Source organism: Ambystoma mexicanum, chromosome 7q, assembly GCF_040938575.1.
Source record: "Ambystoma mexicanum isolate Mex_15411 chromosome 7q, UKY_AmexF1_1, whole genome shotgun sequence".
Classification (NCBI taxonomy): Eukaryota; Metazoa; Chordata; class Amphibia; order Caudata; family Ambystomatidae; genus Ambystoma; species Ambystoma mexicanum.
In genome coordinates this window covers 968,639,605-968,711,693 of record NC_090941.1, presented here as the reverse complement: position 1 = coordinate 968,711,693, position 72,089 = coordinate 968,639,605, and positions in this window count along the sequence as shown.

Below are 72,089 nucleotides of genomic sequence, written 5' to 3'. Positions count from 1 at the left end.
AGCGTTCCTCGTCGGGGAATCAACGGCCCTTCTTGAGTGCCCTCCCTTTAAGGCAGGGGTCACAGGTCGTCGAATGTCTGGCGGAGAACAGGTCGAGCTATGACGTGGAAGTGGCCGCGTCGTTCCTAGTGGTGCTCATTGATGGGGAAGCGTAAACGTCCTGCAAGGAAGAGGCGTGCGGGGCACCTCAGTGTCGATAGTTCTGGACCGCAAAGAGTTTGAAGAACTGTGGCCCAGCAAGGGCGTCGAGTCATCGGCATATCTGTGGTCTTTGGGTGGTGGGAAACCCACCGTTGGATGCTCCTCGGCACGTCGACGGTCAGGCCTTTCCCAGCGGGATACAGCAGCGACGATGCGGACGAGAGCGTCCTTGGATCAATGAAGTTCGGTCATAGACAGTGGCGAACAAAAGTCAGGGTGCTTCTCTTTGTGGTTCCTCAGCGGTCCCCATCTCGGGTCGGCAGCCTGTCGAAGGTCTGTCCACCAGGGAGCTTGGCCAAAGATCAGCTGTGCACGATGGTCCCTTGTAGCTCGGGAAGAGGACGCCTTACCAGGTACGCTCTGGTCCTTGGAGGCACAGCAGCTTTCAGATTGTGAAGGAGAGCAACAGCAATTCTTCTCGTCTAGCAGGGCTTCATGGTCAAGCTTCAGTTACTCCAGTTACTTGTCGTAGTGGACTTTAGCTTCTGAACACACTTCCTTGCAACTGAGGTCCCCAGATATACTGTTGATCTCCCATTCATTCCGCTGGGTCACACTCAAGTATCCAATCACGACTAAGGGCATTCAGGCAGGCAGGCAGCCAGCCAGCCAATCAGGCACACGGTGCATTCAGGCCATTCACTTCCCTCCAGACACTCACAACAAGTTATGTGTATTGGGACAAGCACCGAGCCATTCAACACTCCACACTGCATTCATACCGGTTTCGGGAAGGGCTGTCTCAGTCATTGTGTCAACCACTAAATACTAGACACCCACAACACAGAATGCGTATTCGTCACACACTCCATTAACCCAGGTCCCACCCACAGGCGTACCCACAACATACGGTCGTTGGGAAGGCTCCAGCCAGTTTGGTCGGCACTTCCCCACACTACCATATATGGAACTTCAACCCAACAGCCAGTCAGGGGGAAGGGACAGAGTCAGGGCTTCCCGGGCCTTCGGGAAGATCAAGGTAACAGGCGATGGAAAGCAAGAGGCCATGGGGGCCATTTTGTCTCCATCAGGAATCTACCGATTCCAATGACAGGGCCTGGGCATCCTAAAATGGAGGACGCTCAGGGCACCAGTCAATTCAGCGCGTAGCTGGCACCAGCCCGCACCCTGCTCTGTGGGTCACACACAGGTGCCCAAAAACATACACTAGGGGCACAGGGTTGCACCCCTACCCATGGTTGCCATAAGGGTATCCCATGGGTCTGTTCATCAAACCAAAAGAGAGAGCTGCACCACCAGGAGTCCCACATGAACTCCTGCGCAGAAAACACGACAGAACACACGATAAAAAGCAGTAAAGGACAAGGATACGGAGGCCCTGTCCCTCGTATGCATTTCCAGCATCACACATAGTGTCTAGCTCTGGCGGCCATCTTGGTTGAGGCAATATGGGCAAAGTGATGTTTACGCCAGCCAGCAACCCTTTATGTCCATAGCATACCTGCATTACCATGCCTGTCCTCACTGGTGTGGGAGTGTGTCTTGCTAGGAATCATGACACACCCCTGGCTTTCCTCTCATTTTCGATTTGCTTCCATATGAACCGTCACATGCTTTCCATCTCATGCTTCAAAGAATGACACTTTAGAACAATCTAAAAGCCAGTGCATTATCAAAACAGTGTTCTTGAATTGAGTTTGGTGTGCATATTCAAACATCATTACCTTCATAGAAACCAAATGTCTCTGTTGCCCAAAGAAATGTACTTGGCAATACCTAAAAGTGATGGATGCAGGGCTTTATATTAAGCATATCAACATCATTTCCTATTGGCATCAATTCCTATTGGCATCCTCCCACTCTATTATTTTGCAGCCTGCTTTGCTATTGCAGAAAGGGAACACTACATCTATCTTGGTTACATCCCAAAGGGTCAGTGGAGACAGAACCCTTCAGCCACGTCCCTTCCTCTTTTGACCAGCAATCCCAGGCATGATTTGGTTTTCATGAAGGTCTGCAGTAAAATGCACCTTGGCACCCTAATCAGAGTAAAATAAGGACCCACAAGTAGACAGGCACATACACTTGACTTTGACACACCAAAACCTGACTGATTGATCATCTTGAATTAATGAGTCACTCAGAATCCTACTCAACACTAACAAGGGGTTTGATCAATTGTGGGGTTCTCCACCGCTAGATGTGGTCATGAATTGGTCCACTACATTGTTGCAGTAATTGTGGCCCCAAATAGACAACAGTAATGTGTTCATGCTGGTACAATTGGATGATAGAGAAATCTTCAATGTGATGGTTCCAGCATAGTATATAATGAATGTTCCATAACTAGGGGTTCTAATGGCACTGCAATCAAAGCTCAGGTGATTTACAGAAAAGGAGCTCCATCTCTGCTCTAGGTGGAGACAGATTGAGGACTGTACATTGTAGCTTTGTGTTTACCATGCCGATTAGCACATTTACAATGTATTCTATACTGAGATCTTGGGCCTGGCTGATGTTTTTTGCAATGCATCCTACGCCTGAATACAATTCCGCTGAGTGTGCAGGGTTTTAGCTGTCACGGCGACACCAGGCAACATTGCTGAAGTTGCTCATATGGCTTGACCATCAGAATAGCGATGCAGGGTCACATGTCAGTTAAACGGCATGTGTACACTGTGTGTGCAAAAGAGCAAATGCACTGCATGGCGTAAAAGCAGGGTAAGAAAATGTAAGTGCAAAGCCATTTTACTAAGATGTTTTCCCCTACTACCGGTATACAATTCTAGAAGGGAATTTCAAGCTAGCTTTTACTAACTGTTGAACTCATGGCTGGTTCTACTGTTTGTGAGGCAATGTGTGATAACAGATTCTCGGGTCCCTAAACCTGCATATGTACTGTCACTGTGACATCACCATGGAATGACAGGAGTGTGCGATAGCCGGGGGAATGGTGAGAATGTAGATTACAAGAAGTTACAAAAAGCAAGCTAAGAGACAAACTTTATGATGCGCGATATATGAATGGCTACTGTTATTATTATCATTATTTATGGACCAATCTCACCAGAGAGCTTTCTTTTTTAATAGCATACAGTGTGAACAGAAACACTTTAGGAACTTCTTTTTTGAGCCGATAGGACACAGTCAGATAATTTGATTGGCCCAGGAGCACACACTTTAGTTAATTGGTAAATCTGGGATTTGACACGAGTCTAGAACAAAGGTACCTCCACACATTTCTGACCAGTTCTAGCTGGTAGAAATGTAATGTTTTCACTTGCAAAATGGAACAAAGGATAAACTACTGTGACAAATGTATTAACTATCCTAGAAACAGTATGCAAAAAGAAGATAGCCTTATTGCCTCCATTTTGAATGGATGTCTAGCAGTACCAAAATGCGAAGCAGTGCGAGGGTAAAAATGGCCAATTATAAATATACTTTGAAGACTTACAGACACACCACAGAGGTTACTGTGGGATAAATTCACCCGGTCATAGTTATTGTTTGACGCAGGCATGCTGAATGTATGATATGATGAAAATGTGAAGTTGCACAAAAAAGCAAATACATTTTGGGCCTCATTATGAGTTTTGCAGTGTTGTTAAATCCAGTGGTGATGCAGCGGTAGCCATCTTGACACTGCATTACTGCACAGCTGAACTATGGGTTTGAAGGTAAGATGGCGGAAAAAACTCAAGCAAAATGCTGGAGGTAATTCCACCACCTTACTGCCAAAAAACGCCCAAGTGGTAGTTCCGCCAAAATCCCCATTGGACTAACACAGCATGATCTCCATAAATGGGGACTAACACTGCCATACCGTCACTTGCAATCGAGCGGTAATACTGCCGGACCAAGTGGCGGTAACAGTAAATCTGTTTGGTGGCATGTCAGTGGATTTATCGCTGTTATACAACCAAATTCATAATGAGGTCCTTTGGCCAAACCCCTTAAGTGGCAGGCGTTTATGCAAGGCTATGCAAAGAGGATGAGCATACTCGTCCTTGGCACTTGTTTCTGCCAAGACCCTATTAGCTTTCAACTTTTATTTGGTAAGAACTGTGAAAAGTGCATCCTTCTTATGAAAGTCCACACAAAACTGCACTTAGCTGCCCACATATTTGCCTTCTTTCAAGACAAATAAAATGTATAACCCTTTTGAAATTGTCTCCCAGGGTGCCCTTGAGTATGCTCGTCCTTTTTGCATAGACTTGCATACAAGCCTGTCACTTAATTAAGAACCATCACTAAAACATGGGTCCCTGACAATCACCTTTTGCATTTCCACGTCTCACACAATGTCTAATCTCAGCCCTACTACTCTGGCATTTACATGCAATTGGCAACATAACACCAGCTCTGTCCAACTCGCACAACCTAATCTTGTAAATTCGCTTGGCACATCTGCTATCACATGCATACCACCCACTCTATCAGCTAGATTATCCAGGCGTAGATCACGCACAGCACCTTCTCACAGCTAGAGCCACCCCAAGCCCACCATCACAAGGAACCTCAGCCTTAGCACATGCTTTCAGCATATCCACTCCCTTAAGTACACCTCAGACCCCTAACTACAAGATTGCGCTCATGGCTTCTCTAATACCTCCAACACCTTCAGCTCACTAACGCACCCCACTCTGCCACGCCATACAATTCCATCTAAATCCAGGAGAATACCCCTCTTCAGTCCACCTGCCCTAAGACACCCAACATTACCTCACCACCACCGCACCTCAAATGTGCCCTCATTAATGCTTGCTCTCTCTCTGCCCATGCTCTTGAAATCCACAACCTCCTCTCCATCCACATCCTAGATCTACTAGCCATAATGGAAACTTGGCTCCATGATGCGTCCGGTCCTGCAATATCCCTAGCCCTCCTGCCTGGTTACTCTATACTCATAAAAGACAGACTATTGGCGAGAGGAGGAGGAGTTGCCCTTATTACTAAAGACTCGCTTTCCATCGGGCAATACAACACCCCTTGGTCATGCCGACCTTATCTCTGCAAAACTGTCTTTATCGCCTAGCTTCACAATAAATATTCACACCATCTATCGAACACCCACCTCTACTGCTGAGTTCCAAGCGCAGCTCCTACACCTACTAGGAGACAACCTTAAAAAATTCACTAAAAAAATAGTATTAGGAGACCTCAATCTCGCGTTTAATGTTCCCAATGATAAAATTGCAGCAACACTAGACAAACAACTCCCTCACATGGGATTCCTAAAAATGTCACTACCGCCACGCACTGCAAGGGCTGCACCCTTGATTGGGTGACAGACCACAATTTCCATACCTCAATCACCTCCATCTCTGCCCTCCCCTGGACAGACCACAATTGCATACAATTCTCCATTCCAGCTATCCAACCAGTTAGAGCTCTCATACACGCAAAATTGACTAAGGAAAACCTCTTTTCCTTCGTGGACACCCCTGAAATCCAGCCTCCCTTCTCCAATGACCCAGCCACCATTGCTAACATCTATGCCCGTACGATGACCAATGCTATCGAAGCCATTGCTCCACTTGAAAACAAGAAAGAGAAAAATCTTTACATTCTAACACATGGTTCACAGATGAACTAGCTACCTTATGGTCTGCCAAGCGTCAAGCTTTGACACACATGGCAATCCAACCCTAACAACAGTACTAAAGAAAATTTTAAACAAATATCCACACAATACAAAAAAGCTATAATTCATGGCAAATCTACCTCCTTCAATGAATGAATCTCAAAAGCGAATTCTCAACCAAAGGAACTATTCTCCATCTTTAGAGAACTTAGTACGCCAGCCACTAGCCCAGATGAGATATTTAAAGATGAAGCCTGCTGCTCCAGCATTCAAGCAGCCATGCAAAAGAAAATAGAATTGCTTCAGAACAAAATCCTAGCACAATCCAAAGACTTGCCCAAGGTCAGCTCCCACGCCACATATTCAAATGCACGAAGAACCCCCTAAGGAGCTTTTCTCCTTCCAAGATGTTACAGAACACAATGTCCTCAATCTCCTCAAACAACTCAATCCATCCATGTGTAAAAGCAACATCTGTCCCCCTAACTTAGTCAAAGACTGTGCCAAGCAACTCGCTCCTCTCCTTAAAGCATTCATCAACACCTCCTTCACTTTTATGTCCATCCGAGCCAGCCTTAAAGAAGCATGGGTACGACCCTTACTAAAAAAAACATCACTAGACCCGTTATCGCCAAACAACTACCATCTCATTACCATTGTCCCCTTCCTTTTAAAAATCTTGGACAAGGCAGCTCATAATCAAATCCAACTATTTCTTGAGTCCAATAATATCCTTGGTAGAAGACAATCAGGTTTTCCCAAAGGACATAGCACCAAAACTGTTCTCCTTGATCTCAAAAACCAAATCACCTCAATCATGGATAAGGGCAAGCCGGCTCTCCTCCTACTCCTTGATCTCTCAGCTGCTTTCAATCTCGTGGATCACAAGACCCTCACCTCTCACCTCATCAAGGCAGCTCAATTCTCCAACGAGGCCACTGCATCGATTACATCTTTCCTTAATGGAAGAGCCATGAAAGTGTTCTCCAACCAGGCAAATGCAGCTCCCACAACCATACACTGCGGAGTCCTGCAGAGCTCTTGCACAGCTCCCACTCTCTATATCCTGTTCACCAAACTGCTTTTCGACAAGCTGGTCTCACTCAGCATAGTCTACAAAAACTATGCCGATGATATGCAGGTACTCCTACCCCTCTGCGGCGCCGACGACCAGGATGCGCTGCACTCCACTTAACCTACAGAACCATCCAAGCTCGGATAGCCACAAATGGACTATGCCTAAACGGTGACAAAACCGAGATCATTATTATAGGCCCCAGAGAGATTCTATCAAAGCTTGACCAACAATATTACAACTTCTCCATAGACAACTCGATCATCCCCATTTCACCATCTTTTAAGACACTAGGTGTTTACATTGAATCTACTCTTTCCATGACACGTCAGGTTAGCGCCATTGCCTCAGCCTCTGCCCACACTACAAAACTCATCAGTGAGGTTAAACCCTATCTGTCCAAACAAAACTGCCTCTCTATCGCTAGAGCTACTATCAGAGCAAAACAAGATTACTGCAGCGTCCTCCTTGCAGGAACCTCTTCTAAGAACCTAAACCGTCTCCAGGTTATCCAGAACAACGCTCTTGGAGCTGCTCTCAACATACCCAAAAGGCCCCATATCTCTCAAGCACAACGGGATGCACACTGGCTCCCCGTGAAAGACCAGATCACGTTCAAGACAATCACACTCACACACAAGTGTCTCTCACTCAATGCTCCATCCTACCTCTCTGACACCATTGTACGAGATGGATCCTTTCACCCAAAAAGATCCGGTCATGCCAAAAAACTCTGCATTCCAACCATAAAAGAACCTAAGCAGGAGGCATTGGCTTCCCCCACATTGCACCCAAACTCTGGAATGCTCTCCCCAACTCTCTTAAAGCGGAACCATCCCTCTAAGCTTTCAGAAAACTCTGAAAAACTCTGAAAACTCTGAAAACCACCCTTTTCAGCTAAACCTCTTGCTCTCCATGCCTTCTCCTCTAGACTGTCTTCTACGCTATGATTATGTAACTAAGTCTGTACTATATGCATTTCCTTATGTGTTCATTTTGTAACTAAGCACAAATCTCATGTAGCAAGCGCCACGATGCCCAAGGGCTGCTGTGCGCTCTACAAATGTAAATAAATAAATACATCAAATCAAATCTGTGCCCATGAAAAAGAGACTGTTAAGTATTTAGGGATTTGTGAGTCCCCAGTGCGACCTGCAACTTGTCTGGTGGAGTCGGAAGGTCCTTCCTGTGGGGGTTTGGGGGCACAGAAGGAAGAACGGCTACGATCCGGGAAGCAATCCTTTCAGACTGTGATGTACTCTAGAGGCTGGGGAGAATGCTGTTGTCAGCTGCTGCTTGCAGTGTCTTCATCATTGCAGGGCCTTTGGCGACCACAAAGGCTAAGTATTGACAGGTCCTTTAAGGCACTGTTACAAAAAATGTGCTTCCGTTAGTAATGATGTGTGTTTTCATACAGTACTTACTGGATATATTGTTGCTATTACTCAACTCGATAGTATCCATGTTATCGAGGTTGAGTCATTCCTATCTAGACTCAAATGTATGGCAGCCATGTTATACAAGAACATCTGCAGTAAATTCATGCAGCCAACTACTTAATCTGCTTTTTTGGCAGTACAGAGTGGCGTGGCGCCAAGGCAGTGCATCAACTGGATGAGTGATTGCCTGGTAGATAAATGAGCAGTTGAGGCAGTGAACAATAATGGCGCCAGGTTTTGGACAACTTTTCATCTGACCCTTTGTCGGATCCACGGTTATCCTTGCTCTTGTGAAAACACTGCTTTGAATGCTGGGACTTGCAGTTTCCCTTTTTCCATGACTTCTGTGGTCCTGTGAGTGCCAGCATGCAAAGCCATGTTAGCAGGTGGAGGGGGCGGCCCGTGAGTTGAAAGTGCTGAAGTCCTCGCACATTGGGGAAGGTTGAAGAGCCTGTCACATTTCACACCTGAGAGAGCAGAGTATGAAAGATGCGTCTAATGGGCCAAAGGAAGGCGTAATATCTACTCAGCCTCTTGTGCTCAGAGGGAGGGGCAGTGGGGGAGAGGCTGAGGGAGGCGGGGGAGGGGTTGGGGGATGACAGCACTATAGGTTCATAGGCCCCCCTCCTGGCCAGCTCACCAAACTGCAGAGCTCTCAATTTTCCTGGGGCCCTGCCTGAGAAGGCTACCCAGTCTCGTTTTTGCTTGGAATTCTGGAATTTGCCCCTCCCCACTGACCCCCGTCCCCCAATAAAAAACTATTTTGAGGCTGACTCCACCCGTGCCTAACAGCTCCATCTATTCTGGGTTTTATTTGGATTCTGGCACATTTCTGGATTCTTTGGATGTGACGTCCCCCAATTAACGCAGGACTTCAAATTCGAGAGCGCAAAGGAACAACAGACATTAATGAGCTACTCACGAGATATAACAATTCATAATGGACAATTATCAAAATAAAACCCGCTTTATGTGGATATGAGCATCCACCAAAACAGATACTGTGAGAAGAGCGTGAACTACTTTCCCACACAAACGTTGTCAAGAATTGGGCAGCAGCTAAAGGAGTAAACTAATATATTGCCGCATGGCACGAGCTGTGGACTGATCCTTAGAAGTGCACTCCCTGGCTGGCACATCTGGCGCACAGGTGCTTGCTTTCTCTCTGCCCCGACTACCTTCCTAGCAGGGATTATTGCGAGATTACAGGCGGTTATTACGGGAAGGCAACACGAGGGGCGGGCTAATTCTCCTGATTTGCCTTCCTCGTCTTCCTGCCCTTGCAGGGCTGCTGAAGTGTCTGTTCGAGGGTTGGCAGCTGAGAGTGACGCTCTCCAGGCGCGCCCGCTTGAAAGGGAACGCTGGAAGTCAGATGCTCAAAGGGGAAAGTGATTTGCAGTTTCCCAGCGCTGCCTGCTGTAAACACTGCCAGCTGGAGCCTGCGCTAACCATTCGCTGCTGCAGGCCCGCCTTTCCAGCCTGCGCTCAACATCCATGGAGCAGCATTAACACCCTTCCTGGTTTGGCAGCGAAGCTGTGTTGTTGACACTTTCCACACTCCCATGTATCTAGGCAAGAGCCACGCAATACTCGTGTACCCTATGTGTCGGTGACAACACAGTAACACAAATTATACTAGAGCCAACCTGTTGCTAAGAAGTCAAACAAAATATATCTTTGCTTATTTTTAAAACACCACCTTGTACAGATCTCTCAAGTTTCCCAGATCCGGAGAAAACATCTCGTTGCATTTTTTTTCTTGGAATTCTGGGATGTGTAGTCCCAAATATAAAATAGAATAGATAATACTTAAAGTCCCACAATTCGAAAAAAAAGGGACTGAATGACTTTCTCTCACATGGAACTGGAACATTTGAGAGTGATGCTAACACAGGTATTGTAAGAACACTTATGACGACTTGTCTTTCCATAATTGTTTAAAGACTGTTTTTTTGTTTCTCGCTATATATCCACAAATGTCATACATGCCCACATTATCCATTCCACTCGGGAGATGGTATTCCAGTCCTGGTTTTAATTTTGCATTCTGGGGCATGTATTCCTGGATTTTCCCATTATAAATCTGGAACTCCAAGTCCCAGAATGCAAATGTAAAACCAGCAATAGACAGCCTATATTCCCTATACCTATATTACACGGCCTGCGGTAGTGGTCGTGTAGTTATGGTTAAGTTGATAAATTCATAGGAAGATCACTTTTTCAGCGGTTTATAACTTCGCTCCGCCTGGACGAATCCTCACCAAACTTTGCAGAAAAAGTATATGGGCGGCTATGAATTTTTTCACCAAGTTGGGCAAGGTTTCATGTGGGGGGAAAGTTATAAGGGGGACCCAAATGTTTTTTTTTCCCATCGACTGGATGGGGAAAACTTTGCGCATGGCTACAAGTCGAACGTCTGGACGGATTTTCACCAAATTTGCACCAGGGGCGGGGGCTTGGTCCAAAAAGTGTGTTTTTGTGTGTTTGGTGGAAATCGGACCTATACATTTGTAACAAAACACTGAAATGTACGTCCCCAAAAATTAGTGATATCTGGGTCCGGTGAGTGGAACCATTTCCCTGTTCGCTCCGCGGACAGAAGTGTCATTGGATTGCGGTATGGCGTGGTGTCGGAGAAGTTTGGACACGGCCGGTGGTTGGCTGGAGGGAAGCGTGCTGTGCATCAACATTTTTTGGGAAAGCCGCCATGGTGTATCGGAGCACAGGGCGGCGACGGCAGGGTCTGGAAAATGTACCATATGCATTGTGTCGGAGGCCATAAAGGAAGGAATGGTTGGGGGAGTGAGAAGTGGTTCATGTGACATACGTAGGCTAGTATTTTCTGTGGTGATTGGAGGCAGTTGTATGATATGATATGATATGGCATTTATAACGCGCCTATACACAAGTGTTTCAAGGCGCGATGGGGAAAGGGAGGGGGAACAGAGGGCAGAGAGACAACAATCTTACTAGGCCCAGTGTCATTCAGATCACGCAAGTGGATAGGAAGGGGCAAGGGGAAAAGAGCGAGGGGGAGAGGAGGGACAGTGCAGTACTCGGGATAAAAGAATAAATAGAGAAATACAAATACAGCCAACTGGGGCAAGGTAAGTGCAGACATAAGTGCTGGTAGGGGGACTGTAGGGATACAGAAACAGTCACCAAGAGCAGTGGTTGCCGGGGAGGGAGTGCAGGTGTGCAACTGGCGGGGCGAGGGCCCAAGATCAGAAGGGTGGCCAGGTAACCAGTGCAATCTCAGTTTCAACCAGGAATTCAGCAGTGGAGAGGGGGAGAGAAAGCAGAAGCAAAGAGGAAGGTTTTAAGGTCCTTCAGGGACCGTAGATGATCTCCTCAAGTTTCAGGGAGGCAGGGAGGCTGTTCCAGAGGGAGGCCCCCACCGAAGAGAGAGATCTACCACCAACTCGTTGCTTGGAGAAGCGGCTGACCCTAATGGAGTTGGAGGTGGATGAGCGAAGAGCTCAAAGAGGAAGATATTCAGGAAGAGACAGTTGAAGGTATTGTGGGATGTATTTACCCATGCATCCGAGCCCTACCTCAAAACTATGCAGTACTGACATGAAAACATCATGATGGCCAGAGCTTCCCAGAAAATGCACAGGGAAATGCATGAAGAATAGGCTGCCATTCATTTTTGCCGATGTTATGGGCACAGAAGGAAACTGCCTAAAACCACCATTGGACTACCCACACAGTAGTCTGAAACCATTGGGAATGGCAATGCTGATTGCCAAAAGCAAACCCATAACTGTTGGGAATTCATTTTCTTGAATCCCAAAAATGGGTGCAGTACCAGTACTCACCACTATCCAAAAGCCGGCAGTTTAAAACCACCCTGTGTTTCTCTGAAGGCAGGCTCAAACTGTCTATTTTAAACATTGCAACACCTCTAAAAACTCACTGGACACCAGCAGACATTTGGTAGAATGGAGTGTTGTGTGCCTACAAAATCTGGGAAATGAAGAGCCCAAAACAATGCTTATAACAAAACTGCTATGGAGTCAGCAGTTTAAGTTGCACTGGATTTAAAGACACTAAAATCGAAAATGTTTAGATTAAATGAGTGACCTATGTTTGGTGTCACATGCCTTTGCAATTGTTTAAATGTCATAGTTTTAAACTTAGAATCAGCCTTCTAGCTGCATATGTGAAAATGTTTAGTTTTATTTGAATGCAGAAACTGGGGAACAGAAATGACAGCTTAAAGAGATTCCAATTTGCCTGGCAACTACCCCCATCAGGAGTGAAACTTGAGTCACAGCTGTGTTCCCAGGCCTAGCTGCCCTTTTGCTGCTCACACTAAGGATATGCCATCTATCTGATAATTGAATTACCTGTGCTCTGCAGGAAAGTGAACAAAGCCCTGTCCTGGCTCAGGCAAAGGTTTTATTGGCAGGAGTCGTAAATGGTCGTAAAAAGTGGCTTCCTCCTGAGGAAAGGGGAGGGGCACTGCCTGTGAGAGCAAGCTGGCTTGGCAGAACTGGAAAAACCAGAAATTCAACCTTGTGCTGAGGGTAAACCACACCCCTTTGGAGCCAGAACATAACTTTAAAAAGATGAATAACTCATAGAGCGGACATGTGAAAATTTTATAAATGATACCATAATTCTTGTGATTTTTCTGCCCACAGTTTAAGAGGCTTTTCGACCCGGTGGCGTGTTCAGGGGGGTTTTAGCGGAAAAGTGGGGATAACTCTAAATGTATGCATGTTAAAAATCTGAAACTTCATCAGTTAATGTCCGTACTCCCTGCGCACATGTATGTAAAGTTGGGTCAATGTCAGAAATTGCAAAATCAGTTAAAAAGTGAAATATGTGCCATTTCTGAATGCAAGCTCCCAGGAAGAGCAGAGTTTGAACAGGGGATACCTCCTGTAATGCATGATGGGTGCATATGATTTTAAAACAATATGTACCTCTGCAAATATGTATTTGTTTCAAATCTAGATTTGTGTGTAAGTTGACAGGAGGAGTGGACTTTCTGCAGGCTGTAAAATGACATCACTCTGACTCACAGTTCATTCCCCAATCAAATGATAAATGGAAGTTTGACCAATTAGAAGCTGAGAGAGAGGTAGGGTCAGTGATGCTAGAACACACCCACATTCTAAACACATAAAAGCAGACAGACAGGACAGATAGGGACTTTTCAATTCCATCTGCAGCGGGACGCTCTGCCGGAAAAATCCATGCTTTACCTCCATCAAACCTCCAGAGAGCCAAACTAGAGACTTCAATCTATCCAGAACTAGAGACCCAGACCAGAGAACCAGAGAGAGCTGACCCAGACCACTGTGAAGTGCAGAGACCAGAGGCGAATTTAAAACCCTGACCAGATCCGTGATGAGGCCCATTTCACTCAAGAATATAGTGTGAGTACCTAGAAAACTGTGCAGAACCAATCTCCTAGTTAAAATAATATAATTCAATCCATTTTTAACCTAAGTAGAACTGCAGCTTAGCAATTGTGTTATCCTGCCCTCATTTTTAAAGCTGAAAAAGTGTGTGTTTAAAATTTCAAATCTGAAAAACGACCTTTATTCAATCGCTCATATCTCCGCAACCGTTTGTGCTAGAGACTTGCAGTAACTTTTATTTGGAAGCTGAGATCCTAGGCTTTCCTAGGACCCCAAAACGATAGAGATAGTCATTGTGGTTCCTCTGTAATAGCGCTCGGCGCATCCGCGAATTTTGCCGCGATTTGCACATTTCTTCACGTGTAAAAAGCTGCTGCTGCTTGCCTTCCATTGCCAGAAATTCGTTTAACCTGCTAACTATCCCTGCATCATTGCTAGTGTGAGCCTGGACTAATATTAACTAGATACCAATCACCCTGAACCTCTGAAAGGGAATTAAAAGTATTTTAGCATACTTTTCAATTCATTGCCAGCACATATCAAAGCAATTTGGGCCTGTGTTTTCAAACTTCTGTAGTCTAAGCTTGCTGGGGTGAACTGAATCACATTTGATTGCATTTCTGAGAACTGTGTGTTTTCCTTCCATTTCCTTGCATTGCATAAAAGGGGGGAGGGGATTGCCAGAGAAAAGTGATTACATTGTTTTGCTGAAATCATATCAAGTTGTTTTCTATACTGCATTTCATTCATTCAACCTTGCATTTCCTTGAACCTTATAAAGCATTCTCTACCACATTATACTTCTGTACCTATTTACCAGTGTGCTACCTTATCCATTTCATGTCAACTCCTTATTGATTATAGAGAAGCGTGTTAGTGCCAGATTCTCCGTTGTTGATCTTTATCATATCAGATTAAGTGTGATATTCAATTATTAATTTACTATAAAGGGTGATATATATCTATTGTTTAAATTATCAAATAAACCTTTTAAACTTGCAAAACAGAACTACTTCTTGGCTCAGTGGGGTCAGGGGGATTCCAAGAGAGGGGTGTTATATAGGGGTAGTCATCCAGAACGCATGAACTGGACCTAAAGATATATCAATAAGGGTTTTCATTCAGTATTATAGACTAGGCGTTGACTTAGCTGTAGTGTTGAATTGAATCCTCTTACAAATTGGGGGCTCGAGCCGAGACGTTGGGTTAGATTTACCACTTGTGCAGCTTAATACAGTGTGCTAACTGACGGGATACATACATCCGGTCGGATCACCACGCTGCATTACGCTGTGAAGCATTCCTCAAAAGGGACACTCCAAGAAAAGTTCTGTTCTGCAAAAATAAAATACAAACTTCTGTAAGTCAGGACAGAGACCAATCTCTAGAATGACGACCTTAGTAGACATGAAAATAGCCAGAGAGCACCTCTTGCATAAGCTATTTGTGAGAGGTGAATGGACCGAACAGGGCCAGGATGTGTGGTTGCAGGCCATCACACAACAGGTCACTGAAACAGGGTCAGATATATATAGAGATCAGGGTCCCTTACATGTGGCCCTGAGTGAACTATATATGGCTCCTAAAGCCAAAGAGGAACACAATAAGATTGCCAGGATAGCAGCATACCTGTACCTATATATGGGAGACATGCAGGATAGATGTGCTGAAAGCCAAAATCTGGCAAATAGGCAACAGATGGCATTACAGAAGGCCCAATCTGATCTGGACTCTTCTGAGCAGAGGCTGCAGAGGAGCCAGGAGGCAGAAAATGATAGTAGGCAATATATCATTAAAATAAAAGAGGATATGGGCATCCTACAACAGGAAAAGACAGACCAGGATACCCGATTTCTGGCCCTGCAGAAGGAGCACCAAGACAGTTTGGACTCCTTACTGCAGAACCAGAAAAAGCTGGAGCAACAGATCAATTTCAACAGGGCATGCACAGAGCAGGTAGCCACCCTGCAAATCCAACTAGACAGAGAGAAAGAGGAGAGCAATAAACTGATTCTGAAAGACCTGGATACCCAGGCAGAGTTTGATGAGGAGCGCCAAAATGCTGGTGCCTTCCAAAGGCAAAGGGACGACCTGGCAGCACAGATGCAGGCTCTCAGTCAGGAAAGGGATACCTTAGGCCAGGAAGTCTGCCATTTAAAAAGAAAAATGGAAGAAAATCACCTGACCCACCAGGGACTGGGTGACCTCCAAAAAGAACACCAGAACTTGCTAGAGCACACCAGGAGGGTGGAGGATGCTCTAGCAAGAAAGGAGCAGGCCAATAGGGACACAGCTCAGGAGGTAACCCTCCTGCAGCAAAGACTGGCCCAGTTCTCCAGGACCAACCAGGAAGCACAGAGGGAAAATGAGGCCCTCTGTCAACACAATGATAGGCTCCAACAACAGGTAGCGATGCAGGAGAGACTGATAGAGTCGAGTAAGGCCTTAACAGGGGAACTGAAAGCACAAATGCAGGCTCTTGCATTGCAACAGGGAGCAGGGGCGGATAGAGATGAGGTCCGCTGGGAAAGAGAGACTCCTGACCATAACCGCAGGAGCCCTAACACCAGGGGCCTTCATCTCCCCCAGTCCCTGGACTCTACCACCCCCATGTCCCCTGGCGCACATGAGCACAGGGCCACAGGGATGGCAGATTACTATCCAGCTAAGAGTATGGGGCTCATAGGCCAGTACCACTCAGGAATGGAGGGGTGGGCATCCGGGTATGGGCACCCAAGTACAGTACAGTTCAATGGGGAACCCCAGGAGAGTAGGCCCATTAAGGGCATCCTGAAAACCTCTGCCCAGTTAGGTCAGTGGAGGGGGTACCCATCAAATCCTGGCAGCAAGGAGGAATCTGAAGACTCCTCTGAACTGCGCAGGACACAGGAGACCAGGTCCCCACATTCTGCCAGCCATTCCCAGGCTCGCAGAATCCGGGAAAACCTGGAAGAACAGATGGGAACCTCTGGGAGCAGTGCCTCTGAGTCCGAGGATGAATGGACAAGGGTTACCCGAACCAAAAAGGCCAATAAGGCAAAAAGGGCCTTGCTTAAGGACCCCTTAAAGCAGATTAAGGCGATCAGGAGCGTCATCACGCCTTACCATAAGAACGCTAAGTATTCTGTTTGGGAGCACTTAGAGTTGTTTGAACAAATGATGGAGACTTTCCATTTGAAGGACAGCCAAAGCTGTATTCAATATGTAAAGTGGACCTTCTCCCCGGAATACTCCAGTTTCTTTGCGGGGCTGGAGGACCAAAATCATTTAAGATGGTCCACATATAAGGCGGCCATCCTGAAACATTTTTCTGTTCACAGAAATCCTCAAGAGGCTCGCAAGGCAGCCTACAATTTGCAATGTGGGGAGGATCAGGTCCCACAAGAATTTGTGCAGGAGTTAAAGCGTGCTTTTGCACAGACCACAAGAAGGGTGCGCACGGATAGCAGGGAATTTATAAATACGTTTTTCCATGCCTTGCCCAAATATATCATGACCCAGCTCGTGAGGGATTTTCACGAGAAAAGATCTTTAGACTGGGTCATTGAACAGGCTACCCGGATCTATGAGGTGCAGAAACCGAGAGATAGCAAAAGTAATGCCCAGAAAACCCCCAACGCCAACAGCACCCCTGCTGCTGCCAAGGTGGCAGAGGTAAAGGTCACCCCCGTTTTAGATTTGGAGATGGGGGGGCCTAAAAACCTACCTGCACCTAATAATGCTAGGCCCAGAAGGTCCTCGGGCCAGTCACAGACAGGGAGCCAGGGAGGCAGCCCCACAAATGGGGTCCCTCGCTCTCCTGATTATGTAAGTCCCCGTTACAAGGGAAACAGACCCATCCTGGGTTATGTGTGGACTCCTCCAGCCCAAGGGGGGGGATCCAGCCAAGCACCTAACCCAGGGAACTTCCTTCCTAACTTCCCACCGGAGGGCAGAAACTCTCCAAATCCTGGGCAGAACTTTTTCCCCAGGTATCCACCCAACTTTCAGCCCCAAAACCATCCATCCTTCTTTCCCCAATTCCCTGAGCCCAGACCACTGAATCCGGGAGAGGGGAGGCCAAGGGTGGAGGGGTACCCAAATCTTCCCAACCCGGGGTATTACCAGAGGAGGGATAGCTACCCTTCCCGGGATCAGCCCAGGGGAGAAAACAGGGCCCCGTATCAGCCTGAGCGGGTTTCCCAGTTAGAGCGCCAGGTTCAAAACATGGCGCGGGATATGGGTCATATACTGAGGGCGCAGCAGAACCCTCAGATCAGCATGCCGGCGCAGAACGCACCCAACTCTGGACCTGGTGCTCCAGAACAATGACGGGGGCAGCACCCCGATAACTCACCGGTTCCCAGGGAGGAGGCACAAAGGGAAGGGGGGTGTAAAGCCTTGGAGGAAGCTTCCTTCCTCACTTGTAAACAGCCCCTGGAAACCCAGGAACCGGAAACAAAATCTCTTGCCCCTGAAAGTCTGCCTCCTAAGGAGCAGAGGGGGGGTAGGAGAAACAAAAGACCCAAACAGACTCAATTTGAGGAGGAGGTACAGATCTTCCAATTTGAGGGAGAGGGATCCTCAGAGGATCCTGGGAAAAGGATCTTCTCCTTCAGAGAGGGGGGAACTCCTCCCAAAGAAAAATGGGTCCCTAGGGATGCAAATCCAGACTGGGGAGATGTGGAGACTGAGCTACCGCCGCCCACCATCTCATCCCAGAACCAACATCAAGAAAATCCCCTGGTTCGAACCCATCCTGGTGACTGCCTCCAAAAAAGGGGGGGCGGCCCAGAACCGGAACCAGGGGAACCCACAATGGCTCTGATCTCCAGTTGCCAAATTTTTCTTTCAGATTCCCAAGGCTCTCCACAGAATTCTGCCCAAATCTCTTCGCTAGCAATGTCCAAAACCAGAAAGTTAGCCCACCAGTTGTCCAAAAATGTACATTACCTGTGCCCCCTTGAGGAGAAGGAGGGAAGATATTATGCCCCGGTACAAGTACAGGGGCAGGGTACAATCTCGGCACTGGTGGACACGGGATCTCAAGCTACCCTTCTGTCCAGAAGGGCCTTTGACGAACTGAATGCAGGAAGGGGAGAGAATTACCAAATTCCTCTCACCTCTCTTCCTGGACAACTACAGAACTTTGACGGGAAGGAAATTCCCGTCGAGGGGACGGCAGATTTGGACATTAAAATTGGGCGACATAAGTTGAAACACCCGGTCATAGTTGTGACCCCAGAGGGCACCCCTTGTTTACTAGGGAATGACCTCCTGAGAAGGTTGTCACCCCTAATAGATTGTGTAAACAAGGTCCTCTGGACCCAGACTAGCCGACCAATAAAATTAAAACAGAGTGTCAACCATGTTAGTTTAAACGGCACCTGCCACATGGTTGAACAAAAATCTGACCAAGTAGAATTTCACTTCCAGAACAACCAGATTCCAGACGTGACAGTAATAGCAGTAGGACAACAGACTAGTGATGGGGGGTCCTCTCTATTTCTGAAAATCAACCTTCCTTCCAGTCTAAAGTGGTATTCCACGCTGGAAGGAAACACTCTGAAATTCTATACCAATCCACAATCTGAAACTCCCACTCCTATAGTCCAGAAAGATGTGAAATCAGCTCAGAGCCTGGCTGATATTCAGCAAATTGGAGAGCAGTTGTTCATCCCTGTTCAGTTAAATGATGGGAAGGACTCTGTTCTCGCTCAAGTGTGTGTGAACAACGGTAAGAGCTTCATCAGCGAAGCCATGTTTCACCAACTCCCAAAAGATCCAGCCATTCCCACCTTCAAACTGATAGACAAATGGGAAATGGACCTGGAAGCACCTAATTCCAAACATCTCCTGCCAATCAGGTGTATGCTCATAATCTCCATTGGCAACAAGAGCATTGTCCATAATTGTTGGGTCGTGCGAGACGTCCCTGCCGCCTTTTACTTAGGCAGTGACATTCTCAATCGCTTTGCCATTAGTTTGGACCTAATAAACTTCAAAGCTTGGTCCCGATTAGCGGATAATCCCATGGGCTTTGATGATCCAGAAAAAGCATTTAGGTCAGCTCAATTGCTACCTTATGCAGTTGAAATTCAGATTAAAGAGGAAGTCACCATCCCAGAAAGGACCCGACAATTCTCCCTGGAAGTGAAAGTTAAAAGAGGACAACATTTGAAAAACCCTGATGCTTACATACATCTAAATGCTTCTCTCCAACAGCAAGGGTTGGGGGTAAACCCAACACCATTAGTCAACATAGAACATGACACCATTCCAATAGAGGTGGATAACAGCGACTTAAAGAGTATTACTCTAGCCGCAGGCACCATTATTGGAATGGCGGTTGATGACCGACATTTTTCCATCGACTTAGTAAATGAACTGTTAGGACCAATCCCCAAGGACTGTTTTGACAGTGACAGTGAGGACAATACAACACCAGACAGGATTTTTACCCGGCATGGGGGGAACTTCCTGGTGTACACTTCCTGCCCTTATGGTAAGGAAGATGTGACTTGTGACTTCAGGACGGATGAGGTGATTTTCCAGGTCCATGAAGGCTGCCTTTCCCCCCTGAAGCCTCCGGTCCAAATCAGCACTCTGACCAGGGATTTCTCCACCCAGCTGGAGGAGGCCGCGGAGATAGCCAAACCAGAAGTCTTTCCAGGCTTCAGGCAGATGGTGGAAGAGAGAGTCAACCTAGCTGATGCCTGTGTGACTCTGGAACAAAAGCAAAATTTGAAACAAGTTTTCTTGGATTTCCAAGATCTCTTTGCGGTAGACTCGTATGACTGTGGTCGCACCGACATCCACACAACAACAATCCCCACGGACCCTGGCATGACTCCTGTGTTTGTGAAGCAATATCGCTTGCCTCTCGCATCAATGGAGTCCCTTACTGAAATAATTAAGAACCTTGAGTCCCGGGGAATAATCCGTCCAGTCCACAGCACCTTCAATAATCCGGTGCTGGGAATATTGAAGCCAAACGGCCAGTGGAGACTCTGCGCCGACCTCAGGGAGCTCAACAAACGGGTCCATACTTCCCGATGGCCTCTGCCCTACATTGACCAAGGGCTGGCCCAGATCCAGGGGTCACAGGTATTCACTGCAATAGACCTGACCAATGGATACTGGACCGTGCCTGTCAGTAGGGAGGACCAATACAAACTGGCTTTTACCTTTGGGGGCCAGCAGTACACATGGACCCGGACTCCCTTCGGATACCTTAACTCCGGTAATGAGTTCAATATTTTCCTACATAAGGCCATGCCCGACCTGGGTGCAAGGGGTAACCTGGCTTATGTAGATGATGTCCTCATCAAAAGTTCATCTGTGGAGGAACACATAGCGGAGATCCGTTATGTTCTGACACAGTTGAGGGCCGCCGGAGCAAAACTTTCCTTTCAGAAAGCACAGTGGTGTAGAACCCGTGTTAATTTCTTGGGGCATGAGATTACTCCTCAGGGTCTCTGACCCCAGGAAAAGAAAGTGGAAGCACTTCAGAAACTGAAAGACCCCACAACTCTGCGGGAACTAAGGAGCCTCCTTGGACTGACTAATTACAGCAGAAAGTTCATTGAGGGCTACGCAGAGATCACCAGACCCCTGATTCATCTCCTGAAGGGGGGGGTCAAGTGGGAATGGGGTCCAGAACAATCCGAGGCAGTAAGACAACTCAAAAGAAGCCTCTCACAAGCGCCTTGCCTAGCTTACCCTGTCAGAAACAAGGAGTTCTTCCTGGAGACGGGGTTCTCTAATACGTGCTTGACGGCAGTATTATACCAAAAGCATGACAAGGTCAATAAAGTAATCTCCTATGCGAGCAAAATTTTATCCTCTGTGGAGGAAAAATTCAACGATTGTGAGAAGGCACTCCTGGCAACGGTGTGGGCATTGAAGAATTACCGCCCGTTTATCCAGGGGGAACACATCATAGTGGAGACTCCACACCAGCCTCTGCAATATCTCCAAAGTGACAGAATCCGGGCCGGAAATGTGAGTAACTCCCGAATTACTTCCTGGATTCTGTCAATGCAGGGCTTTCCTGTGGAGGTCCGATATGGCCAAAACAAGAAGAGTCCCCTCGCGCAAGGTCTGGCTGACTTGCATGATTGTGCCAGAGAAAACTGTCTCGAGGACGAAAGTCTAAAAATAAAGGACAACATGGAGGCATACCTTAATTCCCCCCACAAAGTCTTTGAAGAAGACAAGTGTGAGGGAATGCCCACTGTGTATGTGGATGGATGCTCTTACCATGTTGACAACAACGGGGAGAAAGAACTGGTGGCTGGCGTAGGGAATGCATGGGTGAATGAGTCCCCAGAACCCTCCGCTGGATACAAAATTGGTCCCCGAAGTAGTCAGGTGGCAGAATTGATGGCTGTGCATCAGGCCATCCTCACTGCTATCCAGCATCAACTCCATGAACTGGTCATGATCACAGATTCGGATTATGTACGGAACGGGTTCGTGGAGCACCTGGTTAATTGGAAAACCAGAGGCATGTTATGTGATAACAACAAACCCTTGAAACATGGGAAGTTGATCCAAAACATTGATGATTTGGTCACCTCGAATGAGATGACCATCTATTGGAAAAAGATCAAGGGTCATTCCAAAGTAGAGGGACCAGACAAAACTGGAAACGACTTAGCTGATCAGCTGGCCAAAACCGGGGCCATCCAAGGGGATCTAATTGAGATTGAGTCCCTGTTGGGGGAAATCCAGGTCACTGCTATCACTAGGTCCCAGACAAATGCTCACAACGACCTTTCAATTGCACAATGGAGTAAGGAGACCCCTGATGCTGATTTGATTACTGCTCAGAAGGGGGATCCAATAATTGGTAAATTTTACCAGCACCTTGAGGACCCTGAGAACTTTCCCCTGACGGATACCGATTATATTGGGAAAGAGGACCTAAGAGTGTTGATGAAATGTCCAAAAATGTTCCGGATCCAAGACGGTTTGTTGGTAAGGAAATCCAAAGCTGGCCACGACCAGTGGGTGGTTAAGTCACGCCCATGATGCGGCCACCGCTGGTCATAGGGGGTTTCACACAACATTGGAAATCTTAAGAGAGGTTGCATACTGGCCACACATGGGGCAGGACCTCGACCAATACTTGAAGGGGTGTCTTGTGTGTGCACAATTTCAGCCATCATCCCTCACGCACCGGGCACCTTTACAAAAGAGGGGAATGACACTGCCATGGTCAGATTTACAAATCGACTTTGTAGGCCCTGTGGTTCGCTCGGCTAGGGGGAATAAGTACATGTTGACCGTCACATGCTTGTTTACCAAGTGGGTGGAATGTCTCCCAGCCCCAAATTGCAAGGCAGAAACTGCAGCTGCCTTGATGATTAACCACATCTTTTCCCGTTTTGGTCTACCTCAAAGGATTGAGTCAGACAGAGGTAGCCACTTCACCAGTGAAGTAATGACAAAGATGTGGGAGATACTGGGGGTCAAAAGGAAGTTGCATATTGCTTATCGGCCAGCTTCTTCTGGGGCAGTAGAGAGATATAACCGGACAATTGTGAGCATATTAAAGAAGTTTGTGGCAGATTCTGGGCCAAGTTGGGATATCCGATTACCTCTGGTCCTAATGGCCATCAGATCTACCCCTTCATCTGCAACCAAAATGTCACCATTTGAGTTGATGACTGGGCGCAAGATGGTGCTTCCTCAGCATTTGCTCTACAGGACCCAAGAGCAGACACTGATAAATGCCTCCACTACTCATGAGTATGTGGAGAATTTAAGGAAACACCTCCAACATGCTTTTGCTTACGCTCAGCGGAATCTAGAAAGATCGGCTGATAGCATGAAGACCCATTATGACCTGAAAACTTCCAGGAAGGAATATCAGGTGGGAGACCAGGTCTATCTATACAACTTCCAAAGGAACCAGGCCAAGCAGCGCAAATTTTTGCCTACATGGAAGGGACCCTTTGAGATCATCGACAAGATCTCCCCTGTGGCCTACAAGATCCGCATCCCCAAAGGCGGTTCGGCAGAGGGGGAAGACAAGTGGGTCCACATAAACCAGTTGAAATGTTGCCATCCCAGGCACACTCTGCAACAACTGGAGGAATCCTCTGGAATCCTAGCGGGTACTGTCTCAGACTAATTCTGTTCCAATCATAAAACATACCACATCTAGTCTCTAAAATATTGTGATTTGCATGAAACTGTCTCTTAGTTATACTGTTTTTTATCAAAATAAGAATGTAATGTTTCGTCATGATGAAATGCATATGCTGTCCCACCATCTCAACAGTGGTGGAAAAACGTCTATGAGTAGGTATTGCCGCTCTTCCTTTGTCGTCCTAGGAGAAAGAAGACCTTGAGACTGGCCAAGGAGGACGATCCGGAGACCGGGAACGAAGATCCAATGGGCCCAGTGGACCGCCCAATACTCCCATCAGGACTGGCGAGGAGAACCGATCGATCAGTACCGGATGGAGGAAAAGATGCTGAACTGTGCCATCTATTGGAAGAAGATGAGGAAACATCCCAGATCTTGCGAGTCCCATCAGTGAAACCGAATGGCCATCGCAAGAGGGGGGCTTGTGGGATGTATTTACCCATGCATCCGAGCCCTACCTCAAAACTATGCAGTACTGACATGAAAACATCATGATGGCCAGAGCTTCCCAGAAAATGCACAGGGAAATGCATGAAGAATAGGCTGCCATTCATTTTTGCCGATGTTATGGGCACAGAAGGAAACTGCCTAAAACCACCATTGGACTACCCACACAGTAGTCTGAAACCATTGGGAATGGCAATGCTGATTGCCAAAAGCAAACCCATAACTGTTGGGAATTCATTTTCTTAAATCCCAAAAATGGGTGCAGTACCAGTACTCACCACTATCCAAAAGCCGGCAGTTTAAAACCACCCTGTGTTTCTCTGAAGGCAGGCTCAAACTGTCTATTTTAAACATTGCAATACATCTAAAAACTCACTGGACACCAGCAGACATTTGGTAGAATGGAGTGTTGTGTGCCTACAAAATCTGGGAAATGAAGAGCCCAAAACAATGCTTATAACAAAACTGCTATGGAGTCAGCAGTTTAAGTTGCACTGGATTTAAAGACACTAAAATCGAAAATGTTTAGATTAAATGAGTGACCTATGTTTGGTGTCACATGCCTTTGCAATTGTTTAAATGTCATAGTTTTAAACTTAGAATCAGCCTTCTAGCTGCATATGTGAAAATGTTTAGTTTTATTTGAATGCAGAAACTGGGGAACAGAAATGACAGCTTAAAGAGATTCCAATTTGCCTGGCAACTACCCCCATCAGGAGTGAAACTTGAGTCACAGCTGTGTTCCCAGGCCTAGCTGCCCTTTTGCTGCTCACACTAAGGATATGCCATCTATCTGATAATTGAATTACCTGTGCTCTGCAGGAAAGTGAACAAAGCCCTGTCCTGGCTCAGGCAAAGGTTTTATTGGCAGGAGTCGTAAATGGTCGTAAAAAGTGGCTTCCTCCTGAGGAAAGGGGAGGGGCACTGCCTGTGAGAGCAAGCTGGCTTGGCAGAACTGGAAAAACCAGAAATTCAACCTTGTGCTGAGGGTAAACCACACCCCTTTGGAGCCAGAACATAACTTTAAAAAGATGAATAACTCATAGAGCGGACATGTGAAAATTTTATAAATGATACCATAATTCTTGTGATTTTTCTGCCCACAGTTTAAGAGGTTTTTCGACCCGGTGGCGTGTTCAGGGGGGTTTTAGCGGAAAAGTGGGGATAACTCTAAATGTATGCATGTTAAAAATCTGAAACTTCATCAGTTAATGTCCGTACTCCCTGCGCACATGTATGTAAAGTTGGGTCAATGTCAGAAATTGCAAAATCAGTTAAAAAGTGAAATATGTGCCATTTCTGAATGCAAGCTCCCAGGAAGAGCAGAGTTTGAACAGGGGATACCTCCTGTAATGCATGATGGGTGCATATGATTTTAAAACAATATGTACCTCTGCAAATATGTATTTGTTTCAAATCTAGATTTGTGTGTAAGTTGACAGGAGGAGTGGACTTTCTGCAGGCTGTAAAATGACATCACTCTGACTCACAGTTCATTCCCCAATCAAATGATAAATGGAAGTTTGACCAATTAGAAGCTGAGAGAGAGGTAGGGTCAGTGATGCTAGAACACACCCACATTCTAAACACATAAAAGCAGACAGACAGGACAGATAGGGACTTTTCAATTCCATCTGCAGCGGGACGCTCTGCCGGAAAAATCCATGCTTTACCTCCATCAAACCTCCAGAGAGCCAAACTAGAGACTTCAATCTATCCAGAACTAGAGACCCAGACCAGAGAACCAGAGAGAGCTGACCCAGACCACTGTGAAGTGCAGAGACCAGAGGCGAATTTAAAACCCTGACCAGATCCGTGATGAGGCCCATTTCACTCAAGAATATAGTGTGAGTACCTAGAAAACTGTGCAGAACCAATCTCCTAGTTAAAATAATATAATTCAATCCATTTTTAACCTAAGTAGAACTGCAGCTTAGCAATTGTGTTATCCTGCCATCATTTTTAAAGCTGAAAAAGTGTGCGTTTAAAATTTCAAATCTGAAAAACGACCTTTATTCAATCGCTCATATCTCTGCAACCGTTTGTGCTAGAGACTTGCAGTAACTTTTATTTGGAAGCTGGGATCCTAAGCTTTCCTAGGACCCCAAAACGATAGAGATAGTCCTTGTGGTTCCTCTGTAATAGCGCTCGGCGCATCCGCGAATTTTGCCGCGATTTGCACATTTCTTCACGTGTAAAAAGCTGCTGCTGCTTGCCTTCCATTGCCAGAAATTCGTTTAACCTGCTAACTATCCCTGCATCATTGCTAGTGTGAGCCTGGACTAATATTAACTAGATACCAATCACCCTGAACCTCTGAAAGGGAATTAAAAGTATTTTAGCATACTTTTCAATTCATTGCCAGCACATATCAAAGCAATTTGGGCCTGTGTTTTCAAACTTCTGTAGTCTAAGCTTGCTGGGGTGAACTGAATCACATTTGATTGCATTTCTGAGAACTGTGTGTTTTCCTTCCATTTCCTTGCATTGCATAAAAGGGGGGAGGGGATTGCCAGAGAAAAGTGATTACATTGTTTTGCTGAAATCATATCAAGTTGTTTTCTATACTGCATTTCATTCATTCAACCTTGCATTTCCTTGAACCTTATAAAGCATTCTCTACCACATTATACTTCTGTACCTATTTACCAGTGCGCTACCTTATCCATTTCATGTCAACTCCTTATTGATTATAGAGAAGCGTGTTAGTGCCAGATTCTCCGTTGTTGATCTTTATCATATCAGATTAAGTGTGATATTCAATTATTAATTTACTATAAAGGGTGATATATATCTATTGTTTAAATTATCAAATAAACCTTTTAAACTTGCAAAACAGAACTACTTCTTGGCTCAGTGGGGTCAGGGGGATTCCAAGAGAGGGGTGTTATATAGGGGTAGTCATCCAGAACGCATGAACTGGACCTAAAGATATATCAATAAGGGTTTTCATTCAGTATTATAGACTAGGCGTTGACTTAGCTGTAGTGTTGAATTGAATCCTCTTACAGTATTGAGGCCCCAAGCCCCAGAAGGCCTTGTGGACAAAGCATAGGGTTTTGAACTTAATCCTTGCAGTCACTGGGAGCCAGTGCAGAGATTTCAGTCCTGGAGAGATACGATCCCTGGGCTTTAGGTCAAGGACAAGTCTTGCAGTCCTGTTCTGGATAAGTTGCAGGGGGCGGAGAGTAGAGGCAGGCAGATTTAGGAAGAGGCTATTGCAATAGTCCAACCTAGAGAACCAGAGCTCTGGAGACAGTGAGCTTCTGGGGGGAGAGGAAGAAAGGAAGAATACCTCTGTGGAGGTGGAACTGGTAGTGTGACTTCTTAGAGACGTCAGAGATATGTGGAGAGAAGGAGAGTGTGGAGTTGAAGATGACCCCAAGATGTTTAGCTTTGCAGGTGGGGGTAGGAGGAGGGCCAAGAGAGAGCCAGCCAGAGAGTGGCAGGAAAGGAGGGAGCGGGTGTGCCAATGAGGAGAATCTCAGTCTTACTCACATTAATGCAGAGATCATTGTCAGTGTGCCACTCCTCGATAGCAGACAGACATTCAGAGATGAGTGAGGGCGAAGAGGTGGCTGAGGGTAGCCTGAAAATGAGCACAGTGCCATCCGCATAGCACTGGAAGTTGGGGCTGAGAGTGGCAATGCGGTGGGCAAGGAGTGCCAGGTATTGGTTGAACAGCCAGGGAGAGAGGTTAGACCCCTGGGGAACACCACAGGTAGAGGTAAAGATAGAGGAAGGACCCAAGATGGACCTGGGAGGGTCGATCAGAGAGGAAGGAGGCCAGCCTCGCCAGGGCCTGATCGGTGATACCCAGGCTATCATGGAGACGGTTGAGCAGGATGGCATGGTTGACTGTGTCAAAGGCAGAGGAGAGATCAAGCAAGATGAGGACACAGGGGGTGTTGGAATCAAGGTTGTAGAGCAGGTCTTCACGGATGTTCAGGAGAGCAGTTTCCGTGCTTCTGGCAGCTCTGAAGCCAGACTAATGATCATAAAGACAACCAACAGATTCAGTGTGAAGAGTAAGCTGGAAGATGGCCAGCTTTTCGAGGAGTTTGCCCAGGAAAGGAGTGATGGAGATTGTGCGATAGTTAGCTGGGCAGGATGGGTCAGCAGAGGGTTTCTTAAGGAGAGGGTGCACAAGTGAGTGCTTAAGGGGGGGAAGGGACGACCCCTGTGGCGAAGGAGTGGTTGCAGAAGTCCACCAGAGCAGGGGCAAAGGTGTCAATATGATACTTGATGGTTTTGAAGGAACAGGGGTGGACCTGTTTTCACGAGGCTTTCATAGATCGGACTTGTCTAGAAACCTCATCTGGGGAGAACAGGGGAAAGGAAGAGAAGGAGGAAAGGTGGCCGAAGAAGGGCCGGAGGAAGAGTTGAGAGTAGAGAGGGCAGGGTGAGAGGAAGAGGGAGAGGACAGGATGTCCTGAGTTTTAGAGATGAAATGAGAAGCCAGAGCCGTGCAGAGGGCCTGGGAGGGGACATAAGAGGTAGAGACTGCGGCAGGATTGGCCAGTTCCTTGCAGATTTGAAAGAGTTCGGCAGAATTGTTAGATGCCGCAGAGACGCGGACTTGGATGTGGACTCTCTCCTTGGTGCAGACAGAGAGCCGATATTGCCTTTGGAGCAGGCGGCAGGCCAATTTGTCAGAGGATGTACCAGAAGCACGCTAGTTTCTCTCAGCCACCCTGCACTTGCGTTTAAGGTTGGCAAGATCTGAGTCGTACCAGGAGTTGCCCTTGGCTCTGGGCTTCAAGCGGATCCTCAGAACAGGGGCAAGGACATCAAGAGTATCAGAGATAGCAGAGTGGAGCATGGAGAGGGCTGACTCAGGGTGTGAGTCAGCCAAAGGAGGAGGGGGGGTGAGAAGGTGGTGGCGAAAGCCTCAACTAACACAAGCTTCATGGGTCAGATAACTGAGAAGGTAGGTGGCAGTGCTGGGGTTGGCATGACCTGTGTGGTGGAGAGGGTGAGTGTCATGACCCTTGCCCCTGGCCCTCACTGGCAAGTCAGCCTTCCAGTTAGGGCCAGGTCAAAGGCCTTAAAACCTCATCCAAGACTCTCTTGGAGTCAGTCCTGGCGCCTTTAGCGCCAGGCTCATAACCATCCTGAAGGCCAACATTAGACTTGGGACTGTTTAACTTGGGGGTTTCAGCCAACATGGAGCCAACATGGAGGCACACACATAGCTCAGTTACAAGGAACTGAGCTATGCGGTCTAGTCTTTTGGGTGTGGCAGGCCTGGGACTTCTTTACCTGGACTACTTTGGGTGTGGCAGGCCTGGGACTATTTTACCTGGACTACTTTACCTGAGACTATTTAAACCACACCCAAACAGCAGAACATGCTTTGCGTTATTCTGCTGTGGGCAGCGTAACGCTCACCGTGTCCAGTTCTTTGATGCCAGTTTACCTGAAACCAAGGACTTGCAGAGAGAGAAAGAACACTACGAAACCTACCTGGAACAGTATCCTGTCTTCAATCCATCGATGATTTCAGTTCCACTCACCTGAAGGTACGAACTCCATCATCCAGCTCTGCATGCATCCTGTAATACCATAACATGGAAAGAGGAGAAAGAAAGACTTTTACTACGTGTTTACTCACAATTCCTCCTGAATGAAGAAAGCCACACAATTCTTACCTGGGTAGTCATCTGCTGGTCAGTATCACTGCTGGAACATTACAGCACTCGGAGAGGAACATCGCAACCTGCAAGTAGAGAAAAGACGCAGGATAGCAATATAAAAGATGAAACAGAGCCGCGCATTGCACATTACTCACCGGACAGCATCGCGCACACCGTGCTTTCGCCTACCGGTCCATGCTCATCTTCAAACTGCATGACAACACCAAAATACCTTTCCATACCTAAAAGGAAAGGAGCAAGACATTATTATTCGAACTAAACGGAACATAAGAACTGCATACAAAGATTCTAAAGCATCAAACCTATGGAGTCAACGCATACCTGGATTCCCACAGGGGGTCTTGCACCAGTGAAGTAACTTGGTTGCTGCTTGCCCCCACATCTACGTGCCCCTGCCACAAGGAGCGGGATGGAGAATCCACCTTTTACAATATTAAGGTGAGGAGAAGGCCCAAGGGGGAGGAAGGAGTTGAGGCCAAGGGAGGTGGGAAAAGATAAAGAAAATCTGGTATTGAATCCAGCTCTCCTATATTGCTGACCCATCTTTAACCAGAGGCATTACCAAGGGACCGGGAGAGGGTTCGAGAGTGCAAATCATCCAACCAGGGCTGGGTGGCGTCCCCGTGGATACCAGGTGAGCGTAACAGTGAGCTGGGAGGAAAGGAGAAAGTGATCACTCCAGGAGTGGAGTGGAGTGGTGAGAGGGACATAAAGGGGAAGGTCAGTGGAGATCAGAGCATCCAGAGTGTGCCCTGTGTGAGTCAGGCCAGAGGGGAGGATAGAGAGTGAGAGAGAGTCGCAGAGGTCACGAAAGAGTACAGAGGAAGGACAGGAAGCATCCAGGTGGATGTTAAAGTCTCCAAGAGAGAGGAGTTGAGTGGTCGAGTCTAGGAGGGAAGAGGAGATATCCACCCACTCAGAGAGGAAGGAGGAGATCTGACCAGGTGGCCGATAGATGGGAGCCACAGTAAGGGAATGGCTAGGAGAGAGAGAGATTCTGCAGACGAGGCCTGAGTAGGAATGACAGAGGCTGGAATCCACTCGGGGAAGATCAGGGCTACTCCACCCCCGGAGCGATTGGACCTGGGCACGGTGAGGATGTTGTAGCCGTCTGGGAGGAGAGTGTCAAAGCTTGTGACAGAGCTTGCCGTGAACCATGTCTCAGTGAGACCGAGGACATCAAGGTCAACTTCTTCCAGAAGACAGCAGCTGTCCGAGGAATGTTTGACAGCTGAGCGAGAGTACAGAGTGGCAATGTGGAGAAGATTGCCGTCCTTGAAAGACTTCCGGGGAGGGGTACAGATCAGAGGTATGCCCTGCAAAGGTGTAGAAGGAGCCCGAGGGGGGGGGGCAGAAGAGTAAGGAGGAGAGGGCAAGGTGGCCAAGGAGGAGACAGCAGGGGGAGGCAAGGAAGCCGTGGGGGGAAGTGAGGGGACAGCAAGAGAAGGAAGGAAATTGATGAGGCGCAGGAAGCGTCTATCAAAGAGGAGAAGATTGGCCTGAGGGTCTTGTACCAGGATGGTACCATTGAGATAGACATTAATGATGACCTTAGAGGAGTCGAAGGAGGCCAGGAGGGCATCCCGCCGGGTGCCACCATTAATGGGAGAAGAAGAGTGAGGAGAAAGCACAGAGACCTTATGAGGAGTCCATAGGTCTGGCGAGGGAACGACAAAGAGGATTTTGGTGAGGGTTTACTTAGAGGAGGCACTAGTATAGGTGTCAGCGATAGGGAGGCATGGGTTGGAGACCAGGATATCCTTTTTAAACTTCTTCCTAACAGATTTAGTCAGGGGAGCCGGATAGTTGATAGAGAAGCAGTTAGAAAAGATAGGAGAGACAGAGAGCATCATAGGGTAGGTGGGGATAAGAGAGAAGAGGAGGGGGGATAACACTGAGGGAGGGGAGCAGCAGACGAGACGGGGAGATGAGACAATAATCGAAAATTTGACAAGACGACAGGCACTCAGACAAACACTTTCCCTAAGCAAACACACATAGAAAAAATACATCTAAGTCTGAGAGTCCTGTAAAAGGGAAAAAAGGCCTAGGTTTCACAATGCATTTCCAAACCCTTTCCCAATGCAATACTGTCTAAGCGCAATTTTAAGTACTTCTCAAATCCAATTATGAACGGCCCTAGAAAAACACACCTAAGTCTGAGAATCATGTAACAGTGGAAAAACGCTTAGGTTTCACAATGCAATTATTAAATACTGTCTCAATGCAGTTTAGAGACTTACATAACGCAACAGGTCCTTAGTTTCTGGGCGACCTGTTTGCAGCAAACTCTTTTTGTGGTGAGTGATGGCAGGTCAATTGCAGATGGGGAGTGAATTGCACATGAGATAGGTTGGGTGGGAGCGCCGGTGCGCTGTGGATGGAATGCGGTAGTTGGCCACATGGAGGCATGCATGGGTGAATGAAGGTGCGGTTGGTCTGTGGAAGGATCTCACTATTGGTTGTAAGACCGAAGCCTGTATCCCATAGGCTCTAGGGCATGCACTGAGGAGCGTAGGGCTGCAACATACACACGGCATGAATGTATGTTTCAGTCTGCATCCGGTACAGGGTGGTGCTTGCAAAGTGCGGTGTGTCAATTGGTTGCAGTAGCCTTAGTGCTGCAAACTGAATGTGGGTAGGTTGTCAGTGACACAGTACTTTTTGAATGGGAGTGGGTATGCCTTTAGTATGTGAATGAAATTGTATAGGGGTGCAGGAGAGAGTGTTTTCTTTCCACATTGTGTTACCTGTTGCAATTTGTTGCTGCATAGCTATGTGGTGGTGGGCAGGTTGGGTAGGAGTGCTGGTGGCAGTGGTGTGTATGTCGATGGTCGAAGTTGGTGAAATGCCTGGTGGCATTACATTGCTGTAGATGTGTTCAAGGCCTATGCTGTGTGCAGAATTGCTGAAGTAGGCCGAATGTTGTGAAAATGTTGTGGTTAGTGACACAGTACTTTGTGACTGGCTGTGGGTAGAGGTGGTGGAGGATGTGGTATGTTTGTGCATTCTGGTAAGTACAACCTGTGTTCATGATTGGGTGTTTAATGGTGTGGGGGAGTTTGGGTGAAGTGCTGCTATCTACGTGTGTCACGTTTGTGCAAAATGGTAGCTGCCCATGTGGCCATCAAGTTAACTGTTAGCATTTACTGCTGCGTAGCACCATGGCGGTGTACAGGTTCGGTAGGAGTGTTGGTGGCAGTGGTGTCTATGTGGATTGTCGCAGAAGCTGACATGGAGACATGTATGGTGGCATTACATTGCCGTGAGTGTGTGCAAGGCCTAGACTATTGGATGCATGGCCGAAGGCCGTAGGCCATGCATTCAAAAGACTAGGCCTTGAGGACATGCACGCCAGTAATGCATTTTTCAATGTGCATGAGTTAGAGGGTGGTGACATGTAAGTAATGGGTGTGGAGCCCATTTCAGCCGTTATAGGCCACTGTTGCAAATTGATTGTGGGTAGGTTGGCAGTGGAACAATACTTTGTGAATGCTAGTGGGTATGCCCATAGTATGTGATTGAAAGCGCACAGGGAGGCAGGAGACAGTGTCTTGTTTGTACATTATGGTAACTGTTGCAATTTGTTACTACATACCTCCATGGCCGTGCTCTGTGGTTCGAGTTGCTGCAGAGAAAAGTCACGCTGTGTGGGCACTGGGTGCAATGCTTGTATACTGTCAGTGTGTTAAAGGGTATGGTTGAAGGGCAGCTTATAAGTGCTTGGCTAGTGTGCTGTGTGCACAATGCTTGCAGTATGGGCAATGTTTTAAACAATCCTTTCTGAGTGGAGTGAGTAAGAGAATAGTATGCGAATGGAAGGGTGTAGGGATGCCGGAGACAGTGTAATGTTTATACATTATGGTAACAGTTATACGTGATGATGTGTATGTCCATTGCGGTGTAGAGTTTGGTTAGGAGTGCTGTGCCAGTGGTGCATATGTCCATAGTAGTAGTTGGCGATATGCTGACATGTATTGTTCAATTTTGGTGGGGGGAATGTGTGCAAGGAGTAGACCCACTGGAGCAATGCAGGGCTGGCAGTGAATGTGGCACAGGGTGGTGATCTTTGGGGAATGCATATGGAGCACATTGTCGACGTGCTACAACAGGAAAAATGAGTTGCAAAGCGTGAATTATGCATTCTATGGCTGTGGAGATAGTTGGAACATGCCACAGTATTTGGTGTGCAGCAGGTGATGGTGATTATGGTTGAAGGGCAGCTTATCTGTGGTTGGTTACTGTGCTGTGTGCACATTTTTGAAGTAGGCCCAATGTTGTGAAGGCAGTGTGTATAGGTTGGCAGTGACACAATAGCGTGTGAATGGTAGTGCGTAGGTGTGGTACAGCCTTTGCTATGGTTGTGGCTTCTGCTAAGTGTTGTGGGATGTATTTACCCATGCATGCGAGCCCTACCTCAAAACTGTGCAGTATTGAAAACATCATGATGGCCAGAGCTTCCCAGGAAATGCCCAGGGAAGTGCATGAAGAATAGGCTGCAACCCATTTTTGCCGATGTTATGGGCACAGAAGGGCACTGCCTAAAACCACCATTGGACTTCCCACACAGTAGTCTGAAACCATTGGGAATGGCAATGCTGATTGCCAAATGCAACCTAGAATTGTGGGGAATTCATTTCTTAAATCCCAAAAATGGGTGCAGTACCAGTACTCACCACTATCCAAAAGCCGGCGTTTTAAAACCACCCTGTGTCTCTCTGAAGGCAGGCTCAAAATGCCTATTTTCAAACATTGCAACATGTGCAAAATATTCACTGAACACCAGCAGACATTTGGCAGAATGGAGTTTTGTGTGCTTACAAAATCTGGGAAATGAAGAGCCCAAAACAATGCTTATAACAAAACTGCTATGGAGTCAGCAGTTTAAGTTGCACTGGATTTAAAGACACTAAAATCGAAAATGTTTAGATTGACTGAGTGACCTACTTTTGAGTGTCACATAGGTTGAAATTGTTTAAATGTCATAGTTTTAAACTTAGAATCAGCATTCTAGCTGCATATGTAAAAATGTTTAGTTTTATTTGAATGCAGGAACTGGGAAACAAAAAGTGACATTTTATCTGAAACCTGGCTTAAGGAACTGAATTCTGCCTGGCAACTACCCCCATCAGGAGTGAAACTTGAGTCACGGCTGTGTTCCCAGGCCTATCTGCCTTTTGCTGGCCACACTAAGGATATGCCATCTCTCTGATAATTGAATTAAGGGGAGCCCCACAGAATACAGGAGCTCTGAACAAAGCCCTGTCCTGACTCAGGCAAATGTTTTATTGGCGGCAGTCGTAAAAGTAGCTTCCTCCTGAAGCAAAGGGGAGGAGCACTGCCTGTGAGAGCAAGCTGGCTTGGCAGAACTGGAAAAACCAGAAATTCAACCTTGTGCTGGAGGAAAACCACACCCCTTTGGGGCCAGAACATAACTCTAAAAAGATGAATAACTCATAGTACGGACTTGTGAAAATTATTTAAATGATACCATAATTCTTGTGATTTTTCTGCCCACATTTTAAGACGTGCTAGGACCCGGTGGTATGTTCAGGGGGATTCCAACAGAGGGGTGTTCTATAGGGGTAGTCATCCAGAACGCATGAACTGGACATAAAGATATATCAATAAGGGTTTTCATTCAGTATTATAGACTAGGCGTTGACTTAGCTGTAGTGTTGAATTGAATCCTCTTACAAATTGGGGGCTCGGGCCGGACGTCTGGGTTAGAATACCACTTGTGCAGCTTAATACAGTGTGCTAACTGACGGGATACATACATCCAGTCGGATCACCACGCTGCATTACGCTGTGAAGCATTCCTCAAAAGGGACACTCCAAGAAAAGTTCTGTTCTGCAAAAATAAAATACTAACTTCTGTAAGTCAGGACAGAGACCAATCTCTAGAATGACGACCTTGGTAGATATGAAAATAGCCAGAGAGCACTTCTTACATAAACTATTTGTGAGAGGTGAATGGGTTGAGCAGGGCCAGGATGCCTGGTTGCAGGCCATCACGCGACAGGTCACTGAAACAGGGTCAGACTCATGGAGAGATCAGGGTCCATTACATGTGGCCCTGAGTGAACTATATATGGCTCCTAAAGCCAAAGAGGAACACAATAAGATTGCCAGGATAGCAGCATACCTGTACCTATATATGGGAGACATGCAGGATAGATGTGCTGAAAGCCAAAATCTGGCAAATAGGCAACAGATGGTGTTAGAGAAGGTCCAATCTGACCTGGTCTCTTCTGAGCAGAGGCTGCAGAGGAGCCAGGAGTCAGAAAATGACAGCAGACTGTACATCACTAAAATGAAGGAGGATATGGATGTGCTGCAAAAGGAAAAGTCAGAACAGGGTACCAGATTTCTGGCCTTGCAGAAGGAACACCAAGAAGGTTTGGACTCCCTACTGCAAAGCCAGAAAAAGCTGGAGCAACAGCTAGACTTCAATAGGGCATGTGCTGAGCAGGTAGTCACCCTGCAAAGCCACCTAGATAGAGAGAAGGCAGAGAGCAATAAACTGATCCTGAAAGACCTGGATACCCAGGCAGAGTTTGATCAGGAGCGCCAGAAAGCCGGCGCCTTCCAAAGTCAAAGGGACGACCTGGCGGCGCAGATGCAGGCTCTTAGTCAGGAAAGGGACACCTTAGGCCAGGAAGTCTGCCACTTAAAAAGAAAAATGGAAGAAAATCACCTGGCCCACCAGGGACTGGGTGACCTCCAAAAAGAACACCAGAACTTGCTAGAGCACACCAGGAGGGTGGAGGATGCTCTAGCAAGAAAGGAGCAGGCCAATAGGGACACAGCTCAGGAGGTAACCCTCCTGCAGCAAAGACTGGCCCAGTTCTCCAGGACCAACCAGGAATCACAGAGGGAAAATGAGGCCCTCTGTCAACACAATGATAGGCTCCAACAACAGGTAGCGATGCAGGAGAGACTGATAGAGTCTAGTAAGGCCTTAACTGAGGAACTGAAGGCGCAGGCTCTTGCATTGCAACAGGGAGCAGGGGCGGATAGAGATGAGGTTCGCTGGGAAAGAGAAACTCCTGAGCATAACCCCAGGAGCCCTAGTACCAGAGGCCTTTATCTCTCTCGGTCCCTGGACTCTGCCACCCCCATGTCCCCTGGCGCACATGAGCACAGGGCCACAGGGATGGCAGATTACTATCCAGCTAAGAGTATGGGGCTCATAGGCCAGTACCACCCAGGAATGGAGGGGTGGGCATCCGGGTATGGGCACCCAAGTACAGTACAGTTCAGTGGGGAACCCCAGGAGAGTAGGCACATTAAGGGCATCCTGAAAACCTCTGCCCAGTTAGGTCAGTGGAGGGAGTACCCATCAAATCCGGGCAGCAAGGAGGAATCTGAAGACTCCTCTGAACTGCGCAGGACACAGGAGACCAGGTCCCCACATTCTGCCAGCCATTCCCAGGCTCGCAGAATCCGGGAAAACCTGGAAGAACAGACGGGAACCTCTGGGAGCAGTGCCTCTGAGTCCGAGGACGAATGGACAAGGGTTACCCGAACCAAAAAGGCCAATAAGGCAAAAAGGGCCTTGCTCAAGGACCCCTTAAAGCAGATTAAGGCGATCAGGAGCGTCATCACGCCTTACCATAAGAACGCTAAGTATTCTGTTTGGGAGCACTTAGAGTTGTTTGAACAAATGATGGAGACTTTCCATTTGAAGGACAGCCAAAGCTGTATTCAATATGTAAAGTGGACCTTCTCCCCGGAATACTCCAGTTTCTTTGCGGGGCTGGAGGACCAAAATCATTTAAGATGGTCCACCTATAAGGCGGCCATCTTGAAACATTTTTCTGTTCACAGAAATCCTCAAGAGGCTCGCAAGGCAGCCTACAATTTGCAATGTGGGGAGGATCAGGCCCCACAAGAATTTGTGCAGGAGTTAAAGCGTGCTTTTGCGCAGACCACCAGAAGGGTGAGCACAGATAGCAGAGAATTTATAAATACGTTTTTCCATGCCTTGCCCAAATATATCATGACCCAGCTCGCGAGGGATTTTCACGAGAAAAGATCTTTAGACTGGGTCATTGAACAGGCTACCCGGATCTATGAGGTGCAGAAACCGATAGATAGCAAAAGTAATGCCCAGAAAAACCCCAAAGCCAACAGCACCCCTGCTGCTGCCAAGGTGGCAGAGGTAAAGGTCACCCCCGTTTTGGATTTGGAGATGGGGGGGCCTAAAAACCTACCTGCACCTAATAATGCTAGGCCCAGAAGGTCCTCGGGCCAGTCACAGACAGGGAGCCAGGGAGGCAGCCCCAATGGGGTCCCTCGCTCTCCTGACTATGTAAGTCCTCGCTACAAAGGTAACAGTCCAATCCTGGGTTATGTGTGGACTCCCCCAGCCCAAGGGGGGGGATCCAACCGAGCACCAAACCCAGGGAACTTCCCTCCAAACTTCCCACAGGAGGGCAGAAATTTACCAAACCCTGGGCAGAACTTTTTCCCCAGGTATCCACCCGACTTTCAGCCCCAAAACCATCCATCCTTCTTTCCCCAATTCCCTGAGCCCAGACCACTGAATCCGGGAGAGGGGAGGCCAAGGGGGGAGGGGTACCCAAATCTTCCCAACCCGGGGTATTACCAAAGGAGGGACAGCTACCCTTCCCGGGATCAGCCCAGGGGAGAAAACAGGGCCCCGTATCAGCCTGAGCGGGTTTCCCAGTTAGAGCGCCAGGTTCAAAACATGGCGCGGGATCTGGGTCACATACTGAGGGCTCAGCAGAACCCTCAGATGGGCGTGCCGGCGCAGAACGCACCCAACTCTGGACCTGGTGCTCCAGAACAATGACGGGGGCAGCACCCCGATAACTCACCGGTTCCCAGGGAGGAGGCACAAAGGGAAGGGGGGTGTAAAGCCTTGGAGGAAGCTTCCTTCCTCACTTGTAAACAGCCCCTGGAAACCCAGGAACCGGAAACAAAATCTCTTGCCCCTGAAAGTCTGCCTCCTAAGGAGCAGAGGGGGGTAGGAGAAACAAAAGACCCAAACAGACTCAGTTTGAGGAGGAGGTACAGATCTTCCAATTTGAGGGAGAGGGATCCTCAGAGGATCCTGGGAAAAGGATCTTCTCCTTCAGAGAGGGGGGAACTCCTCCCAAAGAAAAATGGGTTCCTAGGGATGCAAATCCAGACTGGGGAGATGTGGAGACTGAGCTACCGCCGCCCACCATCTCATCCCAGAACCAACAGCAAGAAAACCCCCTGGTTCAAACCCATCCTGGTGACTGCCTCCAAAAAGGGGGGGGCGGCCCAGAACCGGAACCAGGGGAACCCACAATGGCTCTGATCTCCAGTTGCCAACTTTTTCTTTCAGATTCCCAAAGCTCTCCACAGAATTCTGCCCAAAATTCTTCTCTCGCGATGTCCAAAACCAGAAAATTAGCCCACCAGTTGTCCAAAAATGTACATTATCTGTGCCCCCTTGAGGAGAAGGAGGGAAGATATTATGCACCGGTACAAGTACAGGGGCAGGGTACAATCTCGGCACTGGTGGACACTGGATCTCAAGCTACCCTTCTGTCCAGAAGGGCCTTTGACGAACTGAATGCAGGAAGGGGAGAGAATTACCAAATTCCTCTCACCTCTCTTCCTGGACAACTGCAGAACTTTGACGGGAAGGAAATTCCCGTTGAGGGGACTGCAGACTTGGACATTAAGATCGGGCGACACAAGTTGAAACACCCGGTCATAGTTGTGACCCCAGAGGGCACCCCTTGTTTACTAGGGAATGACCTCCTGAGAAGGTTGTCACCCCTAATAGATTGCGTAAACAAGGTCCTCTGGACCCAGACTAGCCGACCAATAAAATTAAAACAGAGTGTCAACCATGTTAGTTTAAACGGCACCTGCCACATGGTTGAACAAAAATCTGTCCAAGTAGAATTTCACTTCCAGAACAACCAGATTCCAGACGTGACGGTAATAGCAGTAGGACAACAGACTGGTGATGGGGGGTCCTCTCTATTTCTGAAAATCAACCTTCCTTCCAGTCTAAAGTGGTATTCCACGCTGGAAGGAAACACTCTGAAATTCTATACTAATCCACAATCAGAAACTCCCACCCCTATAGTCCAGAAAGATGTGAAATCAGCTCAGAGCCTGGCTGATATTCAGCAAATTGGAGAGCAGTTGTTCATCCCTGTTCAGTTAAATGATGGGAAGGACGCTGTTCTCGCTCGAGTGTGTGTGAACAACGGTAAGAGCTTCATCAGCGAAGCCATGTTTCGCCAACTCCCAAAAGATCCAACCATTCCCACCTTCAAACTGATAGACAAATGGGAAATGGACCTGGAAGCACCTAATTCCAAACATCTCCTGCCAAGCAGGTGTATGCTCAAAATCTCCATTGGCAACAAGAGCATAGTCCACAATTGTTGGGTCGTGCGAGACGTCCCTGCCGCCTTTTACTTAGGCAGTGACATTCTCAATCGCTTTGCCATTAGTTTGGACCTAATAAACTTCAAAGCTTGGTCCCGATTAGCGGATAATCCCATGGGCTTTGATGATCCAGAAAAAGCATTTAGGTCAGCTCAATTGCTACCTTATGCAGTTGAAATTCAGATTAAAGGGGAAGTCACCATCCCAGAAAGGTCCCGACAATTCTCCCTGGAAGTGAAAGTTAAAAGAGGACAATATTTGCAAAACCCTGATGCTTACATACATCTAAATGCTTCTCTCCAACAGCAAGGGTTAGGGGTAAACCCAACACCATTAGTCAACATAGAACATGACACCATTCCAATAGAGGTGGATAACAGTGACTTAAAGAATATTACCCTAGCCGCAGGCACCATTATTGGAATGGCGGTTGATGACCGACATTTCTCCATTGATCTTGGAAATGAACTGTTAGGACCAATTCCCAAGGACTGTTTTGACAGTGACAGGGATGACAATACAACACCAGACAGGATTTTTACCCGGCATGGGGGGAACTTCCTGGTGTACACTTCCTGCCCCTATGGTAAGGAAGATGTGACTTGTGACTTCAGGAGGGATGAGGTGATTTTCCAGGTCCATGAGGGCTGCCTTTCCCACCTGAAGCCTCCAGTCCAAATCAGCACTCTGACCAGGGACTTCTCCACCCAGCTGGAGGAGGCCGCTGAAATAGCCAAACCAGAAGTCTTTCCAGGCTTCAGGCAGATGGTGGAAGAGAGAGTCAACCTAGCTGATGCCTGTGTGACTCTGGAACAAAAGCAAAAGTTGAAACAAGTTTTCTTGGATTTCCAAGATCTCTTTGCGGTAGACTCATATGACTGTGGTCGCACTGACATCCACACAACAACAATCCCCACAGACCCTGGCATGACTCCAGTGTTTGTGAAGCAATATCGCTTGCCTCTCGCATCCATGGAGTCCCTTACTGAAATAATTAAGAACCTTGAGTCCCGGGGAATAATCCGTCCAGTCCACAGCACCTTCAATAATCCGGTGCTGGGAATATTGAAGCCAAACGGCCAGTGGAGACTCTGTGCTGACCTCAGGGAGCTCAACAAACGGGTCCATACTTCCCGATGGCCTCTGCCCTACATTGACCAAGGGCTGGCCCAGATTCAGGGGTCACAGGTATTCACTGCAATAGACCTGACCAATGGATACTGGACTGTGCCTGTCAGTAGGGAGGACCAATACAAACTGGCTTTTACCTTTGGGGGCCAACAGTATACATGGACCCGGACGCCCTTCGGATACCTCAACTCCGGCAATGAATTCAACATTTTCCTACATAAGGCCATGCCCGACCTGGGTGCAAGGGGTAACCTGGCTTATGTAGATGATGTCCTCATCAAAAGTTCATCTGTGGAGGAACACATAGCGGAGATCCGTTATGTTCTGACGCAGTTGAGGGCCGCCGGAGCAAAACTTTCCTTTCAGAAAGCACAGTGGTGTAGAACCCGTGTTAATTTCTTGGGGCATGAGATTACTCCTCAGGGTCTCTGTCCCCAGGAAAAGAAAGTGGAAGCACTTCAGAAACTGAAAGACCCCACAACTCTGCGGGAACTAAGGAGCCTCCTTGGACTGACTAATTACAGCAGAAAGTTCATTGAGGGCTACGCAGAGATCACCAGACCCCTGATTCATCTCCTGAAGGGGGGGGTCAAGTGGGAATGGGGTCCAGAACAAGCCGAGGCAGTAAAACAACTCAAAAGAAGCCTCTCACAAGCACCTTGCCTAGCTTACCCTGTCAGAAACAAGGAGTTCTTCCTGGAGACAGGGTTCTCTAATACGTGCTTGACGGCAGTATTATACCAAAAGCATGACAAGGTTAATAAAGTAATCTCCTATGCGAGCAAAACTTTATCCTCTGTGGAGGAAAAATTCAACGATTGTGAGAAGGCACTCCTGGCAACGGTGTGGGCATTGAAGAATTACCGCCCGTTTATCCAGGGGGAACACATCATAGTGGAGACTCCACACCAGCCTCTGCAATATCTCCAAAGTGACAGAATCCGGGCCGGAAATGTGAGTAATTCCCGAATTACTTCCTGGATTCTGTCAATGCAAGGCTTTCCTGTGGAGGTCAGATATGGCCAAAACAAGAAGAGTCCACTCGCGCAAGGTCTGGCTGACTTGCATGATTGTGCCAGAGAAAACTGTCTCGAGGACGAAAGTCTAAAAATAAAGGACAACATGGAGGCATACCTTAATTTCCCACACAAAGTCTTTGAAGAGGACAAGTGTGAGGGAATGCCCACTGTGTATGTGGATGGATGCTCTTACCATGTTGACAACAACGGGGAGAAAGAACTGGTGGCCGGCGTAGGGAATGCATGGGTGAATGAGTCCCCAGAACCCTCCGCTGGATACAAAATTGGTCCCCGAAGTAGTCAGGTGGCAGAATTGATGGCTGTGCATCAGGCCATCCTCACTGCTGTCCAGCATCAACTCCACGAACTGGTCATAATCACAGATTCGGATTATGTACGGAACGGGTTCGTGGAGCACCTGGTTAATTGGAAAACCAGAGGCATGTTATGTGCTAACAACAAACCCTTGAAACATGGGAAGTTGATCCAAAACATTGATGATCTGGTCACCTCGAATGGGATGACCATCTATTGGAAAAAGATTAAGGGTCATTCCAAAGTAGAGGGACCAGACAAAACTGGAAATGACTTAGCTGATCAGCTGGCCAAAACCGGGGCCATCCAAGGGGATCTAATTGAGATTGAGTCACTGTTGGGGGAAATCCAGGTCACTGCTATCACTAGGTCCCAGACAAATGCTCACAACGACCTTTCAATTGTACAATGGAGTAAGGAGACCCCTGATGCTGATTTGATTACCGCTCAGAAGGGGGATCCAATTATTGGTAAATTTTACCAGCACCTTGAGGACCCTGAGAACTTTCCCCTGACGGATACCGATTACAATGGGAAAGAGGACCTAAGAGTGTTGATGAAATGTCCAAAAATGTTCCGAATCCAAGACGGTTTGCTGGTAAGGAAATCCAAAGCTGGCCACGATCAGTGGGTGGTTCCTACCTCATTCCGAAGCCTGATGTTAAGTCACGCCCATGATGCGGCCACTGCCGGTCATAGGGGGTTTCACACAACATTGGAAATCTTAAGAGAGGTTGCATACTGGCCACACATGGGGCAGGACCTCGACCAATACTTGAAGGGGTGTCTTGTGTGTGCACAATATCAGCCATCATCCCTCACGCACCGGGCGCCTTTACAAAAGAGGGGAATGACACTCCCATGGTCAGATTTACAAATCGACTTTGTAGGCCCTGTGATTCGCTCGGCTAGGGGGAATAAGTACATGTTGACTGTGACATGCTTGTTTACCAAGTGGGTGGAATGTCTCCCAGCCCCAAACTGCAAGGCAGAAACAGCAGCTGCCTTGATGATTAACCACATCTTTTCCCGTTTTGGTCTACCTCAAAGGATTGAGTCAGACAGAGGTAGCCACTTCACCAGTGAAGTAATGACAAAGATGTGGGAGATATTGGGGGTCAAGAGAAAGCTGCATATTGCTTATAGACCAGCTTCTTCTGGGGCAGTAGAGAGATATAACCGGACAATTGTGAGCATATTAAAGAAGTTTGTGGCAGATTCTGGGCCAAGTTGGGATATCCGATTACCTCTGGTCCTAATGGCCATCAGATCTACCCCTTCATCTGCAACCAAAATGTCACCATTTGAGTTGATGACTGGGCGCAAGATGGTGCTTCCCCAGCATTTGCTCTACAGGACCCAAGAGCAGACACTGATAAATGCCTCCACTACTCATGAGTATGTGGAGAATTTAAGGAAACACCTCCAACATGCTTTTGCTTACGCTCAGCGGAATCTAGAAAGATCGGCTGATAGCATGAAGACCCATTATGACCTGAAAACTTCCAGGAAGGAATATCAGGTGGGGGACCGGGTCTATCTATACAACTTCCAAAGGAACCAGGCCAAGCAGCGCAAATTTTTGCCTACATGGAAGGGACCCTTTGAGATCATCGACAAGATCTCTCCTGTGGCCTACAAAATCCACATCCCCAAAGGTCCTTTGGCAGCGGGGGAAGACAAGTGGGTCCACATAAACCAGTTGAAATTTTGCCATCCCAGGCACACTCTGCAACAACTGGAGGAATCCTCTGGAATCCTAGCGGGTACTGTCTCAGACTAATTCAGTTCCAACCATAAAACATACCACATCTAGTCTCTAAAATATTGTGATTTGCATGAAACTGTCTCTTAGTTATACTGTGTTTTTTTTTTCAAAATAAGAATGTAATGTTTTGTTATGATGAAATGCATATGCTGCCCCACTATCTCAACAGTGGTGGAAAAATGTCTATGAATAGGTATTGCCGCTCTTCCTTTGTCGTCCTAGGAGAGATGAAACCATGGAGAATGACCAAGGAGGACGATCCGGAGACCGGGAGCAGAGACGCAATGGGCCAGGTGTACCGCCCAATATTCCCATCAGGACCGACGAGGAGAACCGATCGAGCAGTACCGGATGGAGGAAAAGATGCTGAACTGAGCCATTTATTGGAAGAAGATGAGGAAACATCCCAGGTCTTGCGAGTCCCATCAGTGAAACCGAATGGCCATCGCAAGAGGGGGGCTTGTGGGATGTATTTACCCATGCATGCGAGCCCTACCTCAAAACTGTGCAGTATTGAAAACATCATGATGGCCAGAGCTTCCCAGGAAATGCCCAGGGAAGTGCATGAAGAATAGGCTGCAACCCATTTTTGCCGATGTTATGGGCACAGAAGGGCACTGCCTAAAACCACCATTGGACTACCCACACAGTAGTCTGAAACCATTGGGAATGGCAATGCTGATTGCCAAATGCAACCTAGAATTGTGGGGAATTCATTTCTTAAATCCCAAAAATGGGTGCAGTACCAGTACTCACCACTATCCAAAAGCCGGCGTTTTAAAACCACCCTGTGTCTCTCTGAAGGCAGGCTCAAAATGCCTATTTTCAAACATTGCAACATGTGCAAAATATTCACTGAACACCAGCAGACATTTGGCAGAATGGAGTTTTGTGTGCTTACAAAATCTGGGAAATGAAGAGCCCAAAACAATGCTTATAACAAAACTGCTATGGAGTCAGCAGTTTAAGTTGCACTGGATTTAAAGACACTAAAATCGAAAATGTTTAGATTGACTGAGTGACCTACTTTTGAGTGTCACATAGGTTGAAATTGTTTAAATGTCATAGTTTTAAACTTAGAATCAGCATTCTAGCTGCATATGTAAAAATGTTTAGTTTTATTTGAATGCAGGAACTGGGAAACAAAAAGTGACATTTTATCTGAAACCTGGCTTAAGGAACTGAATTCTGCCTGGCAACTACCCCCATCAGGAGTGAAACTTGAGTCACAGCTGTGTTCCCAGGCCTATCTGCATTTTGCTGGCCACACTAAGGATATGCCATCTCTCTGATAATTGAATTAAGGGGAGCCCCACAGAATACAGGAGCTCTGAACAAAGCCCTGTCCTGACTCAGGCAAATGTTTTATTGGCGGCAGTCGTAAAAGTAGCTTCCTCCTGAAGCAAAGGGGAGGAGCACTGCCTGTGAGAGCAAGCTGGCTTGGCAGAACTGGAAAAACCAGAAATTCAACCTTGTGCTGGAGGAAAACCACACCCCTTTGGGGCCAGAACATAACTCTAAAAAGATGAATAACTCATAGTACGGACTTGTGAAAATTATTTAAATGATACCATAATTCTTGTGATTTTTCTGCCCACATTTTAAGACGTGCTAGGACCCGGTGGTATGTCCAGGGGGATTCCAACAGAGGGGTGTTATATAGGGGTAGTCATCCAGAACGCATGAACTGGACATAAAGATATATCAATAAGGGTTTTCATTCAGTATTATAGACTAGGCGTTGACTTAGCTGTAGTGTTGAATTGAATCCTCTTACAGTGTGACACATTTTCGTGAATGGGTTTCTTATGGTTTGGGGGGATGGGTAGAACTGGCACTACGTATGTAACATTTGTGCATACTGTTAAGTGCCCACATTGTCGCTTGCATGGATGTATAGTGTTGCAGTGGATGTGGAAACGGTTGCAATGCTGTGTGCATACCTAAAGATGTGCTGGGGCGTGTTAGGATGTTTGTGGATGCTGCAATACTGCCTTCTTTAGCAGAAATTTCTGGTGGAGGGGCTTTGCAAACAAACGGAATGTGTACTGAGAGTGTTTAATGGTAAAAAGGAGTGATGTCTAGAAATGACGGTGTGCAATGCAGAGGTTTTGTATGCGATTGGTGCATGCATGTTTTGAAATGTGACAGCACCCAATTTGGGGAGTGCTGCACAAAGTGACCGTCCAAAGGGAAGAAGTATTGTCACAGCTGTGTTGGGCTGTGGCCCTCACAGTAGATGGGAAAGCGCTAGTGCACATCCTCCCATTATGAGCAGGGTGGAAACGGAAATGGAATTATGGGAAATAGACAATTAGGAGTTTAGGGCGTGGTTCATAAGAAGGGGCATTACCATTTCGTGTGGTGTCGTGAGGGTGGTCGACATGGAGAGACGGATCATGCTTATCGTCAGTGATATCATTGTGCACCATCTGCACAGGTGTTGCGTGCAAAGAGGCGTTGCTGGTAATTTTGGGTTGGAAGGAGTGGACGTGTTATGGGCCTGTCAGGGTGACTGCAGTTTCAGCAGAATGTTCGCCTTTGCAGATGTGTAGCGTCCGTCACGAACGTGAACTGTGTCGTGGTGCACTATGGAAGTGCACATTTGGGTTACATGTCGTGTGGATGATTAATCCATCTACTGATGAGGAGGCTGACGCAGTGTTGCATATTTTCCCTACTGCCAAGGTGGTTTTCTCATGCATAACACCAAGAGCAGTGTGGGTCCATGATGGTGTAATTTGTCCCCTGCCAGCGGTCGGAAGGTGTGTTATAAACAGATTTATGTGTCGGCTTATGCAGACTGTTGGCATATTCTCCACCCACTATGAGATCATGAGGTCGCAAAATATGCAGTGGCTCCATAGAAATGGCATTTATTTGAGCGCCATTGGCAATGCCGTCTTCTTTCACACTGTGCAAGAAGCATTGACCAGAATGTTGTAAAAATGTGAAGACAGGCAAACAGAAATGCATACAAAGAGAAAACACAAAAAATATTTGCTTGCACACACTTAAAAATAAAAATAAGAATAAAAATAAAAACCTTCAAACATATACACTGGAAGATTGAATCCCTGCCTAGTTTCATATTGTTTACCAAACACCCCCCACCCCACCTTCACTATCACGAAAAGGTAGTAGATTACGCTGTACTTTCAGGATGGCACGTGCCACATCCTGGGTGGCAATGTGGATGTATGCCAATGGAGAAACCGTGCATACTTTCATTGAACTTTGTAGTGGACGTGCTTTGGAATGGCACGACATTTGTACTGTGAATGTGTAACAGTACATTTCAAGTGTTGCACAGCAGTGATAGTGTTCGATGATGGCGGCTTTAATGTGATTGGTGGATGCGTGTGTGTCTATGTACCAGTAACCTAATGAAGTAGAGCTGCAGAGAAGATAGAACAAAGGGAAGAAGGACTGTTCCAGTTTTACAGGGGTGCGGCCCACACGCTACTCTGGGAGGTGCACGTGACAAAATCTGCCCTTTATACCATCTTGCCCAATTGCCATGGCAGTGTGGGGATTAGCCAATCAGGTAGTGTGGGTCTGCTTAACAGGAAGAAGTGGTGAAATGGTTGCACATTATACTCTGCGTACTGAAGGTGGCTGACATGGCGAAACGTATTGTGTTGCCTGTAGGTGCTCCCTTTGTAATAGATGTGCACAACTGTGCTCTTTAAAGAAACTTTGACAGCAATTTTGGTTTGGAAGGAGTGGACGCATTGTGGAACGCTGTGCATGAGTGCCATTTTGTCGATATGCATGCACTTTGCAAAGACCTCACCACGTTTCCAGTAGTAGATGTTATCGTAATTTATTACAACGGCATGCATATGGGTTACCTACCTTGCTTACATTTGTCCCGTAGACTGAGGAGGTTGCTGGATGTCGGGAGGACACTTTTTCGCACCGCTTAGGTGCTTCTCTCATCTACAATACTGCAATGAGTATGGCCTACTGCTCATGGATGTTGTTCCGGCCAGACAAAGGAAGGTGTCTCATCAACAGAAGTATGTACACTTTTTTGTCCACTCGTGGAATGTTCTCCTGCAACAATGGCCCTATTACTTGTGGACATGCAGAGTGTTTCCAAGAAAATGGCATTTTGTTGTCCTACATTGGCAAGGCAGTTTCATTTGCTCGTCTACAGGATGCAGTGAAGAGTTTACTGAACTAATGTGTGTAGAAGAAAACACAAAAGCTAGTAAAAACAGACACAATAAGTGTTCTTGTAGAAGGATCTAAACCAAAAATAAAAAAAGCAGACTCTTTTTAGAGTCGCCCCTTATTACAAACGCCCCCTTCCCTGGTTGCAAGTTATTCCCTCACGCCCGCATGCAGCAAAAAAGTCACATGCAGGGATTTTGCAGTACTTTGCTACTAAAATGGAACTGTGGGGATTGTCCAATGAGTTTCTTAGGATGTGCGGCAATAGGAAGAGGGACTCCTGCTGCACTGGGGACCGGCCCTCGAGGCACTTCGGGGACCCGAACTTGCCACATTTGATGCTCCTCACCATGCTGGCCTTTGGAAATGGGACTGTAGCGATTGCCCTATCATATGCTGCTCAGGGTGTGCGTCAGAGGAAAGCGTGCCAATAGGAAGAAAGACTCCTCCGGCTTTACTGCTGCAAATGCCACATTAGCGATACTTGGAGAAAGGCACGTGCAACATTCTGCGTTTGTGAGCCTGCTGGTCAATAGAAATCGGACTATGCCCTTTGGCTAATGAGGTGGTCAGGGTGTACGTTACAGAAAAGAGCACCAATAGGGAGAAGGAGTCCTCCTGCTTCACCTTGTTGCCTCCCTCATGGTGATTGGGGAAAGGCACGTGCCACATTTTGCCCTTCGCACCATGGTGGCCAATGGAAATGGGACTATGGCCTTTGGCCAATCAGGTGCTTTTGGGTGTGCATCACAGGAAAGGGAGGCCTTCACTTTTCCAGAACTTTGTGTACTGTGGCTGGCAAACAAGGTAAGGAACACAGTTTTTGTTGTGGGTGATTACTTTGTGCGTGTATGCCCTCCAAGATGAATTGTCTAGCAATTTAGGTTTGGAGGGAGTGGACATTTGCGTGGAGTGGTATGGAATCATCCTGTGTCAGCGGATTGCTTCTAGAATGTTGATGTGTGGCCTCTTCGGCACTGTACATGTTGTGATCATGCACTTTGGAGGCTTATTTTTGGGTTCCATGCATTGAAGCACAGAAACTGCTCTCCTGAACACATGTAAGGCTTGTTCTCGAATCTTGACTCCAATCTCCCCTCTGTCCTAATATTTCTTGATCTATCCTCTGCTTTGACACAGTCAACCACGCTATTGCTGATCAATCCTCTCCAGAACAACCTTGGTATTACTGATCAGCCCCTGGCCTGTTTGATCTCCTTTCTCACTGACCGACCCTCTCAGGTCCTACTCGGACTCTCCACTCTTCTATCTCTCTCTCTACTTGTGGTGTTCCCCAGGGGTCTAACCTCTATCCCTGGCTCTTAAACCACTACCTGGCACCTCTTGCCACTGCATTGCTACTTTCTGCTCCAATTCTTTTCAATGTTATGTGGATGACACTCTCTTTCAGGCTCCCCTCAGCCACCTCTGCCTCTTCTCTCATACCAAATTGCCTGGCCGCAATTCAGGAATGGTGTGCCGCCAATGATCTCTGCCTTAATGCCAGTATGACTGAGATCCTCCTCATTGGGATACCTGCTCCCTCCTTTTCTCTCTCTACGGCTGCCCACTCTGGGCCCTCTTCCTGCTCCTTGCTGTGAGGCTAAGAACCATGGCATCATCTTTAACTCCACCCTCTCCTTGTCTCCTCACCCTCTCCTTCTCTCCTCGCATCTCTGACATCTATAAGAAATAAGACTTCGGGCTTCAACTCCTCAAAGGTATTCAACCTTGTCTCACTTTACCCCAGAAGCTCACTGTCTCCAGAGGTCCCATCCTTTTTAGGCTGGACTATTTCAACAGCCTCTTTCTAGATCTTCCTGCCTCTACTCTTCAACCTTTACAACTTATCCAGAACAGAACTGCAAGACTTGTCCTTGGCCTCAAGCCCAGGGATCTTATCTCTCCAGCTCTGCAATCTCTTCACTGGCTCCCTGTGGCTGCAAGAGTCAACTTCAAGACCCTCTGCATTGTCCACAAGGCTTTCTGGAACCTGGGACCGCTCTACCTCCAACTTTCTCTTCCAAAACATCTTCCATCTCAAGCTCTCCGCTCAGCCACCTCCATCCCTATGAGGGTCAGACGCTTCTCCAAGCAGAGAGTTGGGGGCAGATCTATCTCCTCAGCTGGGGCCTCCCTCTGGACTCCCTGCCTCTCTCCAACTTGAGCAGAACTCAAAATGTTCCTTTTCTCTTCCTGTTTCTCTCTTCTTCTCCCCTGATGATGCACCTGACTGCTCCGTGCCCTGGTCACCCTCTGAACTCGGGCCCAGGCTCCTGCATGTCCAGTTGCCCTTGCACTGCGTCCAGGCACCCCAGCACTTAATGGTCTGTATCTGCAACCCTACAGTGCCTTCTCTGTGCACTTATGAGCCACCCACTGGCTGCACTTGTGATTTAACTGCACTTCACCCTTTCCCCCTGTGGGGTAAACTATAGCCCCCGAATGGCAGAAATGAAGAGGCCAGGGTGATTTGTAAAGTCCCATTGAAGTCTAAAACTAGCACAGAAATGGTCATGTCAGACATGAGGCCTATTGAATTAAACACAGGCCTGAATCTCAAATGAAGGAGAAGTATGCTGGGAAGTTCAAAGGTGCGGAGATATGCACAGTGCATTTCAGCAAGGAAAGGGAAAGACATGTGGCTGACAATGCTGTTTACTAAATCCGTGGAAAGCTACACTTTTTACTTAAAGAGACAGATAGATGTGTGTACATTATCTTCATTATCTTCAGATTGTGCTCCCGTAATCTCAAGGGAAACCAAGCTTATTGCAATTCTAAGAAATAAAAGAACTTCCTTTTCCTCATCCAAATAAGCAGAGAGAAGTGCCTACTGAACTTTCAGAGTTTGAACATGGTTTTCTCATATAACTGCCATATACATATGGACAATCCAGAAGTGATACTCATGTCTTTTGCAACTTTGAGATTAAAGAAGTACACTAGACATTGATATAAGCCTCAGCTGCCTTATAAAATGTCATGTAAAATGCATTGTGTGTGAGTTTAAAAGCCATTTCTTGCAAAATTGTACATGCAGCTGTGCATTCCTCCTGAAAATGAAACTTAACCTCCCAGACCTTTCCTCTGTTGGTCCTGGGGAAGGAGGTCTGCTTGTCAAACATCAATCAGGTCCATTGCTTAATAAATATAAAGAAATACACTGCCTAGATTTAAACCACAGTGGAAATAGATAAGGCCGTGGCTGTTCTTGCAGCAGACGTGACCTTGAGGTCACAACTCCCATAAAATATACATTAGAGTTGCCGCCAGGGCCATTAGAAGGCCAAGAAGGGATAGGTGAAGTTAAACATGAACCAGCCTCTAGCTGATCACATGCTTAAGGGGAAATGAAACTTAAAGGAATAAATGTGAGGCTGGAGTTTAGTTAATAGAAAAATACATATTATTGCATAAAAAGGGCAGTGTATATGCTACAACAGTCCTTCCAGACCTTATTAGAGGTGACAGTAACCCCCCTTTGAACCATGCCAAAGAGATTTGTGTGTGATAAACATAACAGAAGTAATTCAGGAAAATTTGCATTTGGGCCTTCCCTTGATTCCGAGAGATTTGAAAGTTGTTGCAAGGGCAAAGGACAAAATTAACATGGAAACTGTGAAGTGCCATGAAGGAGGGAGCTGTTGTGCCAATGAGGAGAATCTCAGTCTTACTCGCATTAATGCAGAGATCATTGTCAGTGTGCCACTCCTCGATAGCAGACAGACATTCAGAGATGAGTGAGGGCGAAGAGGTGGCTGAGGGTAGCCTGAAAATGAGCACAGCACTGGAAGTTGGGGCTGAGAGCGGCAATCCGCATAGCACTGGAAGTTGGGGCTGAGAGCGGCAATGCGGTGGGCAAGGAGTGCCAGGTATTGGTTGAACAGCCAGGGAGAGAGGTTAGACCCCTGGGGAACACCACAGGTAGAGGTAAAGATAGAGGAGAGGAAGGACCCAAGATGGACCTGGGAGGGTCGATCAGAGAGGAAGGAGGCCAGCCTCGCCAGGGCCTGATCGGTGATACCCAGGTTATCATGGAGACGGTTGAGCAGGATGGCATGGTTGACTGTGTCAAAGGCAGAGGAGAGATCAAGCAAGATGAGGACACAGGGGGTGTTGGAATCAAGGTTGTAGAGCAGGTCTTCACGGATGTTCGGGAGAGCAGTTTCCGTGCTTCTGGCAGCTCTGAAGCCAGACTGATGATCATAAAGACAACCAACAGATTCAGTGTGAAGATTAAGCTGGGAGATGGCCAGCTTTTTGAGGAGTTTGCCCAGGAAAGGAGTGATGTGCGATAGTTAGCTGGGCAGGATGGGTCAGCAGAGGGTTTCTTAAGGAGAGGGTGCACAAGTGAGTGCTTAAGGGGGGGAAGGGACGACCCCTGTGGCGAAGGAGTGGTTGCAGAAGTCCACCAGAGCAGGGGCAAAGGTGTCAATATGGTACTTGATGGTTTTGAATGAACAGGGGTGGACCTGTTTTCACGAGGCTTTCATAGATCGGACTTGTCTAGAAACCTCATCTGGGGAGAACAGGGGAAAGGAAGAGAAGGAGGAAAGGTGGCCGAAGAAGGGCCGGAGGAAGAGTTGAGAGTAGAGAGGGCAGGGTGAGAGGAAGAGGGAGAGGACAGGATGTCCTGAGTTTTAGAGATAAAATGAGAAGCCAGGGCCGTGCAGAGGGCCTGGGAGGGGACATAAGAGGTAGAGACTGCGGCAGGATTGGCCAGTTCCTTGCAGATTTGAAAGAGTTCGGCAGAATTGTTAGATGCCGCAGAGATGCAGACTTGGATGTGGACTCTCTCCTTGGTGCAGACAGAGAGCCGATATTGCCTTTGGAGCAGGCGGCAGGCCAATTTGTCAGAGGATGTACCAGAAGCACGCTAGTTTCTCTCAGCCACCCTGCACTTGCGTTTAAGGTTGGCAAGATCTGAGTCGTACCAGGAGTTGCCCTTGGCTCTGGGCTTCAAGCGGATCCTCAGAACAGGGGCAAGGACATCAAGAGTATCAGAGATAGCAGAGTGGAGCATGGAGAGGGCTGACTCAGGGTGTGAGTCAGCCAAAGGAGGAGGGAGGGTGAGAAGGTGGTGGCGAAAGCCTCAACTAACACAAGCTTCATGGGTCAGATAACTGAGAAGGTAGGTGGCAGTGCTGAGGTTGGCATGACCTGTGTGGTGGAGAGGGTGAGTGTCATGACCCTTGCCCCTGGCCCTCACTGGCAAGTCAGCCTTCCAGTTAGGGCCAGGTCAAAGGCCTTAAAACCTCATCCAGGACTCTCTTGGAGTCAGTCCTGGCGCCTTTAGCGCCAGGCTCATAACCATCCTGAAGGCCAACATCAGACTTGGGACTGTTTAACTTGGGGGTTTCAGCCAACATGGAGCCAACATGGAGGCACACACGTAGCTCAGTTACAAGGAACTGAGCTATGCGGTCTAGTCTTTTGGGTGTGGCAGGCCTGGGACTTCTTTACCTGGACTACTTTGGGTGTGGCAGGCCTGGGACTATTTTACCTGGACTACTTTACCTGAGACTATTTAAACCACACCCAAACAGCAGAACATGCTTTGCGTTATTCTGCTGTGGGCAGCGTAACGCTCACCGTGTCCTGTTCTTTGATGCCAGTTTACCTGAAACCAAGGACTTGCAGAGAGAGAAAGAACACTACAAGACCTACCTGGAACAGTATCCTGTCTTCAATCCATCGATGATTTCAGTTCCACTCACCTGAAGGTACGAACTCCATCATCCAGCTCTGCATGCATCCTGTAATACCATAACATGGAAAGAGGAGAAAGAAAGACTTTTACTACATGTTTTCTCACAATTCCTCCTGAATGAAGAAAGCCACACAATTCTTACCTGGGTAGTCATCTGCTGGTCAGTATCACTGCTGGAACATTACAGCACTCGGAGAGGAACATCGCAACCTGCAAGTAGAGAAAAGACGCAGGATAGCAATATAAAAGATGAAACAGAGCCGCTCATTGCACATTACTCACCGGACAGCATCGCGCACACCGTGCTTTCGCCTACCGGTCCATGCTCATCTTCAAACTGCATGACAACACCAAAATACCTTTCCATACCTAAAAGGAAAGGAGCAAGACATTATTATTCGAACTAAACGGAACATAAGAACTGCATACAAAGACTCTAAAGCATCAAACCTATGGAGTCAACGCATACCTGGATTCCCACAGGGGGTCTTGCACCAGTGAAGTAACTTGGTTGCTGCTTGCCCCCACATCTACGTGCCCCTGCCACAAGGAGCGGGATGGAGAATCCACCTTTTACAATATTAAGGTGAGGAGAAGGCCCAAGGGGGAGGAAGGAGTTGAGGCCAAGGGAGCTGGGAAAAGATAAAGAAAATCTGGTATTGAATCCAGCTCTCCTATATTGCTGACCCATCTTTAACCAGAGGCATTACCAAGGGACCGGGAGAGGGTTCGAGAGTGCAAATCATCCAACCAGGGCTGGGTGGCGTCCCCGTGGATACCAGGTGAGCGTAACAGTGAGCTGGGAGGAAAGGAGAAAGTGATCACTCCAGGAGTGGAGTGGAGTGGTGAGAGGGACATAAAGGGGAAGGTCAGTGGAGATCAGAGCATCCAGAGTGTGCCCTGCGTGAGTCAGGCCAGAGGGGAGGATAGAGAGTGAGAGAGAGTCGCAGAGGTCACGAAAGAGTACAGAGGAAGGACAGGAAGCATCCAGGTGGATGTTAAAGTCTCCAAGAGAGAGGAGTTGAGTGGTCGAGTCTAGGAGGGAAGAGGAGATATCCACCCACTCAGAGAGGAAGGAGGAGATCTGACCAGGTGGCCGATAGATGGGAGCCATAGTAAGGGAATGGCTAGGAGAGAGAGAGATTCTGCAGACGAGGCCTGAGTAGGAATGACAGAGGCTGGAATCCACTCGGGGAAGATCAGGGCTACTCCACCCCCAGAGCGATTGGACCTGGGCACGGTGAGGATGTTGTAGCCGTCGGGGAGGAGAGTGTCAAAGCTTGTGACAGAGCTTGCCGTGAACCATGTCTCAGTGAGACCGAGGACATCAAGGTCAACTTCTTCCAGAAGACAGCAGCTGTCCGAGGAATGTTTGACAGCTGAGCGAGAGTACAGAGTGGCAATGTGGAGAAGATTGCCGTCCTTGAAAGACTTCCGGGGAGGGGTACAGATCAGAGGTATGCCCTGCAAAGGTGTAGAAGGAGCCCGAGGGGGGGGGGCAGAAGATTAAGGAGGAGAGGGCAAGGTGGCCAAGGAGGAGACAGCAGGGGGAGGCAAGGAAGCCGTGGGGGGAAGTGAGGGGACAGCAAGAGAAGGAAGGAAATTGATGAGGCGCAGGAAGCGTCTATCAAAGAGGAGAAGATTGGCCTGAGGGTCTTGTACCAGGATGGTACCATTGAGATAGACATTAATGATGACCTTAGAGGAGTCGAGGGAGGCCAGGAGGGCATCCCACCGGGTGCCACCATTAATGGGAGAAGAAGAGTGAGGAGAAAGCACAGAGACCTTATGAGGAGTCCATAGGTCTGGCGTGGGAACGACAAAGAGGATTTTGGTGAGGGTTTACTTAGAGGAGGCACTAGTATAGGTGTCAGCGATAGGGAGGCATGGGTTGGAGACCAGGATATCCTTTTTAAACTTCTTCCTAACAGATTTAGTCAGGGGAGCCGGATAGTTGATAGAGAAGCAGTTAGAAAAGATAGGAGAGACAGAGAGCATCATAGGGTAGGTGGGGATAAGAGAGAAGAGGAGGGGGGATAACACTGAGGGAAAATACATCTAAGTCTGAGAGTCCTGTAAAAGGGAAAAAAGGCCTAGGTTTCACAATGCATTTCCAAACCCTTTCCCAATGCAATACTGTCTAAGCGCAATTTTAAGTACTTCTCAAATCCAATTATGAACGGCCCTAGAAAAACACACCTAAGTCTGAGAATCATGTAACAGTGGAAAAACGCTTAGGTTTCACAATGCAATTATTAAATACTGTCTCAATGCAGTTTAGAGACTTACATAACGCAACAGGTCCTTAGTTTCTGGGCGACTTGTTTGCAGCAAACTCTTTTTGTGGTGAGTGATGGCAGGTCAACTGCAGATGGGGAGTGAATTGCACATGAGATAGGTTGGGTGGGAGCGCCGGTGCGCTGTGGATGGAATGCGGTAGTTGGCCACATGGAGGCATGCATGGGTGAATGAAGGTGCGGTGGGTCTGTGGAAGGATCTCACTATTGGTTGTAAGGCCGAAGCCTGTATCCCATAGGCTCTAGGGCATGCACTGAGGAGCGTAGGGCTGCAACATACACACGGCATGAATGTATGTTTCAGTCTGCATCCGGTACAGGGTGGTGCTTGCAAAGTGCGGTGTGTCAATTGGTTGCAGTAGCCTTAGTGCTGCAAACTGAATGTGGGTAGGTTGTCAGTGACACAGTACTTTTTGAATGGGAGTGGGTATGCCTTTAGTATGTGAATGAAATTGTATAGGGGTGCAGGAGAGAGTGTTTTCTTTCCACATTGCGTTACCTGTTGCAATTTGTTGCTGCATAGCTATGTGGTGGTGCGCAGGTTGGGTAGGAGTGCTGGTGGCAGTGGTGTGTATGTCGATGGTCGAAGTTGGTGAAATGCCTGGTGGCATTACATTGCTGTAGATGTGTTCAAGGCCTATGCTGTGTGCAGAATTGCTGAAGTAGGCCCAATGTTGTGAAAATGTTGTGGTTAGTGACACAGTACTTTGTGAATGGCTGTGGGTAGAGGTGGTGGAGGATGTGGTATGTTTGTGCATTCTGGTAAGTACAACCTGTGTTCATGATTGGGTGTTTAATGGTGTGGGGGAGTTTGGGTGAAGTGCTGCTATATACGTGTGTCACGTTTGTGCAAAATGGTAGCTGCCCATGTGGCCATCAAGTTAACTGTTAGCATTTACTGCTGCGTAGCACCATGGCGGTGTACAGGTTCGGTAGGAATGTTGGTGGCAGTGGTGTCTATGTGGATTGTCGCAGAAGCTGACATGGAGACATGTATGGTGGCATTACGTTGCCGTGAGTGTGTGCAGGGCCTAGACTATTGGATGCATGGCCGAAGGCCGTAGGCCATGCATTCAAAAGACTAGGCCTTGAGGACATGCACGCCAGTAATGCATTTTTCAATGTGCATGAGTTAGAGGGTGGTGACATGTAAGCAATGGGTGTGGAGCCCATTTCAGCCGTTATAGGCCACTGTTGCAAATTGATTGTGGGTAGGTTGGCAGTGGAACAATACTTTGTGAATGCTAGTGGGTATGCCCATAGTATGTGATTGAAAGTGCACAGGGAGGCAGGAGACAGTGTCTTGTTTGTACATTATGGTAACTGTTGCAATTTGTTACTGCATACCTCCATGGCCGTGCTCTGTGGTTCGAGTTGCTGCAGAGAAAAGTCACGCTGTGTGGGCACTGGGTGCAATGCTTGTATACTGTCAGTGTGTTACAGGGTATGGTTGAAGGGCAGCTTATAAGTGCTTGGCTAGTGTGCTGTGTGCACAATGCTTGCAGTATGGGCAATGTTTTAAACAATCCTTTCTGAGTGGAGTGAGTAAGAGAATAGTATGCGAATGGAAGGGTGTAGGGGTGCCGGAGACAGTGTAATGTTTATACATTATGGTAATAGTTATACGTGATGATGTGTATGTCCATTGCGGTGTAGAGTTTGGTTAGGAGTGCTGTGCCAGTGGTGCATATGTCCATAGTAGTAGTTGGCGATATGCTGACATGTATTGTTCAATTTTGGTGGGGGGAATGTGTGCAAGGAGTAGACCCACTGGAGCAATGCAGGGCTGGCAGTGAATGTGGCACAGGGTGGTGATCTTTGGGGAATGCATGTGGAGCACATTGTCGACGTGCTACAACAGGAAAAATGAGTTGCAAAGCGTGAATTGTGCATTCTATGGCTGTGGAGATAGTTGGAACATGCCACAGTATTTGGTGTGCAGCAGAAGATGGTGATTATGGTTGAAGGGCAGCTTATCTGTGGTTGGTTACAGTGCTGTGTGCACATTTTTGAATTAGGCCCAATGTTGTGAAGGCAGTGTGTATAGGTTGGCAGTGACACAATAGCGTGTGAATGGTAGTGCGTAGGTGTGGTACAGCCTGTGCTATGGTTGTGGCTTCTGCTAAGTGTGACATGTTTTCGTGAATGGGTTTTTTATGGTTTGGGGGGATGGGTAGAACTGGCACTACGTATGTAACATTTTTGCATACTGTTAAGTGCCCACATTGTCGCTTGCATGGATGTATAGTGTTGCGGTGGATGTGGAAACGGTTGCAATGCTGTGTGCATACCTAAAGATGTGCTGGGGCGTGTTAGGATGTTTGTGGATGCTGCAATACTGCCTTCTTTAGCAGAAATTTCTGGTGGAGGGGCTTTGCAAACAAACGGAATGTGTACTGAGAATGTTTAATGGTAAAAAGGAGTGATGTCTAGAAATGACAGTGTGCAATGCAGAGGTTTTGTATGCGATTGGTGCATGCATGTTTTGAAATGTGACAGCACCCAATTTGGGGAGTGCTGCACAAAGTGACCGTCCAAAGGGAAGAAGTATTGTCACAGCTGTGTTGGGCTGTGGCCCTCACAGTAGATGGGAAAGCGCTAGTGCACATCCTCCCATTATGAGCAGGGTGGAAATGGAAATGGAATTATGGGAAATAGACAATTAGGAGTTTAGGGCGTGGTTCATAAGAAGGGGCATTACCATTTCGTGTGGTATCGTGAGGGTGGTCGACATGGAGAGACGGATCATGCTTATCGTCAGTGATATCATTGTGCACCATCTGCACAGGTGTTGCCTGCAAAGAGGCGTTGCTGGTAATTTTGGGTTGGAAGGAGTGGACATGTTATGGGCCTGTCAGGGTGACTGCAGTTTCAGCAGAATGTTCGCCTTTGCAGATGTGTAGCGTCCGTCATGAACGTGAACTGTGTCTTGGTGCACTATGGAAGTGCACATTTGGGTTACATGTCGTGTGGATGATTAATCCATCTACTGATGAGGTTGCTGACGCAGTGTTGCATATTTTCCCTACTGCCAAGGTGGTTTTCTCATGCATAACACCAAGAGCAGTGTGGGTCCATGATGGTGTAATTTGTCCCCTGCCAGCGGTCGGAAGGTGTGTTATAAACAGATTTATGTGTCGGTTTATGCAGACTGTTGGCATATTCTCCACCCACTATGAGATCATGAGGTCGCAAAATATGCAGTGGCTCCATAGAAATGGCATTTATTTGAGCGCCATTGGCAATGCCGTCTTCTTTCACACTGTGCAAGAAGCATTGACCAGAATGTTGTAAAAATGTGAAGACAGGCAAACAGAAATGCATACAAAGAGAAAACACAAAAAATATTTGCTTGCACACACTTAAAAATAAAAATAAGAATAAAAATAAAAACCTTCAAACATATACACTGGAAGATTGAATCCCTGCCTAGTTTCATATTGTTTACCAAACACCCCCCACCCCACCTTCACTATCACGAAAAGGTAGTAGATTACCCCCCACCCCACCTTCACTATCACGAAAAGGTAGTAGATGTACTTTCAGGATGGCACGTGCCACATCCTGGGTGGCAATGTGGATGTATGCCAATGGAGAAATCGTGCATACTTTCATTGAACTTTGTAGTGGACGTGCTTTGGAATGGCACGACATTTGTACTGTGAATGTGTAACAGTACATTTCAAGTGTTGCACAGCAGTGATAGTGTTCGATGATGGCGGCTTTAATGCGATTGGTGGATGCGTGTGTGTCTATGTACCAGTAACCTAATGAAGTAGAGCTGTAGAGAAGATAGAACAAAGGGAAGAAGGACTGTTCCAGTTTTACAGGGGTGCGGCCCACACGCTACTCTGGGAGGTGCACGTGACAAAATCTGCCCTTTATATCATCTTGCCCAATTGCCATGGCAGTGTGGGGATTAGCCAATCAGGTAGTGTGGGTCTGCTTAACAGGAAGAAGAGGTGAAATGGTTGCACATTATACTCTGCGTACTGAAGGTGGCTGACATGGCGAAACGTATTGTGTTGCCTGTAGGTGCTCCCTTTGTAATAGATGTGCACAACTGTGCTCTGCAAAGAAACTTTGACAGCAATTTTGGTTTGGAAGGAGTGGACGCATTGTGGAACGCTGTGCATGAGTGCCATTTTGTCGATATGCATGCACTTTGCAAAGACCTCACCACGTTTCCAGTAGTAGATGTTATCATAATTTATTACAACGGCATGCATATGGGTTACCTACCTTGCTTACATTTGTCCCGTAAACTGAGGAGGTTGCTGGATGTCGTGAGGACACTTTTTCGCACCGCTTAGGTGCTTCTCTCATCTACAATACTGCAATGAGTATGGCCTACTGCTCATGGATGTTGTTCCGGCCAGACGAAGGAAGGTGTCTCATCAACAGAAGTATGTACACTTTTTTGTCCACTCGTGGAATGTACTCCTGCAACAATGGCCCTATTACTTGTGGACATGCAGAGTGTTTCCAAGAAAATGGCATTTTGTTGTCCTACATTGGCAAGGCAGTTTCGTTTGCTCGTCTACAGGATGCAGTGAAGAGTTTACTGAACTAATGTGTGTAGAAGAAAACACAAAAGCTAGTAAAAACAGACACAATAAATGTTCTTGTAGAAGGATCTAAACCAAAAATAAAAAAAGCAGACTCTTTTTAGCGTCGCCCCTTACTACAAACTCCCCCTTCCCTGGTTGCAAGTTATTCCCTCACGCCCGCATGCAGCAAAAAAGTCACATGCAGGGATTTTGCAGCACTTTGCTACTAAAATGGAACTGTGGGGATTGTCCAATGAGTTTCTTAGGATGTGCGGCAATAGGAAGAGGGACTCCTGCTGCACTGGGGACCGGCCCTCGAGGTACTTCGGGGACCCGAACTTGCCACATTTGATGCTCCTCACCATGCTGGCCTATGGAAATGGGACTGTAGCGATTGCCCTATCATATGCTGCTCAGGGTGTGCGTCAGAGGAAAGCGTGCCAATAGGAAGAAAGACTCCTCCGGCTTTACTGGTGCAAATGCCACATTAGCGATACTTGGAGAAAGGCACGTGCAACATTCTGCGTTTGTGAGCCTGCTGGTCAATAGAAATCGGACTATGCCCTTTGGCTAATGAGGTGGTCAGGGTGTACGTTACAGAAAAGAGCACCAATAGGGAGAAGGAGTCCTCCTGCTTCACCTTGTTGCCTCCCTCATGGTGATTGGGGAAAGGCACGTGCCACATTTTGCCCTTCGCACCATGGTGGCCAATGGAAATGGGACTATGGCCTTTGGCCAATCAGGTGCTTTGGGTGTGCATCACAGGAAAGGGAGGCCTTCACTTTTCCAGAACATTGTGTACTGTGGCTGGCAAACAAGGCAAGGAACACAGTTTTTGTTGTGGGTGATTACTTTGTGTAAGATCTGTGCGTGTATGCCCTCCAAGATGAATTGTCTAGATATTTAGGTTTGGAGGGAATGGACATTTCGTGGAGTGGTATGGAATCGTCCTGTGTCAGCGGATTGCTTCTAGAATGTTGATGTGTGGCCTCTTCGGCACTGTACATGTTGTGATCATGCACTTTGGGGGCTTATTTTTGGGTTCCATGCCTTGAAGCACAGAAACTGCTCTCCTGAACACATGTAAGGCTTGTTCTCCAATCTTGACTCCAATCTCCCCTCTGTCCTAATATTTCTTGATCTATCCTCTGCTTTAGACACAGTCAACCACGCTATTCCTGATCAATCCTCTCCAGAACAACCTTGGTATTACTGATCAGGCCCTGGCCTGTTTGATCTCCTTTCTCACTGACCGACCCTCTCAGGTCCTACTCGGACTCTCCACTCTTCTATCTCTCTCTCTACTTGTGGTGTTCCCCAGGGGTCTAACCTCTATCCCTGGCTCTTAAACCACTACCTGGCACCTCTTGCCACTGCATTGCTACTTTCTGCTCCAATTCTTTTCAATGTTATGTGGATGACACTCTCTTTCAGGCTCCCCTCAGCCACCTCTGCCTCTTCTCTCATACCAAATTGCCTGGCCGCAATTCAGGAATGGTGTGCCGCCAATGATCTCTGCCTTAATGCCAGTATGACTGAGCTCCTCCTCATTGGGATACCTGCTCCCTCCTTTTCTCTCTCTACGGCTGCCCACTCTGGGCCCTCTTCCTGCTCCTTGCTGTGAGGCTAAGAACCATGGCATCATCTTTAACTCCACCCTCTCCTTGTCTCCTCACCCTCTCCTTCTCTCCTTGCATCTCTGACATCTATAAGAAATAAGACTTCCGGCTTCAACTCCTCAAAGGTATTCAACCTTGTCTCACTTTACCCCAGAAGCTCACTGTCTCCAGAGGTCCCATCCTCTTTAGGCTGGACTATTGCAACAGCCTCTTTCTAGATCTTCCTGCCTCTACTCTTCAACCTTTACAACTTATCCAGAACAGAACTGCAAGACTTGTCCTTGGCCTCAAGCCCAGGGATCTTATCTCTCCAGCTCTGCAATCTCTTCACTGGCTCCCTGTGGCTGCAAGAGTCAACTTCAAGACCCTCTGCATTGTCCACAAGGCTTTCTGGAACCTGGGACCGCTCTACCTCCAACTTTCTCTTCCAAAACATCTTCCATCTCAAGCTCTTCGCTCAGCCACCTCCAACTCTCTGAGGGTCAGACGCTTCTCCAAGCAGAGAGTTGGGGGCAGATCTATCTCCTCGGCTGGGGCCTCCCTCTGGACTCCCTGCCTCTCTCCAACTTGAGCAGAACTCAAAACGTTCCTTTTCTCTTCCTCTTTCACTCTTCTTCTCCCCTGTTGATGCACCTGACTGCTCCGTGCCCTGGTCACCCTCTGAACTCGGGCCCAGGCTCCTGCATGTCCAGTTGCCCTTGCACTACGTCCAGGCACCCCAGCACTTAATGGTCTGTATCTGCAACCCTACAGTGCCTTCTCTATGCACTTATGAGCCACCCACTGGCTGCACTTGTGATTTAACTGCACTTCACCCTTTCCCCCTGTGGGGTAAACTATAGCCCCCGAATGGCAGAAATGAAGAGGCCAGGGTGATTTGTAAAGTCCCATTGAAGTCTAAAACTAGCACAGAAATGGTCATGTCAGACATGAGGCCTATTGAATTAAACACAGGCCTGAATCTCAAATGAAGGAGAAGTATGCTGGGAAGTTCAAAGGTGCGGAGATATGCACAGTGCATTTCAGCAAGGAAAGGGAAAGACATGTGGCTGACAATGCTGTTTACTAAATCCGTGGAAAGCTACACTTTTTACTTAAAGAGACAGATAGATGTGTGTACATTATCTTCAATGTAATACCAGATTGTGCTCCAGTAATCTCAAGGGAAACCAAGCTTATTGCAATTCTAAGAAATAAAAGAACTTCCTTTTCCTCATCCAAATAAGCAGAGAGAAGTGCCTACTGAACTTTCAGAGTTTGAACATGGTTTTCTCATATAACTGCCATATACATATGGACAATCCAGAAGTGATACTCATGTCTTTTGCAACTTTGAGATTAAAGAAGTACACTAGACATTGATATAAGCCTCAGCTGCCTTATAAAATGTCATGTAAAATGCATTGTGTGTGAGTTTAAAAGCCATTTCTTGCAAAATTGTACATGCAGCTGTGCATTCCTCCTGAAAATGAAACTTAACCTCCCAGACCTTTCCTCTGCTGGTCCTGGGGAAGGAGGTCTGGTTGTCAACCATCAATCAGGTCCATTGCTTAATAAATATAAAGAAATACACTGCCTAGATTTAAACCACAGTGGAAATAGATAAGGCCGTGGCTGTTCTTGCAGCAGACGTGACCTTGAGGTCACAACTCCCATAAAATATACATTAGAGTTGCCGCCAGGGCCATTAGAAGGCCAAGAAGGGATAGGTGAAGTTAAACATGAACCAGCCTCTAGCTGATCACATGCTTAAGGGGAAATGAAACTTAAAGGAATAAATGTGAGGCTGGAGTTTAGTTAATAGAAAAATACATATTATTGCATAAAAAGGGCAGTGTATATGCCACAACAGTCCTTCCAGACCTTATTAGAGGTGACAGTAGCCCCCCTTTGAACTATGCCAAAGAGATTTGTGTGTGATAAACATAACAGAAGTAATTCAGGAAAATTTGCATTTGGGCCTTCCCTTGATTCCGAGAGATTTGAAAGTTGTTGCAAGGGCAAAGGACAAAATTAACATGGAAACTATGAAGTGGCATATTTTCCACGGATACGGCTCTTGAGTAAACAAAGAAATACCTTATCCCTGCATAGGAAAGGTGTGTTGACCTCACATTAGTTTCATCTGATTGGCCTTAAAATGTAGTTCTTAGAAATATATCCATACATGTCAAGTTTTTAAAAATTAGGGTACTTGCCATGTTGATAGATTTTCAGAGTTTAAATAGGCCAAGCCCGCATGTCAGGTTGGGATGACAAAGCTCTCTCCTCACACAGCTTTCCTAACTAACACCCCTCATCTCTTTGTCCTATTAGCACACAGGTGGGAGGTGGGTAGAGACAAACAACCAATCCCTTTTGTGGGAATCATGACAAGTGGAGATGTCATTTGCCCTATAAGTAAACCAGTTTTCATCAGAACTGGGCTTTTTCACTTATTCCGGGAGGTAACCTGCTGCTGAACTCTTGCGAGAAACACCCAAGCAGAGAGGCCCCAAATCTTGCATTGGAGACAGGGACCAGGTGACATAGAAGCTAACTGCGACCCCTTGGAGGAGCCAGGGGGACTATCCTTGACTGACACCCTTGTTGTCCCAGAGGTACCCTGCTGTTCCCTGATGCCGATTACAAGGCCTTTCCTGTAAGTAAAACTATCCTCAAAGCCATAGATTGTATAGGCTCTACATTTGTTTTCTCAGGTATTGGTCTAGTTATTTCCCCATAGCAAAATACCTTGTTTGTCTGTGTAGATCCTTAGCATATTTAATTAAAGTAAATCAATGAGTTCCCCTATAGAAATCACGGGATGTGTTTTGTTAGCATTCAAAACTAACAAGCTCTTCCCAGTGTGTTTTGAGTCAGTATAAACCTAAAGATTTGCAAAAGAATGAACCCAAAACCCTGTTACCAAGAGAGGGCGCATTCTGCAAAACGAAATTCCGCAGTGTGAAGACTTGTATTTCCTTTGCATTTGTGGTGGGAAAAATGAAACTGCCCCTTTGTTCCCATTGTGCTCTGACCCAAACCACAAAGCTCTGCCTGTTCTTTTTAGGTGTGGCAAAACTCATTTTCCCATCACTTTTCTTTCCCTCATATCGCATCTGTGGTAATAAGTGAAAACATGATATTTTTCCCCTTGAATCCCTTTTCCAAAAAGTGCATTTTATCAGAATCCCAAAACGATTTTCCCATTGTGTTCCAGTTCTCTGCCACTGGCCTTCAATTCAGAGCTGCCAAGTCTAATTGCTGTTTGGAGGGTGGGTGTTGCTGGAAGAAAAGTATTATAACCAAATCAGCAATCACTGTGTGTTTTGAATTGTTCTTTTTCTGTATTGGTGAGGGATTTGAAAAAAAGCTGTGGGAAATTGTGACTGCATATCTCAGTATGAGCTCTGTTTTGGTGTGATTACAGAAATCATTTTTGTTCTTTTGTTCTTTTGTTGCCACAGCATTGGTGGCTGATGTTAGTCTGTTTGTCAAATTTAGTTTAAATAAATTAATAAATCTATATTATTACTACACACCGGCCTGGTTCCTAGTCCATTGTGGCACCAGGTATTTGTTGGGGTTGGGTGCGAGACGGGTTGGAAGCCTTACCAAAGTGAACCTGAATCAAAACAATATTGATTTGTTGTGATTTGTTGTGTGCCATCTTGATTGGGGGGAAGGAACTCTCTGAGTTGAGGGTGACCGTGTAATAAACCGTGACACCTCCCCCCTGGCACTGTTCCCCTTCCCTCTTCCCTACTCATGCGCGATCGGTATGACACAAGGCGTAGTAAGATCATTATTTTGTCCTCCCGTGTTTCCCCCTTCTTGTCTTGTTGCGCCTAGAAACACTTATGTACAGGTGGGTTGTAAATGCCACATCATATCATATCATATCATGATGCTGGTATGGCCACCTTCCTCACTGAACAAAACAAAACACATCCAGCCAGCACACTTGCACACACACTCGTCAGTCATACTCTGCAAATAGGAAAAGATAGCAAAACGTGCTGCACTGTTGATCCACTCTGACAGTCAGTCAAAAACAAAAATACACACAAACATTCATACACAAACACAAAGATACATTCATACATGTACTCCATGTATGCACAGACTCAAACATGTACTTGTAGCATTTGCAATGTGCAAGCATGCACACAAACAAGCAGATTGAAACAAAACTTTGCATGCACAATGTTATGCTTCAGGTGTCAAGCTCTCTTGTTTAATGGGGCATGGGAGCAGCAGGATTTCTTATTACAGGCTGAAGGAAGTGGAACGAGGATACACAGCAAGGGTGGGCAATGGTCGCTTGTCTGTCTAGCAAGGGTAACCTACAGGCTGCAGGGTCAATGCAGTGCTCAGAGACCAAGCACCAGTCCCGTGGGAGAAGGGAATTGTTTGCTTCCCAAGTTCATGCTCTCAATACTAAGGATTGTGGGGTGCCTATCATGTTAAGGTTAAACCTATCATCCATACATTACAAATGTATTTTTTGGCAGGCCCCCCGAGAACTGGACAATTCTGTGCAAATACATGTTACGGTTCAAAAGATATTAATGTTTAAGGCTGTGCTTTTCGCTTTTCCATTCATTTTCCCCATAAGAAAAATGTCCAATATTTGCTCAAACACACAGACGAAACCTCTGGATGGACCTGCGCCAAATAAGAAACAAGTTGAGCACAAAGCGCACACGTGAAATCCTGTGTTGGTTTGGCATAAATCCGTCCTGTAGTTGTTTTTGGTTTTGGTGCATAACCACCAAAACATTACTATTGAAAAAAAGAACTGTAAAGTTGAGTTCAGGAGCAACTTGCCAACGCTTGGCAATGAAATACTCGAAGCACCATTTGGGCCTTGACCCTCTGGCTCATGTCTGCCAGCCTTCTGCTGTGCAAGCTCTGAAGTACAAGCAACATTAATTCAATCTACTATATGCCGCTTATTTTTTCAAATGTGTATGTACGGATGTTTTTAGGCACTTAAACTCCTGTGGACTATATTTTTATTCGTTTGGCTGCGGAGTGATCTGTTTTCCAGCCAAGCGCCATCACTGGAACACCCTCACGTTCTTCATGAGTCTACCCATAGCTGTTCACTATGCAAGAGGAAGTTGGGGCCGGGGTGCCACAGGTCTTTGGGTAGTTTGGGAGCATGCTGGGGCTCGTAGTCCGCATGGAGCTCTCCGTGCTAGCCCACTGTGAGTGAAGGACTACCGGTGCGAAAACAAGCGATGCTCCAGCTTTCTGCACCAGAGTGATTGAACCAGTATATCCGTAGACTTCAAAAGCGAGGGGAGACGGGGATGACCATCATAAACATTTTCCATTTTTATTTTAGTAGTCCCTGTGCGTTAATGTTTTAGGGTGGTATATTTGTCCTCCACGGTAAGACGAAGGGACGACAGTCTGGCTCTCTAGACCACACAAGCCGTCAGAGAAGTAGGCATGTTGTGCTTTCCTTCCCTGCTGTACTTAGCGCCCCCCAACCCCTATGGTTTCTATGATGCCATCATTTGTTTTTTCAGTTTCATTTTACTGACAAACAACTTGACATGATACAAGGCTTAAAAGTGCTTTATTCAGCTGAGCTCTTTCCTGCCTGTGAAGCGTGAGCAAAAGCGCCGCGCTCACGCGGGGCGAGCACACGGACACGGCACACACTTTTGCAAGGAGCTGAAGGGTGAGCAGAGCGCCACACCCCATAGGGCGCACACGCTCCCACACATGGACAAGACACTTGCCGGGGTCAGGGGCAGGACGTCCGTGAAGCGGGACAATAAAATCGTCATAGGCCGGCGCAGGCAATCAAACAGGAGCGGAGACAAAGCACGTCTGACAGCTTTCTTTATTTTTTACGAACCCCCCACCCCGAGGCGGTAACCCCACCTCTCGCACCACGTGGGACGCAGCCCACCTTCTACCGTCATAGATAGAGGACTATTCCTCTGAACATGTGATGGCAATGGAGGTAGGACATTACATCTTCCCCCTCGTTAAACAAACACGTCAACGGTGTTCAGTTGGATTCTTCAATCCATCTAATGGGTCTGCGGATGACCCTCTTGGATGGGCTACGCACCGGTGGGGCTGATTTTGCCAGTGTGCTGTCGCTTTCACTGCCACTGTCATCCGCGTCCCTTTCCTCTTCATGATATTCAGAGTCTGTGTCCGAGGAGTCACTTCTCGATGTTGTTGATGTGTTGACGGTGGTGTCAGTGCTGTTGAAGGTCTTGAAGAAGGATGAATTTCTAGTGATTTTGCCATTGGGACTAGCAGCGGTTATCATCGACCCTTGAATATGGGTCACTCTCATGGGATCTGGCTTGAAGGCAGGCATGTCCTTCATGACTTGCTTTTGTCGTACTAGTACTTGGTCGCCAATGCAGATGGTGTTAGGTCGGGCACGTCTTCGGGCGTCTGCGTACGTCTTCATCTTGTCCTTACTTTCTTGGTCTTTGCTTCTGGCCTTCTTTGTGTGTGAGGACTCATCCTTCTTTTGCACATGGTGGGGAAGTCGTGTCTTGATGACACGTCCGAACATTAGCATTGATGGGCATTCACCAGTTGAGCTGTGCGGTGTGTTCCGATACTCTCGTAGTAAAGTGCAGATGGCTTGCATGAACGATCCATTTGTAATGGAGCAGATTTGTAGAGTGCGTTTAAGGTTTCCCATGAAACGTTCTACCATTCCATTCGCCTGGGGCCACAGTGGTGTGACTTTGTGGTGTTGAAAACCTAGATGTTCTGCGAACATGGCAAAGTCATGGCTCGTGAAAGGAGGTCCATTGTCCGATTTTACTCTGGATGGTATGCCATAGTCAGCAAATGTTTTGTCCAGCGCAGGTATGATGGACTGTGCACTGGTCGAATGAACCAGATGTACTTCTGGGAATCATGACATTTCATCAATGATCACCAGCACGTATTTGCCGTTTGCCAGCGGGCCAAACATGTCTACGGCTACTTCATCCCACACTTGCAGTGGCATCTCCGAAGTTTTGAGTGGCTCGGGAAACGTGCGCGGTGCCACTGCCTGACATGCTAGGCATTTCCGTAGTAGCTGTTCTACTCGCTCGTCTATGGATGGGAACCATACCTTGGTTCTCAGTTGCCTCTTGGTCGACACTATTCCTCTGTGTCCGGCATGGGCGATGTCTAGTACCTGATGTTGTAGGGTTTTTGGGATGACTATTCTGTTTTCTTTTAATAGTAGGCCTTCCGGTGATGTGGATAGCGTGTGACGGACTAGTTTGAATGTGCGGAAGTGTTGTTCCTCTTCCGTGGACAAGGAAGATGCTCCTTTTGTTTTGACGTGCCATTGGTTCGATTTGAGGCAAGTTTGTACCATCTGGAGTAGTCCGTCCTTTTGGGTCTCTCCGAGCAGTTGTGCCGTGGTGATGTATTTAGGTAGCGCACTGCTGATCAGGTATCTTAGATATTGATTTGCTTTGTGTGATTGGTGCTCATCATGAGCTGGGAGCGGGTAACGTGATAGGAAGTCGGCGGGGTTGTTGTCTTTGCCTGGTCGATGTATTATCTTAAATGAATACTCTTGTAGCCTTAGACCCCATCTGGCGATTCGTGGTGGCATTCTCGCGGTCGGCTTCCTATAGATGGTGGTGAGGGCCTGGTGATCTGTAATTATGGTGAATGGTCGTCCATACAGAAATAGGTGATAGTGCTCGCATGCCCACACTACCGCTAAGCTCTCCTTTTCGGGTTGGGAGTATGCGCATTCTGTCTTGGAGAGGCTGCGACTGGCATAGGCTACAATTCTTCTTGGTGAGTCAGGTGGTGCACCACGCCTGGATTGTGCCAGGATTGCTCCTAGTCCAACTGGGCTCGCATCTACTGTGAGTTCCGTGTCGAAGTCAGGGTCGTAATAAGCCATGCAGGAGGCTGCTGCGATTCTTTTCTTGATTTCTTGAAATGCTTCTTCGCAGGCATTCGACCACTGGAATTCCTGATGTTTCCCGGTTAGGAGTCGAAGAGGCGTGCTTACTGAGGCGAAATCTTGTATATATCGGGTGCAGTAGCTCGCCATTCCCAGGAAGGAGCGTACTGCTGAAATTGACGTGGGTGTGGGCGTCTCAACGAGTGCTTGCACCTTTTCCGGGTCTGGTTTTAGACCATCTTTTGAGAAGATGTGTCCGAAGAATTTGAGAGTGGATTTGCTGATTTCGCATTTGTCCGGGTTGAGTGTGAGGTGGGCATTCTCCAGCACCATGCAGAATCTCCTCAGAGTGTCATCATGGCTCTCTTGTGTGATGCCGAAGATCAGGATATCGTCCGAGTAGTTTAGACAGTTGGGAATGTGTTTTATCACTTGATGTATTTCATTTTGGAATATTTCGGTGGCCGAAGATACTCCAAAGCTGAGTCTTTTGTATCTGAACAGACCTACATGCGTTGAAAAGGTGGTAATATAACTCGAGGTAGGGTGTAGTTCTAGCTGATGGTATCCCTTATTCAGGTCTAGCTTAGAGAACACTTTGGACCCATGCAGTAAATGCATCATATCAGTCATTCTTGGAGCCACATGTCGTTCCCGCTCTATGGCTACGTTGGGGGCCCTCATGTCCACGCAAATACGAATGCTGTCCTTGTTGTCTTTTTTCGGCACGGGTACGATGGGAGATACCCAGGGGGTTGGTCCCGATGCTGGCTCTATGATGTCCTGCTGCAATAATGACTGAATCTCATCCTCCACATGTCTTTGTATGTTTAGTGGTATGCCTCTGTAGTGTTGTGCTGTCGGGGTTATTTGGGGATTGATATGTAGCTTTACTTGTTTGTCCTTTAATTTGCCTAACCCTTTGAACAGGGGGGGAAACATTTGTTTTATCATGTCTTTGGGGCTGGTAGTGTAGGCCGACATTATTTGATACATGATTTGAATGAGTCCCATTTGAAACGCAGATTTGAAACTCAAGATGCTGCCACCTGGTACGTCTCCTTTTATGACGTATATTTTGATCTTCTGACTCTTGTCTTTGTACTGACAGTGTGCCATGAACATCCCTTGACAATTGAGAGGTGTGTTTGAGCCGTAAGAGTATATTAATGTGTCTGATTCCTTCAGTGACTTCTTGTGGTTGAGTCTTTTGTAGGTCTCATCATTTATGACATTAACTGTTGCCCCTGTGTCAATCAGGAATTCTCTATTTTGTCGGTTTAATTGTAGTAGCAACGTGGGACTGTATTCTGTGGCTAT